General features: G+C 35.2%; 2 protein-coding genes and 1 long non-coding RNA gene across 3 annotated transcripts in view; 2 read left to right on the forward strand and 1 right to left on the reverse strand.

Moving 5' to 3' along the window:
* Nucleotides 1-19,610: 19,610 nt before the first annotated feature.
* LOC110108742 (pentatricopeptide repeat-containing protein At2g30100, chloroplastic) lies at nt 19,611-49,168 on the forward strand. Its single transcript, XM_020839507.2, has 2 exons — nt 19,611-20,507; nt 48,257-49,168. Exons 1-2 carry the CDS (start codon nt 19,785-19,787, stop codon nt 49,028-49,030), a joined length of 1,497 nt encoding a protein of 498 aa, XP_020695166.1. The 5' UTR covers nt 19,611-19,784; the 3' UTR covers nt 49,031-49,168.
* LOC114579198 lies at nt 32,501-32,786 on the reverse strand. The gene is made up of 2 exons (XR_003700118.1): nt 32,703-32,786; nt 32,501-32,560 (listed from the first exon to the last, which is right to left on the reverse strand). It is a non-coding gene; the product is annotated as an uncharacterized LOC114579198 (long non-coding RNA).
* A 21,581-nt stretch (nt 49,169-70,749) lies between the features above and the next one.
* LOC110108735 (ethylene-overproduction protein 1) overlaps nt 70,750-72,089 on the forward strand; it is an 8,583-nt gene continuing 7,243 nt past the window's right edge. The window contains exon 1 of the mRNA XM_020839498.2: nt 70,750-72,089. This exon is cut by the window's right edge and continues 1,149 nt beyond it. Within this exon, the coding sequence (XP_020695157.1) occupies nt 71,203-72,089 (887 nt within the window). The 5' untranslated portion in view covers nt 70,750-71,202.

The following is a 72,089-nucleotide window of genomic DNA, read 5'->3' on the forward strand; positions in this document are numbered from 1 at the left end:
ATTTATCGACGTGACCAAAACTGGCGTATGGATTTCCGCCGAAACGTGCGCTGGAAACTTATAGTTCCGTCGGAATATCTATGATTACCAGCGGATTTCGTCCGTCGGTAATATGGGGTTTTCCTGTAGTGAGATCTTTTAAGGATGTTGTGATTGGCGCCGGAAATAATTTATCGACGTGACCAAAACTGGCGTATGGATTTCCGCCGAAACGTGCGCTGGAAACTTATAGTTCCGTCGGAATATCTATGATTACCAGCGGATTTCGTCCGTCGGTAATATGGGGTTTTCCTGTAGTGAGATCTTTTAAGGATGTTGTTTTGGGAGGTATGTCTTCTGCTACTCCGATAGTCCACTTTGTGCATTCGTCGTTTAAAGGTTGCCCGGCTCTTTTGTTTGAATATGCTGCTGTTAATCAACTTGCTGCTTCGTTTACTTTCACGCTTGTTAGAAAATTTGTTTTAAGGAGGCCGAATTTGGATGTGATTCGTAAATTTTTCCATTCCCTTAAACTGTCTGGTTATTTTAATGTGGGATTGTTGGATCCTAGGCATATAGCGATACAATTATCTAATAATTTAGATTATAGCCGTATTTTTTTTCCGTCGATCTTACTATATTCAAGACTTTCAAATGAGGTTGCTTAAATGGTCACCGGATTTTGATGTGAGGGAGGAATCTCTCATTATCCTAGTGTGGATAGCTTTTCTGAACCTTCGCTTGCATTTTTTTAACACGCAAATTTTATTCGGTCTTGCTTCTGTGTTCAATAGACCTTTACAGACAGACCAAGCTACTGCCTCTCTATCTAGGCCGTCTATGGCTAGAGTTCTAGTTGAAATGGATGTTACGAAAAAACAACCGCATGAAATTTGGTTAGGCTCTGAAGTGAATTGTTACTTTCAAAAGGTTGAAATTGAAAATTAACCTATTTTTTGTTCTCATTGTAAGATGCATGATCATGCGATTAATGAATGTTTTCGTTTACACCCAAATCTCTGTAAGGAGAAAAATACATCAAAAGCCAATGTGAATGTTATTAGTGAGAATTTGCATTTGCCATTAAGTCAAAAGGAGGTTAATATTGTTCCTTCTACTTTGGATGTGGGGGCTCTAAATTGTGATAATGGGGAAAAGAGAATGTTATACTTCACTACAGGAAAAATGCCTATTACCGGCAGTGTCGCCGGCGGTTTGACCGCCGGTTTTTACCGGCGGCCTACCGATGGGTTTGGTACGTTAAGCCGTCGGTACTAGCGACGGTCCATAAACCGCCGGACATCAATATGAACCGGCGGTTTAACGGCGGCCGGGACCGCCGTTGATAAGTTATTTTGTACCGGCGGTCCGGACCGCCGGAAAACCGTCGGTAAATGCCCTAATACGAACGGACCCAAACCTCGCATTTCATTTTTACTCTTTCCTTCTCTCTCTCTCATTTCGGTCGCTCTGCCGTCGCCTACGCTCGCCTCCGCTCGGATCGACTTCCGTTTGTCGCCGCCGACGAAGCTTCTCCGACAGCCGACCCCAATCCGACCGCCAACGGTTAATCTCCGAGACCTCTGACCGCCGACCCAATCCGACCGCTCGCCTCCGATCGGATCAACCATAGATTTCTATTTTAAGGTAATTTTTATCGTTTTTCTTTGATTATTTGTTCTCATTAGACATTTGGAAGTGTTAGAGTTATTTTAAATGATTTTGGTAGTAATGCAAGAGGTAATGTTGTAATCATTTGGCTAGATCTAAATTTTTTTTTATTATGTGTTATTTTAGTTTAGGGTAGATCTAATTTGTTGATTGTGACTTTGGGTTAGAGCACGATAGGAAGAGAGAGATTGAGGGAGAGAAAAGAGAGGGAGAGGGAGAGAGATAATTGAAATCTCATGTTATGTAAACTAATCATACTGTACAATATATATAATATTATATGATTCATTTCATTATCATAGCCCAAGCTACAAGATTAATTTAAGTAAGATTTTGAAATTAATATTTTGAACTAATCATACTATACAAAAATGTGATATCTTATTAAAATTAATCCTATGATTAGTCAATTAAATCATGATTTATTCAATAATAGTCAATCATATTGTACGATGTTGATTGTACCAGATGACTGATAGAGATGAAATCTGATCATCTCGAAATTCATACCAAATGAAACCATAATTTTTGACCTAATCATATTGTATGATGATGATCGTACCAAACAACTGGCAGAGATGAATGTGGTCATCTAGAAAATCATACCATACGAAGATGTGATTTTTGAACTAATTTTAAATTACGATAGCCATATCGCATTAGATAATTTATCTAAAAATAACTAATTATACTATACGATGAGAACAGTACAAGATGAGTGACAGAGAGGACTTTCAGTCATCCTAAGAATTATCCCATATAAATAGAGGAAATTAAATATATTGTATTAGATGATCTATATATTGTATTATACGATGTGTTCATAAAAATAAAATAGTTTATTTAAACGACTGTTTACATTGTACTGGCAGGACTAGTTTTGAACTAATTGTACTATACAAACTTGGATCGTACTATACGAACAGTGATTACCAATTTGAATTTTTAGGGTTTCTTTATTCCTATTATAGAATCCATGCTTTAATCTTTTTTTTAAGGATGAAAAGAGAGGAACTTGATTGAAGGAGGAACTCTAAGAGGGAGCTTTTGGGGAAAATTAGGGTTTTTGAGAGGAAGGAGAAGGTGAGCTTGAGCGTAAGGGAGAAGAAGTATGAGGGGGTCACACGATTGCTCTAGGCTAGCTACATGCTTGCTCTTGTGGCCTGGTGAATCTTTAGCGAGCTCTCTAGAGAGTGAGGCTTCTTAATCCAGTCTTAAAGGTTCCCTACCTTCTCTAGGAGGGAGAAAAAGGAGTTGAGGTTCTCTACCTTCTTCAAGAGGGAAAAAAATGATTCGAGGTTCCTTACTTTCTCCAGGAGGGAGAAAAAGGAGTCGAGGTTCTCAGCCTTCTCCATGAGAGAGAAAAAGGAGTTAAGGTTCTCTGTCTGTGAAAGGAGCTTTGATCCTCTGTCGCATCAGGTTGGTGGGTGAGAGTTTGTAAAGGCTTCTCCACCTTACTTAGGGAGCAAAAGAAGAGTCACTTAGTGTTAGTACAATAATTATAGTTGAGGACTCCGGGGAGTGAACATAGGTCCCGGTTGACCGAATCACTATAAAAATTTATGGTGTGCGTTTTCCATTTCCTGTATTTTACTTTTTGCACTTCAATTTTGTTATAATTGTTTGGTGAATTTTTGAGATGAATGTTCTGTTGTGCAATTTAGGATTTCATCAACATCATTAAAATTGTTAGCTTCCACATTGTGAAATTAAATTACTTATTTCAAAAGTTTGAAAAATCTATAAAAAGTTAGTACTCATGTTTATGATCATCTTTAAAGTATCAATTCACGCCCTCCCTCTTGACACATCTCGAACTTTCAGTAAGTAGTACACTCATAAAAACATAATGATACTAGGAGTAGACTTCACCAAATGTGGTATGGTGGTTTAAGAAGATTTTCAACAAATTGAGTATGAATGTGGAGAGTAGAAAGTATAGTTAAAAGAGCACTATCATATTAAAGATAAACCCAACAAGAGTGGCATGGTTGAGTTAAATAATAAAACATTAACTAGACTATCAACTCAAATAATATAAAAATATTAATCAAGGTAATAAATGTGTGCTAGCACTAGAAAGGTATGTATTAATAGTTTAATATATGTGCTATGTCACCTTGTGACAGTAGGACCTATAAAGGGCTAGGATTAACTATTCTAAAATGATGGGCAAGTCATTCTATGTAAGTCTAGTCCCTTATTAATTGGCATTCCAGTAATGGTAAGCTAATTAGTGTATTTAAAAGTGAAGTTTAGAGCTCAGTCCATTTCAATCATGATCATGCTTGAGATTATCAAGTTAAAATAATATTAATCAAATTAGAGATAAGGGTAAAGGTGCAAGGACCAAATGACCTTATACCTGATACACATATAGGATATATAATATATATGACCAAGATAAATAAATACATATGTGTGTGCAATATTCTAATAAAAGTTTTTTATGTGAGCAAATTTAACCAAATCAAATGAATTTTTGACTTGAATATTCTATTCAAACTCACATTATTTAAAATTTCGGCAACATCAGCCAATGATGACTAGCCACCATCTTTTTTAATGGTTAACTTAGGTTAAACCTGGGTTAACCTATCCTATCTAGTTTAGAATCATCATGTGACTTTGATCATTCACATATTATATCATGAATTTGCATATAATTTCAATTTAAAGTCATATGTAGCACACTACATCTGGAATTCCCTATTTATTCATCATCTTGACTCAATAGATTTGGATTGGAATTAATTAATATAGGTTATATATTTAGTTTATAATAATGTGCAACCATAAGTCAATAAGTTTTCTTTTGGGGAAAATTAGTGGCTATCATGTCCAATTTCTATTAAAATAATGAAAAATTATGTATGAAAGAATATGGCATGAGTAAGAAAAATAAGAAACATTTATAATTCTTGTAATCAAAACTTAGCAAATATGCTTAAAAAGAAAAAAAAATTATCCAACTCCTGAGGACAATCCCAATAACTAGGGAAATAACAGTCAAATATAATAGCTAATTGCCATGACAACCATCCAAGATAGAATTAACAATTAATTTAACATAGCACCTTCCAGAAATTGAAGAATCAAATATCCTTCCACCAGCATTAGCCACTAGCAAAGGAAAGCCAACACAATAATTACCTTGAGAATGAGTCCATAAACCAAGGAAAAACACCAACTTATGATGATTACAACGTCCAAGGCAACCCAAATACCATGGTTACAGGAATTTGCATATGAAGAATAAAAAATCCTTCCACCAATATTAGCCACCAGAAAAGGAAAGCCAACACAATAATTCTTAAGAGAATGAGTCCATAAACTAGTAGAAAAAACTAGCATATGATAATTACAACTTCCAAGGCAACCCAAATACCACTATCACAAGGAATCCAAATGTTATGTGATTATTTTTTCATTAATAGATGCAAAAGAGTTTGAATAACAAATGGATTTCAAAAATATTCCAGTAGAAAACAACTAAACATAAAAGCTTGGAATAGATACAAGAAAACAACCAAAGGTTGAAAACAAAATGAACCCTAAAGGGAAGGACTAAGAAAGATTAAAACACTCCATTTGAAAACATAAAAAATATTGGTCAGATAAGAAAAAATTCCTTAAGTTGCTGGAAATAATCTTCCAATTCATGAACTGGCCAAGCCAACCCTCCAAGGACAACTAGAAAGCACACTATTATTAGAAATGACTTTCCAAAATTCAAAAATTGGTTGCCATAGCAACCCCATCAAAGAACAAACCATGAATGAAACAAAATTCCTCTAATTCATCCATCATAGTCCCTTATCCATTCAGCCAACCACTCAAAGAAAAAGAAAAGATTACCAAATTCTAACATAAACCAAAGCCAACACAAATATACACCCAATCCTTTTCGACAAAACCATCAAACTTGTAAATAAATTCATATAAACAACGCCAACACATACAAAACTAACATAAGACCAAAACAACCAAATGAATACTCCTAAAAAATAATATAAAAATACATATCAGCCTAAGAATACTCCCAAATACTGTTAGAAAACTACAACCATAAAAAATACACATAAAAATGGTCAAACAAACCATGTTAGCATAAAAATTTCCTCAAACCAAGCCCAGGACAAACACTAGCAAGAACCCTGAGTCTCCACAAAGTCTAATAAACACTAGTACATAAAACAAGTCTAGACCAAACCATCCTTCCCCAAGACTGCATAAACTCAAACATCATAAAAGAAAATGCTTAATTACATGAAAAGAATTCGAAGATGCAATTTTTGCAAGAATTGCATTCTTAATAAACCTACTGACTATTTCATAATTATTGATATTACAAACAAATCTTCTATTATTATTATTATTTTTTTTTTCATAAAAAATATAAAGTACAGGAAGAGGTAAGAAAAATAAGTTTTTTTTGCATCCTTCTTCATATTTGAGGCAGAAATAAGCCCAAGACTTACAGTAAAGTGGGCCTAAGAATAAAGTGATTTAATCTAGGCACCAAATTAGAAATAATGAAGAAGGAGAAATCATACTCGAAGAAGAGATGATTATGAGTTTCCTCTATATTAGTACATAAAACACAAGTGATATGAACATTTTAGTTTTGTTTTGCAGGAATATCAATAGTTTTCAACCCCTTCAACATAGCCATCCAAGCATAGCAAACCTCCTATGCCAAAAGAAAGAACTCCAATCCACTCTAGTAACCCATCATAAAAGTAGCATGAAAAATCTTAAAAGGTGGGAGAAGTACCCTACTCTAAGAAATACAAGATAGAACATGATTAGAAATAGTAATATTAGAAATAACAAAATAAATATAATATGGAAAAAATCTGGCTTATTCCAATCATTTGAATGAATCAAATCTCTCATAGAGGCTATTTGTAAAGAAGAGCTAATAGTAGTATCCAACATCTCATACAAGGCTTTAACTACACACCAAGGATCCCAAAAGATGGAAAGAGTATTATTCATATTAATAATAAAAGAAAGCTTACTCTTGATATTCCTAAAAATAGAGCATAAGTTTCCAAAAAGTGGAAGCATTTTAAGGAGGAGGGTTCCAAAGTGAAGTGTACTTATTCTTAACCCAGCTAGGTAGTAAACAATTACCATTCAAGATCCTCTAAATAGTATAACAACTAAATACAAAATATTAAGAATTGATATTAGGAATGCCAAGACTCCCAAAACATATAGGCTGACACCCCTTTCCAAGAAATAATAAGATTTATCCTAACATTAATATGACCATGAAACAAAAATTGGAGCAAACCTTCTTAAAAATTTTACAACAAGATTTAGATAAAATAAGACCCCTAATCCAATAAGAGATCATATTACTGATAGAAAACTTAAGAAATTGAAGCCTTCCAGAAAAAGAAAGAAGTTTAGATTTCCAAATAGCCAAAAGATCAATAATTTTATCAGGCAAAGGTTGAACATTAGAGAATATTAACCTTTTAGTAGAGATTGGCTACCCAAAAAATTATTGGTGGAATGAGTAATAGGTATATTCAGAATTAGACAAATATTATCATCCATAGAAGAGATTTTGGAAAAGAGAGCCAAACTCTAATTAAAATTGACAAAAAGACTTGAACAAAATGAGAAATACTTAAAAATATATTTTAATCTTTCAACATTACAAATAAAAGCTTTCCCAAAAACCAGAACTTTATCAGTATAGAGTAAGTGAGAAAAATAATTCTCACCAACCTCCATACCCTCAAAAATGGCTATCTATCAAAATAAATATCTTTTAACAAATTAGATAAGACATCCATCATAATGCAAAATAAGAAAGACAGGAGGGGATAACCTTGACAAAGACTAGAAGTAGAGCTAAAAAACCCATCTAAAGAACCATTGAGAACTATAGAGAAAAAAACATATCCTCAATATAACCTTTAATCCAAGAATTAAAGATGCAAGGAAAGCCTTTTATAGCCATCCCATCTAAAAGAAAAATTCTAGAGACAGTATCAAAAGCTTTGTGATTATCAATCTTAGAAGAAAAATACTTAAATTTGGCCTTATTATTAAAATCCCTTAATATTTTAGAAGCAAGTAAAGTATTATCATAAGATATTCCCCTTTTAATAAGCCCCAATTAGCTAGGATGAATAATAAAAAGGCATGATATACAACATACAATTGGCTAAATTTTTTGCTACAATTTTGTAAAAAAAACATTACATAAAGATATAGACCTAAAATCAATAATAAGAGAAGCATGAATTTTTTTGGAATAAGAGAAATTGCAAAATCTTTAGTAACTCTAGGCATGTGAATGGGAGAGAAATAATACATAACATCTTTACAAAAAAAGAACCAACAAACTCCCAATAATTCCTAAAGAATTTAAAAGTAAAACCAACTAGACCTGGAGTAGAAGAAGATGGTGAAGAAAAAACTACTTTTTTATCTCCTCAAAAGTAATGGGAGCCATTAAAGATGGTAGAAGTTTCTTAGGAATAATTCTACCAATAGAAATAGAGTTATAAGATAATAAAAAAAAAGGCTTAGGGGAGTTAAAAAGCTTTTTAAAGTTCTGATTAAAAGCAACAAAAATATCTTTAAGATTGAAAACTAGTCCATCGGAAGTAGAAATAACCTTAATACTACTCCTATTATGCCTTGCACAAATTTTGGAATAAAGAAAACATAAGTAATCTTCTCCACAAGAGAGCCATTTAGCCTTTGACCTCTGTATAATCTAAGAAGCACATAAAGACATACTATGAGAATAGAATTCACCCTTTTAAGAATTCATTTAGCTGCTGATCAAGAGGGTTAAATTGGATCTTTTTGTAAAAGAAGACTTACTTCTGATGAAGAGAATCAATAAAGGAAACGATAATCTTGGAAGAGACCCAAGGTCGAGCTTTAATTTTATATTAAAGCATATGCAACCTAAAGTAAAGATCATTAATTGGACAACAAATATGATTAACAACCTAAACATCAATAAGTCAATCCCAAAAATCAAGTTTTTCACACCAAAAAATTTTAAAAAGGAATCTATACCTAAGAGAAGGAATCTAATTATTATAATCCTGAAGAGGAGAGTGATTCGAGCATCTAGGCTTTTCCTCACAATAAAAAGAGGAAGGAAAAGAATCCATCCAAGAATTATTCACTAAAAAAATATTCAATTTAATATGAATAGGGTAATCACTCCTTTGATTAAACCAGGTGTAAAAATATCCAACAGAGGAAAGATCTTGTACTTCTATATTAAAAATAAGATTATTAAAGTCCCATAAGTTATTATTTGGAATTATATTCCCTCTAGATTTTTCATTAGAATATCTACAGTAATTGAAGTCTACCAACATCACCCAAGGAGATATAATGTCAGTAGATAATAAGAATATCATTCCACAAGCTAAGTTTCTCAACATGAGAATTAGAAGCATAAATAGCAATAATAAGGAAGGAAGAAGAAGGGCTAACCATTAAAGAACTACGAATAAGTTGGGTAGAAGTATAAAAGGGAGTAAAAGAAACACAAGAAGCATTCCATTTTAGCAAAATCTTCCTAGGATCAGAGAAATTAAACTTTTACAACTTGCTTCCTTTTGAAAGACACTATACTTAGCAGAAAATCAAGGGTCTTTAACCGTATCAAAATTCATTTTGGTTTAAAAAAATAAAGCAATTCCACATTAAAATAGTGAAAAAAAAAATCATTGCAAGAATTAACTTTTTCCGAACTATTAAACCCTCAAACATTCCATGCGGTAATATTAGGAAAAAACATTAAGTCTTAAGAGAAGAATTTAATGCATTCATGGCATTCTTGCCTCTTGTAGGCTCTCCAACCATAAAGGGAAACTTTAATACATAATAAAAAAACAAATTTATAATAGGAGAAGATGAGAATAAGGAGAATTAATAGTAGAATTCTAAGAGTTCTTAAATTCAACACATTGATTCTGAGAATTCTTAGAATTCTCAAGGGAAGTTATTTCCACCATTTCTAGCAACTAAAATTTATTTTGAATAATGGTTTTTAATGGAGACCTAAAAGTATCTTTAATAGAAGATATAATTTGAAGATCATTATGAGAAATATATTTAATAGAGGATAAATCCTTAGAAGGTGAATTCAAATTAGGAATAATAGTTTTCACTCCCAAAGAAGAATCATATGTAAGATTAGCCACATGGAGAACTTCAGTACCATTTAAAACATTTTTATCAGAAGATGAGGAAAGAAGATCTTGATTGAAAATATTAGTAGCAAAAGACCTAGGAGGATTATAAATGTTAAAAGCAAAAAACCTAGAAGGGCTGAAAAGTGCCAACCTAGCATTCCTACTTTTACTTCTACCCCTCAAAGGTTCTAACAAAGAAGTATTTGATTGAGGATTAGTAGGACAAAGAGAAAGAGGATTCACATTCAAACCAAAACCCAAATAAGGAACATGTTTCAAATCATAGACAACCTTTAAAGAAAAAATCTTGCCAGCAATAAAAACATTAATTTCCTTTGGAAGCGAAGACTCTTTATTAACCAAAACACAAATACAAGAAAACGTAAGATCCATTTGGTCTGTCGTAAGAGAATCAACAACAAATTGGACACCAACCAAACTATCTTTTTTTGAAATCCCTCTAACCTCCAATAGATCAAAGGGAGGTCCAAAATTTTAATCCAAAGAGATATTGAGTCCAATTCCTCACATTTGGGATGAAATAAGGGCGACCGTCATTGAAAAATCATGCCCCCCCCCAAACTTATTCAAAATCATTAGGAAAAGAAAACTTAATCAAGAAAAATCCCCCTCACTCAAGAAAAGCAGAGTGATCATACCTTTTAACTTCCAAGATTTTAGCATAGCCGAATGCAAAGCTTTGTCAAAAAGCCTCTTACCTAGAGAATAATTGACCAATGTTAGCCTCCAAGGTTTGGAAGCAGCCAAAACATCTTCATCAAATAATGAAGCAAAGTTGTCTTTCGGAGGAACAAAAGAAACAAAAAAAATCTTTGAGAGAAGAACGACGATACACCAAGAGCCCCTTCCAATCCTTTGGATCCAAAATCATCACGGTTGATATACCCATACAAGAAGAAGAACTAAGCATGGAAACCCATCATCAAGAGCCATCTCCTGATGGTGAAAGAAACCAGAAGCACTAACCCCCTATGGGAAGAAGAGGGAAAACCCCCAGTCACCTAAGAACTACCACTACAAGAAATTGGCTTGTTATAGACGAACGAAATCCACCGATAATAAGGAAAATCTGATAGAAATTTAGCTTTTTGGTGAATTTTTGATGAAAATCCATATGAAGGTAATTCATGTGTTGGAAAATCCTTATCAGTGAAATGTTTCCATCGAAAATTTTTTTGGCAGAGTTTTCGACACAATTCCAGAGAAAAAATGAAAATTGCATGTCATTTTCTTTAAGCAAATTCTAACATTTATTATGCTAGTATTTCTGGCAAAAATTGTGCGCCGAAATTTCTGACGAATTATCTGCCGTTTATTTCGTTGGACTATTATTGATGGATAAAAAGGTAGATTATCTGCCAAAAATACCAAATACATTTTGTCGTATCATACTTGTTGGAAGATTTTTGGCAGATAATCCGCTAGAAACATATAGCATAAATAAAAAAAATAGCCTTCTATCTTCGAAAACTATTTTCTACAATACAACGTGCATACAAAAGTTTCAATACTATATACTTTCAAGCATAACCCTCTAATAAAAAATATCACTAAAGATTGAATATAAATATATAAACATAAACATAAACAAAAATAAGAAGAATATCATCAACTAAATGTCCAAAACTGCACAAATGTCTATATATATATATATATATATATATATGTGTGTGTGTGTGTGTGTGTGTGTGTGCGCGTGTGTGTGTGTGTGTGTGCAGAAAATAAATAAGTACATATGTACGTCCAAAAATAAATAAGGATATCCAAAAAAAACTACACAACATCTTTATAGTATAACATACATCCATTGATACAACAATCTTTTTTTTGTATGTAGAACCAAGTTTGAAAATAAACTTCTTAGTTTGATATAAATCTATAAGAATTATGTTATTTGGCGAGTTAGTTTCCTTATACAGGTCAATGAATTGATTAAAACATTTATGGGATATTATATTCTGTTTTTATAAGAACGAATAACTCTGAGTGAGTGGTGAACTTCCTCTATATTGATTAGTAGGAAGCATGCAATAAATCATAAAAATTTTGTTCCTCATTATTAAGCAACTCTTTTATATATTATTCAAATTATACTCCAGTTGCATTATGAACTAAGTCCTCAAGATCTGGTCAGATATTTTCTTCCTCAGCTATATTAGAACTTATATATGGGTCAATCAAAATATGGCTCATTCTTATCATGAGAAGTCCAATACAAATATTTTGGCATTAACCTTTTACGGTATAGATCAAAAGTAACATCATCTGGGCTTAGGTGCACTTAATTTTTATGTATAGAATATAAAAAAATTTTATTTGAGATGAAGCTAGGCAGTTGAGAAGGTGTCAGAATAAAAAATCACCCTTTTAATGAACTCATTTGTTAATGTTTTTCGTCTTTATTTCAATCAGTTATACATCCAACTTCTTTGATTTTTGATATCCATAATATAGCCTACATATAATATGAATATATTATATATTTTTGTAATATCTAATGAAGAAAAATAAATAAATTTTAATTTTGTTTATAAATCAAATAGTGTTATTTCACATAGATCCCCTATCAAAAAAAATATGGCAACCTCCCAGTGTCTCCCCATTTAGGAAAAATACAAAGAGTCTTAGCCTGCTTGCCACGTCAAGAAAGACGTGTATGATTAGTGATGGGTGACACTGCGGCCGTGGTCTTCAATCCTACCATGCTAAGAGAGACGTGTATAGGTCTTCAAGGGGGTACCTATGTGAAAACATAGTTTTTGTTGAAGATATTCCCAGTAGATTTACCAATTTTCTTAACGTGTGAAAACATAGTTTGCGTGACAATACCATCTAAGGAAAATCTCTTGATTTCTAATCCTGTCTTCCATAAGAGCTTCTCCAACATTTTCACATATATGCTCATTTTGTATCTTGTCTCTAAGAGTAAATATAGCCACTCATGAGCATTATAATCTCTTCAAACCATCTAAATAAAATATCTTACTCTCTATAATCTTATCTTCCATAACAAATTCTCCAATATTTTCACGTATATGCTCAATTCCTATCTTATCTACAAGAGTAAATTTCATAAGAGTATTCTAATCTCCGACATTATAATCACAACTAATAATATACAAATCTCTTACTCTCACTCTCTGTAATCTCATTCCACAATAGCATTCTAATATCAACTAAAAATATACACATCAACTCCCTATCTAAACTCATCAACAAGAAGAATATCATCAACAGAATGCATACACCATGCTACAATCTCTTGTAAATGTCTATTGAGAACATCCATGACAAATGAAAAAACTTGCGGCTTATTTCCAACAAATCTGGCAGCGAACGTCAGCAAAGGAGGTGGCGAACGTCGACAAGGATGGCGACAAATATTGGCAAGTTGGCGGCGAACGTCGGCAACTGTCTGGTCTTGAAGGAGACGACGTTCGGCTCAAGCCTCTGACGTGAGTGGAGCGAACCGAAATGAAGAGGAAATAAAATGAGAAGAAAGACAACAAAGTGGGCAAAATAGGGCCTTCACTCTCGGATTTTCGGACATATTTTCCATCGGTAACATTTTTGACGAGTATAAATAAGTCGGAGTAATTTACTCCGGTGACTTCGTAGGTAATTTTCGACGAAAAATGCACTGGAATATTATATATACCTGTGAATTAGCCGATGGACTAACCACCAGAAATTTCACTGTAACGTTACCAACGAAATATTTGTCAGTTAGTTCGCCGCTTTTTCCCGTGCTTGTCAATCCGTCAAAAAGTTCGACAGTAATAGAAGATTTTCCTGTAGTGTGCAAGAAACCCTATTAGAGCCAAATAGAACGAGAAAGTTTAATCAATGGATAAGTCCATAAGTAGATATAAAAAAAGATTAAATTACTCAACTATAGATGATATTCATTTAATTGATCTTTTAATCTGTTCATTTAGTTCTATAAATGATGCTTTGTAATTACTTTTTTATTCATTTATGTATCTAATGTACATTAAATTCTATTGTGTTACATTTTATATATATATATATATCACTTAACACCATTACCTCCTCCTTTCATTTAACTCGTTAGGAAAGGAAGAAGAGAGGGAAAGGGGAGAGACAAGAGAGAGAATATATAGAAAGCGATTTGGGGCATTCTTATTCGTTGGATATGTTACAAGATTTCTTTTGATCTTTGTAAGTAAACCAAATCTTATATTTGTTTCATTGTTTTTTGTATTATATGATTTTAATCTTTCAAAAATTAATAAAAAAAGCTTTCTCTCCTGATTTATAAGACTTTTATCATGTAACTTTTCATATATGATAGATATAATTTTTATGAACATTTTGACTTCAATATTATTGAACTTCTCTTGGTAAAATGATAATTATGATTTTCTAAAGTTAATGAATAATATATAGATTGTTATGCATGTAACACCTACTTGTATCTATCCTAACCTCATTTGAAAGAGGTAATTATTGAATCCTTCATTTGAACTCTCTTGCGTGTGAATGTTATAATCTACTCTGGAGGGGGTCCTAAAGGGTCTATGTGCATGTTTGTGTAATCTAAAAATTTTTTCACTGGGGTGCCATGTGTCTAGGGTCTATAACTTTACAAATTAATTTATGTGGTGACTCTGGGGTTGTGATGTGGCACCATGGGCTCCCAGAGGGAGCACTACAACGTGCATTATTGGGTAGTGCTCCGCGGTGCTTGGCCAAAATTTTATATAAAAAAAATATCATTATCCACTAAATCATTCTCATTTCTTCTCTAAGAAGCAGTCAGCTAAAGAGAGAGAGGAGGAGAAGGAGGAAGAATCCTAGAGAGAGAAAGCCAATTTTGGCCGACTCTGATTCATTATTAGCTGGTGGCCTAGTTCCGGAAAATTATCTAGATCAAGATTGGTTACACTTTGCCTATCTTAGTTAAAAAAAAACAATGAAATACCAATAATTTTTTTTATTTCATTTATAATTTTGCTAGCGAAAGTGTGGATAATTTAACACCTAAACTTTTACTACATAACTTATTATATATTATAGATACAACTATTTGAATCAAGTGAAAGAGTTAGCTCAGGTAGTTTTGAAACCAAATCTTTAATTTTTGCCATCATCATCATCCAAACATTGATAAAAAAAATAAAAAATAAAAAATAAAAAATAAATATATTATAGATACAACAGTTCTAAACATTTAGTTATTTTTCTCAGAAATTTTCATTGCTTAACTTGGAAAATGTAAGGTTTTTGGAAAATTAAAAAATAATTTTGCTTCTCAAACATAATGTTCTAGTAAATTAAAGCTTTGAAATAATATTATGAACAATCTATGGTAATTTGGTTATATTTAAAAAAAAGCATATTTTCTTCTCAATAGTGTATTTCATTATCTACCATTAAAACATTATGTTAAATTATGAAATGATTTTTTTTATATTTCTTTTATTGCAATGCAATGAATTATATCTTTATTGATTGAAATATGTGATTCTAAGGAAATCCGGTGTGTGTGGAGGAAGTTCTTTTATGGTGCTAAATGTATTATGGTGCTATATGCACACTTTATTCTGGTGTTATATACACATTCCATTATGGTGTTGGGCATTAGGAGTTATAAATATGGATTCTTTTGTTTCAAGAATTTGATGTAGAAATTTTAGACAAGAAGGGAACTAAAAACTAGGTGGCTAATTATTTATCTTGGTTAGAGTTGGAAGACCCTGAATGTAATAAGTGCGACATTAATGAATTCATTCCAGAAGAGCATTTATTTGCTTTGCATTCATATGGTACACCTTCATATATTGATATTATAAACGATATTATTGGTGGTGTTATTTATAGTAATGTCTTTTACCCAAAGACATAAATTTGTTTATGATATCATATTCTATTTTTGGGATGAGCCTTACTTATTTAGGAATATAATGATCAAATTATTCGGCTAAGTGTCCCTAAAAATGAGATTTAACCAATTATTAGGAATGTCACGACTCCCTATTTGGAGGACATTTTGGAGGGTTTAGAACTACTTTTAAGATCCTTCAATATAAATTTTATTGTCTTATCATATTTAAGGATGTAAATGAATATGTTAAAAGATGTGATTATTTATCTCCTTTTTAGATGAGGTTAATTATCTAAATCAAAATTCAATCTCCATACATCAATCATTAAATTATATTTCAAACTCTAAATCAAACTCCATACTGTGCATTATCATAGTACCTTGATCATTGACATACATAAATCATCACTTGACAATCACACTTGACTGTCATTTGATCATTTGATCTATCACTTGACAATCACCAAACGATTTTCAGTGATATGATAATTATAAAACTAAAATGTACTCAATCGCTAATCTTCATTAATCAATTCAAAACCTAAATCAAAATCATGCCCTAAATCTATCAATTGATTGCCAATGATAATTAGCTGATCACTCATTTAATTATTAATAATCCTTCATGATTTCCAATAATTTAAATATTTAAAAACCCTAAATCTTCCCAAGCCATTGTTTGAATCAAATTGAAACCCAATCCAGTGACTAAAATCATTGTAAACTCAAAACTCCAAAATTTAGTGTCAAATCCAAACCCAAAACTCCTTGATCCATAACATATTTTTGGAGAAATTTTGGTTACTTTAAAACTAAATCAAATGATATTGGATTCCTAATCTATCACTTGCATATTGATTAGGCATATCCCTAGGGTCAACTGCATAAATTTGAAGGCATTTCAAGACCTTTAACTCCACAAAATGAAAGCATTTTCATAAACTATAAAACCTTCAAATATTTATAGCTTATGCCACTGAACATACCATATTGTGAAATTTGACCTTATAAGCTTCACCAATTCCATTGAGCATCATCATTTGACCTAAAGGTAATGCATTGAGAAAACATTGAACCTTGGTTGACCATGATTGACCATAAAACACTAAAACTTTGGAAATTGAATTTTCTTAAAACTTAAACATGGCTCAATCAAATTAGGTCATGAAACCTTTCACAAATATGTTCAAAATATCATTTGGCATGCATTAAACTAAAACCCAATTTATGATTAACCTTGGTTAACTAAGTCAACCTAGATTGACCATATGAAACCATTAAATCCTAAAAGTACATCTGATGCATTTGAGCTTTGCCATTGCATGGAACCTTCTCCAACGTGTTCAATACATCACTTGGAATGGTTTGAACCTAACTCTAGCCCATTGGTTAACCTAATTGACCAAGTCAACCTAGGTTGACCAAATGTACCCTCAAGGATTTTAACATGTATTTCATGCATATAGACCATGCCAAGCCTTGGAATCACCACTAATAAACTCAAAACTTTATTTGGAATGTAATGGATCTAATCCCAACCTTTGGGTCAACATGGCTGACCAAGTCAACCAAAGTTGATCAAGCTTGCACACTTTAAAATCTTTTGCATATTCATTGACCAAAGCTTGATTAAGTTCATACAAACCTATATGGTTGTTCATAGAATCCATAGGATCCAGCCTTAGGTGGCCCAAGCCTTAGGCTCACTTGGGTCAGCCACTTGGTTTGACCCAAGTGGTCAAAATAGCCAAGCATTGAGCCAAATCCAAGCATAAACTAAACCAATCCAAACAAACATTATGAAAGCCTTAAACTTTCAAGATTTTTTTATTAACCTAAAGTAGATAATAATTAGCAAAACACGTAACAGAGAACGGCTAAGGGATTTAGAGAAAAAAAGGAAGAGTGAGAAAGAGAAAACTCTAATTTTGGGCGACTTCGATCTATTTTTATCTGTCGGCCTAGTTGAAAAATTTGTTCTTCTTAAGATATAACACATTATGTCTATCTCAATTTTTAAAAATGTATACTTTTTAGTGAATATTTCGATTAAAATTTTGTATATGTTAGTTAAAAACGATGATAACTTTGCACAGGTAAAACTTTTATCGCGTAACTTTTAATATGTTATAGAGATTACAATTATGTACAATTTAAATATTTTTTAGAAATTTTACAATGGGAGTTTTGAAATTTGCAGGATTTTTATTTAATAGAAAATTATCTGAATGCTGAAAAATAGTTGTAGTACAATAAAGTCTTAAAACATCGTTTTACACGATGATTGATAATTTGGTTATTTTTTGAAATTGTGCATTTTTGTCTAGTTAGATTTTCTGTTGTCTATTATTATACAACAGTGTGAAATTTTGATACATGCACAATAATTCTTTAATTATTATGATGTGATGATATATGTGCATATGTGATTGATTAAGTTATATCTATTGAGAGCCATAATGGGCTAGAATTCTCTAAGATTATGTTTATGTCAGAGAATTATTGGGATCTATAAAGGGCCAGAAACCTTTGAGATTCTGTTTGAGATAGAAATATGTGATATATTCTAGTGCTATAAGCATAAATGAAAAGGGAGTCATAAGGGGTTATAATACTATGAGATTATGCCTAGGTCTGAAAAATATGATATAAACTGCTCTATGATATGAATTTCAATTTATTTATTTATTCCGTACTATTATTTAAATTTGAGAATAGCCATTATACATTTATTATATTTTCCAGTTTTGTGATTTATTTAAATTGCATTTAATTGCTTTTAAAGATTCAACAAAATATTTGATAAAAGAATATTTGGATATTTTAGTTGCTCAGTAATCTTTAGTTTATTCCATTGAATATTGGCAAAAAAATCTAGAAAAAAAAAAATTTTCAAAACTTGATCTTGGGATTTGTCTATCACAGCTAAACATTATAGAACCGGTCCAAGTCAGGTTGGGTTGTGACAAACATTGTCATTGTATTTCTCATGGTCTATTACATCTATCTTGGTCAGCCCAGCACTTAAGTTGGTCTGAGTCAACACTTTAAGCTAGCTCAATGTCACCCAAAGAACTTAAATACACATACGTTGCATAACCCGATCTTCCTTTATAAGCCCAGTTGGCACTTGGATTAAACTCAGGAACGTTCTAGGAGGCCTTCCACCTCAGCTACCTTCCTGGCTTGATTGAATCCATCCATCATCTTAGAATGTCTCCTAATAAAGATGTGGCATGATCATACGCTTATTATGAATGAATTTGAGCGTGGATAAAAAGTTTTTTCTATGCAATTCTAAAATGAAATTACTTTCAGGAAAATTGAAGTCCAAGTGATCACTACCATTCACTGTTGTAAAAATGATCATAAAACTTTTCAAATTTTTGTAGTCAACAGACAAAGATTGAAACCCTATTTATTACGTCCTCCGACAGGACGTAGAGGAACGTCCGATCAGAGGCCAAATCGCGCCAAAAAACGAGAAATACCGAGCAAATACCGAGCAATACCAGACAATAACGAGGAATACCATCACGTGAAGACCCAATACCGAATTATACCGCGCTATACCGAGCAATACCGAGTTATACGAAAGTTGTACCGAGTTTTTCCTAGAAAAAACTCGGTACAACTCGGTATTGCTCGGTATAACTCGGTATTGATTAGCTCGGTATAACTCGGTATTGGTCTTCAAAGAGCGGTATTCATCATTATTATCAAATAATACCTAGTTGTACCGAGCAAATACCGAATTTTTTAACGGTAATTTAGTGCCGACCGGACGTTCATCTACGTACGTTCACCGGACCAAATAAAAGTTCCTAAGCAGATGTCCACACCTAATATTTTTTCCGTCTCCCATTACTTTATACGTTTCCGTTTCTCTCGCTCAAGAACGAAGACAAGGAGCAGAGAACTCCACCGACTAAAAAATTGACTTGAAAGGAGCTAAATGGCTCTCCAGCGTCGCGGTGCTCTACCTCACTCACTTCTCTCAAAACACTGATCTTGTCCCTATCGAAATGGTAGATTAGAATTTAGAGCTTCGATATTCCCAGCAAGCGCGCTCGCTAATGGCTCTCCGTTCGCCCGCCGGCGGATACTCCGTCCGGCTCCCCTCCTCTCACTATAGGCCACTTCTTCATCCCAAATCCTTATCTGATCTCCTTAATCGTAATAACCTTAGAAACCCTAGATTCAACCGAAATCAGTGCTTCTCTGTTCGGCCCCTCCGGAGGAAACCGCTGGCATCCGACCGGTTTAGTCGACTGTTGACGAGCGACGAGGAAGGTTTGGTGGGGGAAAGCTTTCTTGAGGCGATCGAGGAACTTGAGCGGATGGTGCGCGACCCTTCGGACGTCCTCGCGGAAATGACGGACCGGCTCTCTGCCCGGGAGCTTCAGCTGGTGCTTGTCTACTTCGCACAGGAGGGGAGGGACTCGTACTGTGCACTCGAGGTTTTCGACTGGTTGCGGAGAGAGAACCGCGTTGATGGGGAGACGATGGAGTTGATGGTATCGATAGCCTGCGGGTGGATCCAACGTATTATTTTTGGAGAGCATGAGGTGGACGATGTGGTGGGTCTATTAAACGAAATGGATTGCGTTGGATTGGAGCCTGGGTTCAGCATGCTGGAAAAGGTTGTGTCTTTGTACTGGGACAGGGGGAAGAAGGAGGAGGCCGTGGTGTTTGTGAAGAATGTCATGGGAAGAGGGGTAGTTGGGGTTTTTGGGTCTAAGGATGGCGGAGAAAATGGAAGAGGCGGGGCGGTTGGCTACATTGCCTGGAAGATGATGGTGAGTATTTATTTTTTCACACTTTTCGCTCCATATTTGTCAGTATTGTATAAATAAGTTCATCTTTTTTTAAAAAAAAACTGGGGTACGTGCTTATTTACATTTATGATGCCGATGACTATGAAGAAATGAAGTTGGAAACTACTAGGGTATTGATAGAGTAACGATTTAGATGATTACCTTCAGGTTTGGAAAATAGTAAATAGCTTCATGTAGTTTATCCCTTATGTCAAAAAGAAAAAGATAAAATAATTAAAAAAGTTATCGGTAAAAACCTCAAAATTAGAACATATTTAAATATTTTGTTAAAAAATCATTGATTTATGGTATTGCTTTCTGTTTCTGTTTAGATGCGTTCTAAATTTCTGAATTATTTCCCAAATTTGAGCACTTTGTTTTCGCATCTGGAGACATCATGTAAGGATATCTTGGTATAATTTTATCCCTACTTTTAACTATTATTAAGTTTCTTCATGTGAAGTATACTTACAAATTTAATGATTAGATGGAATGCAAAAATGCTTCAATATTTATCCTAAAATCACTTACTGGTTAGCAAATGTCGATATTCTCAATATTTTTTGCATGGCACATGGAATCAACACACGATCCCACAGGGGCGGATCCAGCTTCTTTTTTTAGGGTGGGCAAAAAAAATTTTTTTTGTGGGGGATGGGCAAAAATGCTTAGGATTGATTAAATGAGGGCAAAAATTTTTTTTGAGAGGGGGCAAAATACCCAAAATATTTCAAAATATCTCACTAAAATTAAAAAAAAAAAATTTTTGAGGGGGATCCGCCCATGCGATCCCATGAGTTGGATCTTACCAGTTTTATGTTTTTTTAATTTATTCATTTAGAGGACCATGTAGGTTGATTTGCATAAATTGGGCACAACGCCTGATTGAATTATAAGGTTTCTTCCAACTTGGTTATAATTGTGAGGTCGCTTCAAAGCTAAGTAGAATACTAGGTTGCACCAAAACGCTAATTGTAATTGTCTTTTGCACTCAATTCCTGCTAAAATATCAAGGTTGCTTTGAATATTGAAAGAATAACAAGGTTTCATGATAACTTGCTACAATACAAGCGTCACAGCCAAATCTTGGTAGATAGTCGAGTTGCTTCCAAATCCTGCTGAAATAGCAAGCTTGCATTCAAACCTTGGTGGAATGCTATTCTTATTGTTGGATGACTAATAAACCCTTTAGCTGATCATGGTGATAGTTTTAGCTATTATATTTTCTTCATGTGTAAGACACTTACAAATTTAATGGTTTGTTGAATACAATAATGCTTTATTATTTGTCCTAAAAATCACTTTACTGGTTAGCAAATGTCATCATTCTTAACATTTTTTGCAGAGGCGCATGGAATTAACACACAATCCCAGGAATAGGTTCTTACCATTTTTTTAAATTTTGTAATTATTCAGTTTGAATCATTTAGGCTGATTCGCAGAAATTGTGATAAAATATTAGGGTCACACGATGCTTGGTTGAATAATAAGGTTTCTAACAACATGGGTAGAATTGCAAAGTCGAAGCCTAAGTAAAATACTAGTTCACATCAAAACCTGGATTGTTAACATGTTTTGCGCTCAATTCATACTCAAATATTAAGGTTGTTTTGAAAGAATAATGAGGTTGTATGTTAACTTATTTCAATACAAGTGTCACATCCAAACCTTGGTAGATACTTGAATTGCTTCTAAATCTTGATGGAATAACAATCATGCATCAAAATCTTGGTAGAATACTATTTCTATTGTTGGTTAACCAATATATTCTTTAGGTGATAATGACGGACCAATTACACCGCCGTCCCCTAAACAAAAAAAAGTTTCCCTAGTTTTAACTGCTATATTAAGTTTCATCATGCAAGGGTACGTAACAATTAAATGCTTAGTTGGGACACAATAATAATCTAATAATTGTCCTTAAGTCTTTTTATTGGTTAGTAAATGTTTTTTTTTCTCAACTTTTTTACGTAGGTGCATGCAATCAGTATTCAGTATACAATCCCATGAGTAGGATCTTACGAAATGAGCATATACATGAAAAGGTTACTCCAGTGGAAGATAAAATTAGAAAGAGTCTCCTTAGATGGTTTGGTCACATAAAATGGCGGCACTCCGATGACCCGGTTAGGAAATTAGATGTATTAGATTTGGCTTACATTAAGAAAGTAAGAGTTAGACATAAAAAGACTTGGTTAGAAAATATTAGAAATTACTTTTCTTTTTTTAGATTTAAATGATAATTTGATTCTTAATAGGACACAATGGAGAAAAGGATTCATGTAGCCGACTCCATGTAATGACCCCAAGTAGTGGCATAAAGACTTGTTGTTGTTCTTGTATTCAATGAGGATCATTTAGGTTGATCTACATAATTGTGATAAAATATTGGGGTAACACCAAATCTGGTTGAATAATATGATTTCTTCGAACTTGGGTAGAATAGTAAGGTCGTAGAATACTAGGTTGCACCAAAACCCTAATTTTTATTATTGTTTGCACTCAATTTCTACCAAAATATCAGGGTTGCTTTGAACATTAAAAGAATAACAAGGTTACGTGATAACTGGTTACAATACAAGTGTCACATCCAAACCTTGGTAGATAATTATTTTACTTCCAAATCCTATTATTATAGCAAGCTCTCATCAAAATCATGGTAGAATACTATTGTTATTGTTTTGTTGATCATCAACCCTTTAAGTGATCATGGCTGACCACATACAATCTTTTTATTGGTTAGCAACTATTGGTATTCTCAACCTTTTTGCATATGCGCATGGAATCTACATACAATCCCATGAGTAGGATCTTATTTAATTTTCTTTTTTTTTTTAATTATTCAGTGACGATCATTTAGGTTGATCTACATAATTGTGATAAAATATTAGGGTCACATCCTGGTTGAATAACATGGTTTCTTCCAACTTGGGTAGAATAGTAAGGTCACTTAAAGCCTAGGTAGAATACTAGGTTGCACCAAAACCCTGATTTTTATTATGGTTTGCACTCGATTTCTACTAAAATATAGGGTTGTCAATATTTGATCCGACCCAAAAATTTCGGATTTGGGTCAACCCGAATTGGGTCGGGTTCGGGTTAGGGATTCCGACCCGTTTGTAAAATCAAGTCATATTTGGGTTGACCCATAAACTCGAAATCAATCCAGTTTGACTCATTTTTAATTAATTTAGGAGGGTTTTAAAAGATTGTTATGAAATACGTAAATGATATTTCTAAAAAATAACAAACATTATTGCCCAAATTAAATTAAGCTTGATTTATTTCAATTTGATTGAAGTAAATCTTACCTTAATTCGATTTAGATTTAAATAAATCGAATTAAATAAAAAAATTTATTAAAACATATATGAAGCGTGTCGGGTCGAATAGTTTCTGATTGGGCCTGAACCCGTCCCTTGACCCGATTTTGACAACCCTACTAAAATATCATGGTTGCTTTGAACATTAAAATGATAACAAGGTTACATGATAACTTGTTACAATATAAATGCCAAATCCAAATCGTTTTACTCCCAAATCCTAGTATTATAGCAAGCTCTCATCAAAATCATGGTAGAATACTATTGATATTGTTTGTTGATCAATAAAAACCCCTCTCAACCCCCCCCCCCCCCCAAAACCCCCAACAAAAAAACAAACACACACACACACACATACACACCTGTACTTTAACCTCTAATTGACACGGATCTCAATGGATTTTGTTACATGTGATCTAGGCTTGTAGGGTTCAAAAGTATTTCCATAGGGCCTTTGTAAGTGGGATCAACATATTGTTTTTAGCAACTTCTGTCCAAATATGATTAGAACTTGGTGGAAAAGAGAGGTCAAAGGGAGCGAAGGTAATTATGTCATAGTTTATTATTTCCTTATTCTTGAAGATGTAGAAATTATTGGGGTTTACACTTTAAACATCCAAAGTGCTGTCTCCATTGTCCTTTTTCATAAAGTTGTAGTCTATGATGGCTTATTTTGTGATTTTTTCTTGAAGCTTGTTGAGTTAAGAACTGAGTTATTTTAATTCTCGTAAGCATGCTAACGTAGTCAAATTAGTCTTGTGATCTATTTTATTCAATGTGTTCATTTAGATAATATTTTTATCTAGGTGACTATGTTATTTAGCTACCAATGCCATCTTTTAAATGTTATTTGTTTGGTTTAATTTCATCTTTCTTAAAAAAAATGAAATTTTATTTAGAATATCATGGATAAGATTTTTCCCCTCATTTTAAACCATCAAGATTGAGTAATGGTGTTAGCAAGCAAATTAATATTATCTTATTCTAAACTATTTTAATCTTTACTACTCAGTTGATTTAAGGATGTTGACCTCTGTTATGAATAAAAAAGAAAAAAGAGAAAAAAAAAAACAAGAAAATCTCATCATTTGCTACAGTCGCATCCCCAATCTGCAAACGACGCCGCTGTTAGCAAGCCCATGCCTCGTACGCACCCGCTCTCTTCACGTCGTTAAAACGAGAATTTGGAGCTCTTGTTCGATTCTCTCCCTTGCTTATTCTACACATGCAAACCAACCCCAATCTCCTCTCCACTTATTTGTAGCCTTCCGAAGACCCACCTCCTTCTACGCCGAACCCCTTTGATCTTCCTTCTCCTCTCAGCCGACCCTCATCCATGCTTCTTCTTCCTATGCTAGGTTCGACAGCTCCGAACCCCTCCAAATCCCTACTATAGTCGACCTGCTTCCGACCAAATTATTGCAAGCCAACCGAGCCGCAGTCCTTCTCAATCCCTTCCCTGTTCGAACCTCATCAGAAAGTTCTCCCCTTTTTCGCAGCCAACACAAGACCCCCATCCGATTCCTTTGGTCCTTTGCTACAGTCAACATGAGACCCCCATCTGATTCCTTTGGTCTAGAGAGAGAGAGAGAGAGAGAGATCTTCCACCTTACCTCAACTGATCTCTTTTCTCCGACTGAACTCCATAGAACCTGCGACTAGCCGCTCCTCAAGTCTCCATCTCCCTCATCTTTTCGAATACCCCACATGACCGATCCCTCCTTGCCCGTCTCCTCTCTATCACAAATTCATGCTTCTCCCTACCAAATCCCAACGCTAGAAGCCTCGACCCAACTCCATATCTATCTATCGTCTCTTTACTAGTAAAGACCTGTAGCTAACACCTTCACCTTCTATTGGAATTAATTGAACCACAAGCCAGACCATCCAAATCTCCCATAGCCGAACCCTCCAGCCGCCTATAGCGCACTAAATCCAATCTCTTCTGCTCGACCGCGAACCACCTATGCACGCCTTTATTGAGCATGGTAGGAGGTAACCCGGTGCGACGCATACGGTGAGGCGGGTAAGCCTTATACATGCTCTTGTAACATGGTGGGGAGTCCCTAAATACATGTACACGCCCTTATGATGTGGCAAGGAAAATCACTTGTGTTTTTTCATATAGGTACTTTGGAGCCCCCATACTAGCTCTCGTAGCGTGGTGGGATTGAAGATGTACAGCCACGATGTCACCGGACATCAACCATATGCTCTTGTAGCATGGTCAGATGGCCCAGTTTCCCGTAGTTTTCCGTAAATAGGGGAGACGTCGGGAGGCTGTCAAAATTTTCAGTAAATATGGGGGACTCAACATCAACTAAACAAGGACTATACAAAAGATTGGACTTGAACTTGAACTTGAACATAGAACTTGAGCTTGCATACACCATAGGGAATAGGATTTAAAGTGACAAGCATGGATCAAATTTTAATAAAAAGTGCAATAAAATAAAAAGAAATGCAATTAGTTGGGAGATGATTTAAATATTGAATTTAACATTAATGAATGATCAATAAGTATTCAAATGTCATGATGATTATTATTGATTAATAAGAGTGTGCAATCTAAATTATGAATGGATGCACAAGGATACTCTAATAAACATTGCAATTTATATGTAAGACCGCCCATTCACAGGTAATAACGAAAAATTAAGCAATTGATTGATTTGAGACAATTTGTATCAGATACCAGGGCATATAATGAGTGCAATGATGGTCAATATCATCATACAAATAAGCAAGTGAAACTCACGAGTAATGAAAGTTGGGAGGTGTATGCGTTTGATTGCCAGTAAATGTCAACAATGCAAGTTCATTATGCAAACTACAATCTATTCATAAGAATGCTGAAAGAGTTGTAATGCTCAATATAACACATACATAAGCAATAGAATTGCAAGGTGAATGAACATGAAGAAATGCATTCTATCTGCAAGAAAATGCAAAGAAGACAGTGGACTGTAGGTAGTTGTATTCGCCTACAAACAAAGATCAGGCGATCTTTGATGAATAAAGAGGATTCATGCATGAATAGGAAAAGGTCTCTACAAAGAACCATGAACATCACTTACGTATAAGCCATAGTATGAAATTACTAATGAATGCTACAATCCGTCCATGGCGATTACACCAATCAAAATGCTAATGTCAATTGGCAATAATGATCATGTTATTACTCATGTCATAAGCCGCCAAACAATGTAATGAACATAGTTATTTGCTAGTTATTATGCATGATGAATGCAGTATGCTCGCAAGCAAAGCAAGAGAATTGTGAAGAATATAACCTCCTTACTACGAACATTGGTTAATTTCCAAACAAATACATAGTAGCCTATTTAGAAACAATCATACTAATGTGGCCTATTGGAAAGTAGCAACGACTAGGGTGCTATGAATGCGAGAGTTCACAAGCAAAACATATAATAAATTCTAACAAATGAAAGTGTCTACAAACTGTGTAATAAAGGGGCAGTGAGTATGGAAAGAGCCTACAATCAAACTGGTCAACATACAGATGAATACACCAGTCTTTTATGACATCGGACTGATGTGCAGTGAACGTGGCAGTAGCTTGTGGATGACAAGTGAATGCAGACAAGCTATGAAATTGAAGTCGATGATAGCCGACACAATAGTCTTGCAAGAAAATACAACAGTCTTTACTACATCCATCGGAGAACATTGAGAAAAAGTTATGTGTGATAGAAGATATTATAGTTTTCCCTTAAGTGACTGTAGAAGAATAATCACATATTATCCACAATCGAATACAGGGAGAACTATGGATGAGTATGAATGTCTACTAACAATAAGGGAAGATTTGTTGTATGTGCAACAATAATAATCAACAAGCATTCATTATCAAGCAAATGTGTCAATCCATTGCAAGTAGAAGGATTTAACATTTTACAAATTGGTACATACAAATGCTCATGCGACTTGCTACTTGTAGGTAATGACTGTATATCTGCTTTACATACAAGATACCTACACACATACAAACTGTTGTAGCAGAAGGAAATGAATTCTATGACACTTCTTACGATCAGTCACCGTTAAATGTTGAGCAAGTAAATTGACCATTACAAGAAAATGCCATATGCCATAAATGAAATTCCTTACGGGCCCTTATAGGAGACCATTTTACATGCTAAATGTCACTGATGAGCAAAGTGCCAAAGAATCATAGCAAATGTGGATGCCTACAAGCTATTATAAGAAACTTGTTGTGCATAAAACACGGTATATGTGAGCAATTACAGGAGAACTCTAGCGAATGCAGTTATGTACCAACAATAATAGGAGATTCGTTAGTGCATAACATACTACTTGTAGAAAGCAACAAGTAGTACACAAGATGAGCAAATGACCATAATGCAACGTTATGTCATTGAATCCGCAACATCCTAATAAGCAGTCAGAAGGAGTATACGAGCATCCAAATAAAATGCTACAATCAAATGATGGCTGCCCGCACAACCGAGAAGCATCAAATAATTATAAGATGCTCCCATACATGAATTACAATTTGTATGCACAAATACACATAATTGCATATGCAATCAAATAGCCGCATGGGCCCTAGTGAGAGTGTTATACGAATACATATGCCGTCTAGGGATGCTGCGCAGGTCAATAGATTTGAAATCGATCCTTCTAGGTAGGTAAATAAGAGTTGGTAAGGTTCAACAAATAATTATAAAATGCTCCCAAACACCCGCATGGGCCCCGACGAGCGTATCATGGGTACACGTGATTTCTAAGGATATTGCGCGGTTTAATAAATGAAATCATGTTCGAACCCGATACTTTAATGAGGGTAGATAGGAGTCGGCACGGCTCGAACCATTAAATAAATGTACGATCGTGGTATCAACGAAGATATTTGTTTTAATGTGTTCATATAAGGCCTTCAATGTCTATGACAAAAGCAATTCATTAACAAAAACATAAAGCTTATGGACACCTGACCCTCTATCGACCAGTTGATAGTGTCGATAAGGTTCAATAAATGAAATTCCCAAATGCCCATAAAAATCTGGGTGATGACCGTGTTGAATGTTTATCTCAACCGGTTGGGATCCTACCTTTTCAATGCTCTTAAATTTTCACAAATTACAGAAATATCAATGATCTCATATACCTCGATGATGGCCATGTTGAACGTAAATCTCAACCAGAGGGATTAATTCCAAATATTTTTGAATGTCACTAAAATACCTAGAAGATTAACAAAATCAAATGTCCAAAACTCCAAAAAGATACCAAAATCCAAATATTTAAATTTGAAATAAACCCATCAAACATTTAAAGCAAAATCCATCAATCCCCCGCAATAGTTTGTCGGGGAGGACAAATTGAAAATCACTTCAGCTCACAAAGAGCTAATGTCTGATCGATAATATCACTAGGATCATTAGGATTCATTCTCAAACAATTTCCTGCCAGTGAGGACATGACACATGTCCTCTAACTGATAGTTTTATCGCCAAATGGCACTGCAGGTAAACAGTTATGACCGGGGCCCTTTGAACCGAGTGGTTTGTCGTCAAATGGCACTACTAAATTACGGTTATGGCAAGAGCCTGTATGGTCTCCAATGGCATCAAATCCTTGAGATATGAATCAATAGGATATAATCGATAGGGCACAAAGCCCTCTGTTAGCTAATGTGGATTCAAATTTATCCTTTTAAGCAAATTTTCATCCCAGGTCTACCAGGTCCCCTTGGACGAAGCAACCCAGGCTACGAACAAATTTGTCAGGTTGGGTTGACTACCTCCTCTTACTAAGTAGACCAGGGACCACGATGGTCCAGGACAACAAAACCATGGGATTTTGATCGGGGCCATCATCCATTCCCCCACCATCTGCTTTGAGTGTAAGATAGTGAAATTTTCAATTTTAGATATCCAATTTCCAATTTCAAATGCCCATGCTGCTACTATATGCTAGATATTACATATCTCTACGTATCTGATTGACAACTAGCCTTAATCAAAAGTTCTCTCTCATTATCGAGAGGGATAATTAACTATAGGGGCTTGCGCCTATAGGAAACCAAAACTCATGTCATAAAGTCCTCGCAAAATGAGAGCGAAATATCTGGGTAGTGTCTTATCTACAAACCCAATATGCTTTCCCAAAATTTACCCCGGAATTTAATCCATTAGAACTCCCCCAAAAGGCAGCAGGGGAGGCTGGGGCCGAATTTTCGGAGCCCGCAAAGGAGTTGTTTGATTCAACTCAATGTTAAGTATGAGTCTTGGATTCTTTTTAGTGTATTAATAAGTTTACCTGATGATGTTTGGATTCCTTAGCCTAGCTTTAGGCAGATTAACTTTGATGGTTTTAAGGCTATTTATGTTAATGCATTGCTTATCAAAATCCTTCCATGCTAGAGGTTTGATTGTTGTGGAAAGCATAATAGAATTCTAAGTTATTCGTGCATGCCCCTTATAGCTTAAGGATTATCAAGTGTGCAATTACTTTGCAGTTTATCCATCTTTATGAAGGTAATTGCAATTTGTTTCCTATGGCACTACATGTCATTACCATTAGAAAACCTACACTATTATTCTAGGCTATGTTAATCAACATCTGAATTAAGTATGCCATAAGTTTTTTTAACCCAGATGCCCTGGTCTTTGTTAGTTTAAAGAATTTTTTGTATGGAAATAAAGTTAAATATGATTTAAACCTAAATTCTCATTATTGTACTGTAAAATGACCTAAGGTTGAGTTTACGTCATGTGTGTTTACTGTCATGGTTAATTTAGTCTATTTGGAGGGCCATATTAACTTTTAACAGTGTTTAAGGGGTTAAGCTGTTATGGCTAAATATGGTAATGCGCTCTTCAAAATCCTAGAATGCTATAAGTTGGATATGTGGGAAAAGCAGAATGGAATTCCTTTATGTGTGCATCTTTCTACAAACTTAATGACAACCATGGACATGCTTATAGTGAAGTTTATCCATCTCTTTATAAGTAATAGAATTAACATTCAATGCCTTAATCATAATGTAAGCTAACTTAGCCGACATCTAATTAAGCCTGAATAAGTTGTAGAGATTTTTTATTGAGATAACTTGTCCAACTTTAGTTAACAGTAGTATAGCCCCAAACCAATCAAAGCTTGATGAGTTTGCTGTTGACATGCCTTGTTTTGAATGCTTTTGCTTGATCATTAACTTGTGTACTAGTGAAATACTTTGTTGAATATTGGATATTATATTGTCAAATTTGTATGAATCGAAAAATAGAGGAAATAGAAGAGGAAGCATGCTGAGGAAGAATATCAAATCAACTCACTTCATTAACCCCACAATCACTATTACAATATAAATATATATTAAAGGCTAGCTGACAAGTATAATAGAAAGTAAAAGCGAGTGTTTTACATCATGTTGTTAATGATGAATGTTGTTGTTGTTGTTGATGATGAAGGTACATAAAGTGGCAACAACTACAACAAGGAATAGTAGCTTAAGTAAACCTCTTGTTTTAATAATACATTCCGTTAGCACCTCCCCTCAAGTTGAGGAGTCCTGAGGAATTATCAAGTTGGATAGAAGTAGTAGATATCAGTTGTTTAGAAGAGATTGAGTAAATATATTAGCAGATTGGTTGGTAAAGCAACATGGTGAACAGTGGTTGTCTTTGATTTAATACAATTCCTAATGAAATGATAATCAATATCAATATCATTTTTTTGAGTATGAAAGATAGGATTGTTAGCTAGTGCAATTGCCAATATTATCACAGTAAATAAGAGTAGCAAGAATCAATTGGAATAGAAAATTCCTGTTATAATCCGTGCATCCAAATAATATATATTGTAGCAAATGCTCTGTATTCTGCTTTGGTAGAGGGAGAGCAGTTGTGAAATGTTCTTAACATACTAGGTGATTAGAGTGTCTCCAAGAATGATAGAGAAATAAGTAGCCAACTTTCTATCATCGAAATCATCGTCCTAATCAGAATTCAAATAAGATTTTGAAATTAAATTCAAAATCTGATTTATTGCCTCACTTTCATAACTCTTAATTTAAATTCATTTGAATTCTAAATTCAATTGAATTTTAAATTCAAATCTAAGAGCATTAAAACACCACATTCAATGCCCCTCACAACCTCATTACTGCTGACGTCCATCACTCTTGGGCATGGATTAGGAAACTCTTCCTAATTCCTAATGTCTCTGTTTAGAAATAACTCCACCTCTTGTTAGCTGAAACGTTTAAAGCCAACCCCTTTAATTGGTTTCCAAAATCTGAGAATAAACATTAGGAAATATTTCCCTATTTCCCTCCCAGTTTACCGCCTCCCTTTACTGAAAATTCCCAAAATCTGTCCACGGGACAGTGCTCATTTTTTTGGAAGATTTGAAGCGCAAATATGCTGCTGCTGGCCAAATTTTCCCAAGCCTCTCACATTAATTCTCTTCCATTAAATCCTCCCTAAACTCCACCCACACAGCAGGCCGAATTTTCCCAAGGCTTCACCTTGGGTTGCCGTTCTTCCCAATCAGCCTTAGATCCTCCCTTAAGTTTTAAACCAAACTCTTCCTTCCCCTACCCCTATTTTCTCAAGAGAAAAAATCTGAGAATTTCCTCTCAGTTTTTTTTTTTTTTTTTAAAAATTTTTGTGGAAATCTGAGGCTGTTTTTAGAATTTAAGAGAAGAGGTGTGGAGCTTGAAACCTCTCCTCCCAAGAGAAAATCTGAGATTCTATTCAGGTTTTGGGCAAAGAAGTCCGAATTTCCTTCAGATTTTGGAGAGGTGGTCCTCTCCTTAGCGAAGCTGTTGTCCGTTCTACATCAGTTGAGGTGTGGAGCTTGAAACCTCTCTCCTCCCAAGAGAAAATCTGAGATTCTATTCAGGTTTTGGGCAAAGAAGTCTGAATTTCCTTCAGATTTTGGAGAGGTGATCCTCTCCTTAGCGAAGCTGTTGTTTGTTCTACATCAACCTTCTTTGTATCTATGCAGTCTTTTCAGCATTTGAAAATGAGGAGGTAAAGGTTGACCAATAAATTGACATAAACAATTTACCACATGAGAGATGTGTCTTACTGATAGTTATATATGGTAAAGAACCAACTAGATGCAATAGAAGTTATGATCGGATGCCTTTGAATTGATAGCAACACATTTCAAAGTCATTATAGCAGGAATAGGCGATTTTGTAGATCTTGGATTTTGAGTGGGCTAAGAGTTGTCCATTCTTGCTCGATGGACGATATTTAGAGCATATCTTGAATGATTTTAATGCAAATCATAGGAGGTTGGAGCAGCTTGAATGTCTAGAAAATTCAAAATGTTGCCAAGATTTCAAATATTGAATCTTCGTTGCAAACGATAAAGGAAGCAATGATGTTGGAATTTTTGTCGATGATTCAATATGTGAAATCAACACAAATCATAATATATATAATAATTTTTAGTTGGTCGTAGACAAGTAAGGAAGGATCGATATTGCTGAAAGCAAAATTAGTCTGCAATAGATAATATAAAAATATTGCAAATTATTGTCTAGGTGCCTACTTTAGGTCATAGATAGCCTTTTGCAAGAGACAAATATGTTGAGGATATTAGGAGTCAATAAAACTTTGTGGTTGTGACATTGAGGCGAACATGCAAAAAGGCATTGGAGACAACCAATTGAGTGATAATGCAGTTATAATGAAAAATATGGATAGTTGGTATCTTATCAATCCGACTAAAGGTTTCATAATAATTAAGACCTTGTTCATATTTGAGACGATGAGAAACAGTGGGAGCTTTATCTATAGCTATAGTGTCATTTGAGTTGCATTTAGTTTTGAAGTTTCACTTGCATCCTAATACATTATGACTTGGAGAATAAGGGGCAAGAGTCCAATTACCTTGATCCTATAAGGCCTCAAATTCTTCACTTATTGTACTTTGCCATTTGACATCCTTGATATCCACAAAGTAGAAGGTAAGTGCAATAACAGTGGAATGAAAAAGATGAACAATATGTTTGGGTTTAAGATTGCCATTCTTTAGATGTGTTTGTATTGGGTACATGGATATTAGCTAGCATAATGGGAACTTGAGGTGAAGAAGAGTTGAACTCGGGTATGGATGGCATTTTAAGAGTAGGAATGGTTAAAGCAAGAGAGCTGGTGGAGTAGATTGAGTAGTAGGCATAGGAGAGGTAACTTCCATGGATGGAGTAGAGATAAAGAATTTTGATTGGCATCGGTTGGTCAAGACAATATAGTAGAAGTTGGGATAAGAGTTTGAGGAAATTTAAAGAGTTGTTTAACACACTGAGATGGAGGAGTATGAGTATTACTAAAGTAAATTTATCCTCATGTAATAGCTCATGTTGAAAAATGTAAAATTTTCCAATTTTGAGATTATAACATTGAAGTCTTTTAATTGAGAGGCATTACAAAGAAAAATATGAGGAATTGATTTTTGGTCTAAGTTGTATCATTGTATGGATAATATGGTTTAAGCCACACAAAGATAATACATGCAACCAAAGTTTTAAGCTCAAAATATTTGGGTTGTTTTTTGTACAGCAAGTAACTAGGAGGATAATTGTTGGTATTTGGTGAAGGCATTGATTAATTAGATAAGGTGGCATGAGAAGTTTGTCAAACCCAAAATTGATGTGGAAGATGAGCATCGAGAACAAGGTGTGTGCAGTTTGAAGAAAGTGAAGGTGTTTGTGTTATGCCACACCATTTTATTCGAGTATATGAGGATATGCCTTTTGATGGATTATATCAGAGTGATGTAACGTTTTTCAAAAAGTATGATTACAACATTTTTCTCCATCATCCAAACAAAGAGTTTTTATTTTATGATTAAATTAACATTTAACCAATTGTTTGAAATGTAGAAAAAGCATTCGTTTTAAATTTGCAACGCAGCAGAAACACTCAATAATATGAAGGAAAATTGTCAATGAATGATATTTAGTAGTTGAAATATTTGGGGAAGGTCTTCCTACATTAGCATGCATTATTTCAACTGGTATAGCACTACAAGGAAAAAGAGACAAAAAAAGGTAGTCCATGGCTTTTTGCTTGATAGCAAACAATTGAAGAACATAGTGAGATGGGTGATTAATTCCGGAATAAGCTTTGTCAAAGCAGTGAGTGTTGTGGTAGATGGATGCCCTAGACGATGATGTCAGAGTCCAAGATTGGTGGAAGAAGACAGTAAGGCAAGTTCACTAGTTGCTAGGGGAGGCTTCAGAGAAGGTCAAAATGGTAAAGTCTAGTATGGCATGGTCCTTTGAGTAAAATTTGATTGCTTTTCAAATCCTTAATGATATATCCTGAAGGATCAAATCATATTGAGAAAGTGTATAAGGAAAGCAGATTGTATGAAAGTTGAGGAGCATGATTGAGATTAGATAAGCTAATGTTACAACTAGGTGTATGTAAAAAAAATTGTATCGTGGCTGCTATGGGAATCAATCGCCCATTTTCAAGAGTAACTTGTTGATTTCTATTGTAAGGTTGTGAATTTGATCACTGGCTGAAATCAGTAGTAAAATGTGATGTTGCTTTGGTATCAAGCACTCATTTCATCAGCAAGGATCCGAGGAAAAAAAAAAGCTTTGTTATTTGTGTTCACATTATTGTAATTTGATTCATATCGTGCCAGATTTTGATAGTTGAATGGCCCATTTTTTCATATATTTAACACTTAAAGCCATTCTTCCGCCACATGAAGAAGAGAAATTATGCGTACAATAGCACTGCTGGAATGCTCTCTGCCTAAGCCAAAAGAGAAACCCTAAAAGCACTGTGACTGCTATTAGCAGCTAGAGCAATACTCAGATCAGAATGGTGTGGAAGACTGGATTCACAAGAAGCTTCATGTTCATATTCATTTTCCTGCTGCAAAGTGTTCGGGGTGGAAGTAAAACACGCAACAAACACAAAAAAGAGAAAATAGATATGCAGAGAAATGTAAAGAAAATCAGGATTTAACGTGGAAAAACACAAAATCAAGAAAAAACCACGGAGCCATTCCACACTAAGAAATCCACTGTGAAAATATGGGAGAATTAGTACACATCTCTATTCTCTCTCACTCTCTTTTTGCTTTCCTTATCTCTTACACCATTCTTACATAAGAACAAACAAAGAGATACAATACATTCTACTATGGGACGCCGCCATTAAGAAAAAGGAGAGGAAAATTGTCCAACCGGCCTCATAAAGCGGCAATACTAGTTTGGAGCGCCTCGGCGCTCAATGTTCTGTCTCTAGTCAGCCCATGCTTCTCAACGACAAATGGCACAACACGGCACAAAGTTAATTTCCCATTGAGCCATGACGCATATCGCACCGTGTGGTCCGCTCCATTTTAAATATAGCGCATAATATAAATATATATATATATATATATATATATACTAATATAAACATAGTTATGAGGAAAATTAGCTGAATGTTCTGCAAATCAACAAAAATGATATTTTAAAGTCTTACGAAAACTTATTATCAAAGATTTGACCAGATTTAAGCATAATTTAGCTTTAATGTTGCTTTCATACCAGATGATAGCAATAAAAAATAGAAAAAAAAAGATTTGCAGATTATATTGGTCGATCTTTGGCACAAATTTGAGTATCATGCAATGTAAGTGCGCATTCCCTGTGATACGGGCTAAATGCGGGCTCACTCCCAGCGTTGCACGACGTGCTATTCGATCAAATGTGTTCGCGTATGTCTTTAAAAGCCCGCGACTGCTTCCACGACGGGTTTCGCTTTGCTCACAGAAGTCTTCCCCGTACCCATCTCAAATTTTTTTCCGATCTTTCCCTCTCCAACTTCATGCAACCCGAACCTAGCTTCCTTTCCTTCTCTTGCCTTAAAGCCATACAAAGCCTGCCTTAGATCCGTCGCTTTTCCATTGGCCCTAGACCGAGCCTCTGTTTTCCCTGGTGTCGGTTCCACACAAGCCGAGAAGAGGATGAGAGAGGAGAGAGAGAGGAGAGGAGGAGGGAGAGGAGAATAGAGTAGATCCGCTACTGTTTTCATGAAGCTCGCGTCGAATCTCATCCATCGATAAACCATTTTACCGTTCTTCAATCCAAGAGGCTAGGAGAGAGAGAGGAGGAGAGGAGAGAGAGAGAGCAGAGAGAGGCTCTCTATCTAAGAAAGCCAAGACCCCCGATTCACGAGCCGAACTTCATCTGTAATAGCCACACCCTCATCCCTCACAAATCCGAGCTGCATTTCCAAATCCGCTTGTTTCCGCCGACTATTTCAGGACTACTTCACGATCTCCCATCCTTGTCTTACCGAATCCCTCTTATTTAAGCGATCCTCACCCGAGCTTAGCCTAGGTAATCTATCTTTTAGATTAATATTAGTATTAATAGTATTTTTATCAATAATTGTTATTATTTTGTAATTATCGTCATTCTAATATTATTAGCATATATAAAATAAATATATGAATATTATATATATATATAGGGGAAAGAGATGTTTAAAAAAGAAAGTTTTTCAAACTCCTGAGAACCAGCTTTGATGCTTAGCACTTGCGACAAAATGACCACATATAACAGCTTTTTTGCAGTGGTGTGGGAAGAGTTGTTGCGGTTATCTCACGAATCGGGTGATCACCTAAAATTCTTTTTCGTCATTCTGGTGCTCGAAACTACTATAACAACGCTTTTCCTCTGCGTGGTGAGATGGGAACGGTGGGTGCTTACGGTTTAGGACGAGATATTCATAAGTACGGCGAACTACCATTAAAAAAGCGGGACGGGCGTCGCATTGAGTTGCGGCCTCAAGTCGGGTTGGCGGAACGTTATGGCGTATCAGGCGCTATACGTCGAACCATCAGGCGAAGCCTCGATTTTTTCGCATGAGGGCGTACGCATTGGCGTAACGCCTCGAGGTAGTAGAGGCACCGCCGGAATTTTTTCTTCGGTATATTGTAAATACGACGCAGCCGATTGTGTTCGTGTTTCGAGTATAGGATTAGGGCTTCCTGTAAGAATTGAAAGACGAACTAGAGGCGAAGACGGGTGAGGGAAAGAGACGAAGCCGTGAGGGAAGGAGACGAAGCCATGAGTGTAAGAGCGATCGGAAAGGAGATGACGTCAGGGAAAGAACGAAGCCGAAGTTGTGAGTGGCAGGAAACGTTCAGGCATCGGGTTAGGTTGGAAGAGCAGGTAGCGGGTGGGTTGTGGCCTTGACTTTGACGTGGCAGTAACGAAGTTAATAACTCCTGATTTCGACTTTCTTTCATTCGTCCGTCAGTAATGTCGGTACCGTAATACATGCTCGGGTACCCGATAGTTGCGTAGGGTTTACATGCTCGGTACGCAGGTACAAATCGGTACCTCTCAGTACAATGCTCGGTACGGGCTAGGTCATGCTCGGATACCGAGGTAATGCTGGTACATGTAGGTACATGCCTCGTCTGCTAGGTACCTGCTCGGTACCTTGGGAGGCCAATACCACTCGGAACCGAGCAAGTAAATGCTCGGGTACGGAGCAAGTACACGCTCGGTACCGAGCCAGTCACTCGGTAATTGAGCGGTATGCTGGATACTTAGCGGTGCATAGCTGCTGGGCACTGGAGGGCGGTACATGCTTGGTATCTAGCGGTTACATGCTCGGTACGCTCGATACTGAGTATTACACAAGCAGAATTTTCAAAATTACTCTTATAAATAAATTTTGTTCCGGGGGGGGCGGCCCCCATAGGGTCGACCCGCGCAGGGCAGCCCTAGGACCCCCGGGCAAGATCTGGGTACATTTTTGTATTCATGTTGTTTTATTATTGGTAGTACAAGTAATTGTTAAAATCTGTCCTATTATTAGAATGACTAGTGGTACAAGAAGGAAAGATCCTGCATGGAAATATGGAACTCAATTTGAAGTGTCTGGCGAAGGTGCAAAGAAGGAATATGTTTACATGAAATGTAATTTTTGTGAGAAACGCATAACTGGTGGTGTTAAGAGGTTGAAGGATCATCTAGCCTGTACTCATGTCAATGTGGGACAATGTGCAAAAGTACCTGATGAGGTGAAAAAAGAATGTACAGATTATTTAAAGAAGTTTGCCATCACAAAGGAGGTCACACAAAGAAATATGGAAGAGATGATAGGAAACTCTTCTTACTATGGATCACAGCATGAAGGTTCCAGTACTGGAAGCCATCTAGTTTCTGACCGAGGCAGTCAGGGGCCCATGGATAGATTTATGCTAAATATTGACATTAATTATGAAGATTCATCTGAAGACAATCAAAGTGATGATGAGCCAGCTTTGGGTCTTGATCCTAAGGGGATCTTTTATTTTTAAGTGAGTTTATTTTAAATCTTGTATTCCAGTAATATTATCTTAAAACAAATCTTCAAATTCATAGTTGACATAATATTTTGTTATTTTTTGTCATTATTTAAAATTTTAAATTAATTTATTTTAATCGTTTTGAGGCTTACGCCTCGATCCGCCTCGAGGCTTACGCCTCGCCTTGCTTAGAAAAAACGCCTCAATTCCCGATTTCGCCTTTTAAAACCTTGGGGGAAACAACTGCTTCTCTTTTGCAACAGGTACCGAAGACCTATACACGCCTTTCTATGGCGTGGTAGGTTTGAAGATTTCACGGCCGCGGTGTCCCGTACGAGGGCACCTACTGTACACGCTTTTCTCTAACGTGGCGGGAGACCTAGTTTTCTGTGGTTTTCTCCTAAACAGGGGAGACGCTGGGAGGCTGCCGAAATTTCGGGTGAATATACGATTGCGCTTGGACTTGATTTGGACTCAAGCAAAAACTTGAACTTGATTGAATAAATAGGACTTAAGTGAACTCAAACCTTAAGTGAACTTGAAAGACAACATAAGGCTTTACTTATACTTGATTGAACTCAAAATAAATAAACAGGGGACTATGATTGAACTTGAACTCGGACTGGACAAGGAATCAAAGTTGATTTGGACCACAAAAGACCTGAACTTAAAAAGGACCACAAGGGACTTCAAAGACTCGAACTTGAATGAAATATAAAAGATTTGGACTTGAAAAGATCACAATGAATCAAATCTTAAAATTGATAAATGTGCAATAAAAAATGAAAGTGTTAAAATCAAACAAGAATCTTTGATTGATCAAATGAATTTTATAAAACAAATATGGGACTCATGGAGGATGAGTCTTCAATACACATGACGCAACATATGACGAACGCTATATTGTCCCTTCAATTGATGGTGACCAATCAGCAGGTGTAGGCTACAACCTACAATTCTCTACAAATGCTGAAAGTCAACGTGCAAGAAAATGCATCAACTCGCCTGCAATCAACAAAACTTCCTCTATGCATACACAAAATAGCGTGTAATGAATGAAATTACGCCTTGTAATCAATGCCAATACGCGAATTGTTTACAAACAATGGTGCAAGATTCTCAAATGAATATCAATGAAATAATGATAGGCTTGTAATAGCCCATGCGATTCGCCAACTGGGGAGAGACATTGCATAGTGAATATGATAGTCTCTTATAATAACTTTTATGCAATAAAATGTACCAGTCCATTAGTGAATAATATACTAGTTGTGAACATGTGCAGCCACCATACAACAATCAACAATGATTAATGAGGTGTGACCAAATTAGAAATAGATGCACAAGAATGGTAGGATGAGTATTACAAGCCATATATGAATGAGGGTGGCGCTCGTATCAGCCTCGCAAGCAAATAGAACAAGTAGCAAAGGAGCTTTAATACGCGTGCTGAACTATTCATGAATATTAATGAGAGATATGTGATAGATGTTGCAACATTCCCACAATAAAAAACCATTCACTAGTGAATACATACAAAAGATTTGTAGTTAACGCAAACACTTGAAGATAATGCTCGAAGATCTGTGCTCAAGACAATTTATTTGCAGAAGACTAAAAATGCATACAGTGGCTCTACCTACTAGCAATGGTGGGAAAGTCGAGCTAGACGTAATGCAACAGTTATTTGCTCTTAGATATACGGTATTGAACGACATACAAGAAAATATGGTGATTGACTAGTCAACGTGTATAAGGAAGATGATGACAAATACAACTCCTTATAGTTGAGGTCAACATACAAGCAGTCAATATATAGGGAGATCTAGATGACATATGCAAGCTTCTATAAGTCAATATAAGAAATCTCTCCCATATACAAAGTACCTATGAACTGTTGTAACAAGGATACCGTAGCACCCTCATAATCAACAATCATCCGATGGTAGCCAAATACATTCTCTTCTTACAAGTGAAAATCTACGACATACAATGAATATAAGCATCAACAAATAAGAAGCAGGAGATTCGTTAGTGCACTATGATTCACTTGTAGAAAGCAGTAAATAGTGCACGATCGTTTACCTGTCTAAAGCAGTGAACAATTCAATTCAGAAGCTGTTATGCAACGTCACCAGATCCGCAACATCCATGCAAGCGGACAGAAGACGTTTATGAATGTTTAAAAATATACCCGTACATGTACCGTAGTTTGTATATACATATGTACACAAAAAGGGGAGGGGGTATATGATTATCAAACCGCATGGATCCCGACGAGCGTGTTATTGGTACATGCATGACGTCTAGGGATGATGCGTGGATTATTAAATTTAAACATGATCTTCCTAAGCAAGTAGGAGTTGACAAGGTTCAATAAATAACTATAAAATTCCCCTAAACACCCGCATGGGCCCCAGCGAGCGTATTACAGATACATACGTGACATCTAGGGATGCTGCGCGGGTCAACAAGTGAATTTAGATTCGAACCCGATCCTTCTATGCGGATCAATAGGAGTCGACAGGGCTCGAACCATTAAATAAATATATGATTTTGACGACTGGTATATTTATTTTAATACATTCATATTAGGCTTTCAAGGCCTATAATTAAGAGAATTCACTAACAAAGGTATACAGCCTATGAAACTCGATCATCCTAAATAGGTAAATAGGAGTAGACAGGGTTCGAACCATCGGATAAATATACAGTCACGAAGTCGACCGGAATATTTATTATATACATTCATATTAGACCTTCAAAGCCTTTAACAAAGAAAATTCAGAAACAAAGGCATGAAGCCTGAGAAACCCGATCCTCTGTTGACAGCTCAACAGAATTGACAAGGCTCATACACAAAATAGAAATATTTTCAAATGGAAATGACCCCATATTCACACCCCGATGATGAGCGTGTTGAATGTAAATCTCAACCGGAGGGGTTAACTCCAAACATTTCAAAATATTCTCAAACTTCCACCAAAATTCAAGTGAAATACAAGTGACCTCAAAGTCACCCCGATGATTGCCGTGTTGGATGCAAATCTCAACTGAAGGGGTTCACAAATATTTTCAAATGCTATCCCAAATGTCTCAAAAATTCAAAAATCCAAAAATTCTAAAATTCAAAATATTTAAAATTGAAATAAATCTTTCAAACACTTAAAGCAAAATCCATCCACCATCTGCAATAGTTTGCTGGGGTGGACAAATTCGAATATAACTAAAGCTCACATGAAGTTAAATGCCTAGTCGAAAATATCAGTAGGATCCATTCCCAAATAATCTCTTGCCAATAAGGACGTCGTACGTGTCCTCTAACCGGAGATTTTGCCGCCAAATGGCACCACATCATAAACAGTTATGACCCGGGGTCCTCTGAATCAAGTGGTTTTGTTGCCAAATGACACCATGAAATACCGGCTATGGCCAGAGCCATTATGTTCCTTAGTGACATCAAATCCTTGAGATATGAATCAATAGGATATAATCGATAAGACACAGAGCCCTCTGTTAGCTAAGGTGGATTCAAATTTGTCTCTTTAGACAAACATTCACCCCATGTCTACAAGGTACCTTTGGACGAAGCTATCCATGGCTTCCGACAAGTATCCTTTTGTCAGGTTGGGTCGACTAGCTCCTCTGACTAAGTAGATTAGGGACCATGATGACCCGAGACGACGGAACCATGGGATCTTGATCGGGTCCATCATCCATTCCCCCACCATCCGCTTTAAGTGCAAGATGGTACAATTTCCTATTTTAAATATCCATCATTCAAATCCCTATGCCCATGCTGCTACTATATGCCTGATACTACATATTTATGGATACTACGTATCTGATTGATGACTAGCCTTAATCGAAAGTTCTCTCTAGTTATCGGGAGGGGTAATTAATTATAAGGGCTTACGCCTATAGGAAATTAGAACTCAGATCATAAAGTCCTCACAAAATGAGGGCGAAATCTCTGGGTAGTGTCTTATCTACAAACCCATATGCCTTCCAAAATTTACCCTGTAATTTAATTTGTTAAAACTCCCCCGAAAGATAAAAGCAACTTCGGGCGGATGCCGGGGCCAAATTTTTGGAGCCCATATTAAATCCAGCCAATTTACAAAAATGACAGCTTTAAATCCTACAACAAAGGTAAATCCTTTAAATTTTTTTGATATGTTATTAATTTGATGTTTAATTAATTAATAATTAATTATAATATTAATATACAAACCTTAAAAAATAATTATAATTTATAATTTGAAATTTATGCCATGTTAACAAAATAGTGAACACCATTTGCGCCATTCACCTTGCTCATGCATATCGCAAATAGCACACGCTATTTTGATGCACCACGCTGTTCCAAGCAAATAGCTTCGTATGTGCGATGGGCCATGCACCATGGAACGCGCCATTTCACGCCATTGGCATGTATGAGTGATGTAGAACTATATGCGTAGGTTGATGTTTAATTATTAATTACATGCTTGATGAAGAGTAAGAACAATTATTCAACTTCTAACGATTTAAAAGAAAGACTGAAAACAATAAAGAGATTATTAGCTTAGGCAATTAATTACAAGATAATTGTTAGGATCACAAAATAATCAATTTAAATCAAGCTTTGCAGAACGTGGTGGTTTTCAAAGGAAATCCCTAGATTAAAAGTTAGACTATTCACTATTAAGATTCCTCACTCACACTCTTAATAATTGGTTAGGCGGAGAAAGCTTGCATAATCTGTATGATGCCACAATTGAGGAAAACCTAGAAGAAATAAAATTCGGAAGAGAGCTCACCTTCATCAGGATTCGGAAGAGAATTGCAACTGAACGGGAGGTTGTCGTTGATCAATAGCGTTTGCAAGAGAGAAGAGAATTTGTTCCACGTATTCTTCGACAGAGTGGTCATTCTCAAGACCTATGTCGAAGAATGGAGATTGGTGAATGTCGATTAATCCTTGATCATCAAATACGAAGCTGTGATCAAGCTCCGGATCGGCCATTCATGAGTGGACAACAACCTATGGGGTGCTGGAGCTTCTGGACAGCAAAGGGAGATCTTTCAGATGGCAGGACAGTAGGGCGGCCTTTCGGAAATTTTTGGACAGCAATCTTGTAGGTCTTGGCAACCTTGGATAGCAAGTACATGAAGTTTCAATCTTGGAATAAATGAGGTTAGGGTTAGGAAAGGTGGTGGTTGACTATGGTGAGTTAAGGACAGCAAATAACAACATCAAAGGTGGGGGAATTTGAGGTGAAAGATGACCCAAGGATGGAGGAAGTTGTCTCCAAACTTGGGGGTGAATAATTAATTATGGGAGAATGATTGGAAAATAAGAAAAGAAATAAGAGAAGGGAGGGGGCGGCTAGCATTGAATGAGGGGAATTTGATTGAGGGATTTAAGAACTTGCCAAATGCAAATTATTCTTTAAGGAAGGAGGTGTTATGACAAGTTTCAAAAGAGGGAAGAGGGAGGGAGTAGGGTTGGCGGCTAGCATGGGCATGGGGGTTTGATTTGAGGAGTTAAGGATTCCTATATTTGAAATCTTAAAATAGGAAAGGGTATTTAAATAAGCTCCTATTAAAAATTCAAATAAAGTATGATTTGAGGGACTTTCCTAAATTAAATCATCCTATTTTAAGAAAGGAAATTTAAATTCAAATAGATTGGAGAAATTAAAATCTGAATTTAAAACCCTTCCTAATTTAAAATGAGTTATAAATGGAAAGTATCAATTTGGAATTTGTAATTTGGAGGCAAAGGAGGGGTTGATGTGGTCAGTGGCTAGGTGGATGGGTAGGGTTTTAGGGCCGGCGGCTAGGAGGAGGGAAGGGGAACTTGGGGCTGGTGGTTAGGAGGGGGAGAGAGGGATTTAGGCCGGTAGCTAGGAGGAGGAGAGGGAGGCCAGAGGCTAGGAGAACGGAGACAGGGGGGCGGCAGCTAGGGAAGAGGGCAAGGAGAAGTTTGAAGAAGAGAAGGACCATGGGCCCGGACACTTCCTGTGGCTGATGGGTAATGTTATGCCCTCACCTAGGAACTTCACCGAAGTTCTCACAAGAACTCTCAAACAAAGTGCTGAAATTTCATAATAATGATCATCATTCCTCCATAGAAGAGGAGGGAGCTATAAATAACCAAAATACAATAGTAAATCCAAAAGACAAAAGTGTCCCCTGGGGTCACATGAACCTATTCCCTCATGTGAGGGTAAAATCGAAAAAGATACAATAATATATCAAATACAAATAATAGTTCAGAAATAAAGTGGTGTAATCATGGCCATGGATCTCCGGCCTCTTCTCTAGTAAATTCTCCATTGTCGGATGTCCTCATTAATGAGTCTGTCTGAGCGATGCAACGCTTTGCTCTTTGTTTCTCCAAGCGAACTATGTAGTGTCAAATGCTTTGATACACAGCGCCAAGGCGTTGTACAAAAAAAAATTGTGAGAAGCACCCAAACCTAAGTCGGGGGAGCCCCCCCACCCCCCAAGCGAGCATGATAAACTGAGTTGAGGTCCGTGGCAACAGTACAACCCGATTGTTCGACACAATCAGATTTCACACATACTTTATATAAATCAATGAATATAAATCATCTAAACTAATTTTTTTTGTAGCTTTTGAGTGTATTGCGGACCTGAAAGCTTGATGGCTGAATTGAAGACTTTTTGAGTAGGTAGTGTATGATAACATCGAGGATGAATCGAGGGTAAGAACATAAGGTAGGATTGGAGAGGAGATGGTTGGATACAATTATGCATCTAGATTTTGATCAATAATAATCCACAATCTGTATTGTGGATTTTGTTGAGATACACCATTGTTTCCACACATGGTTGCAGTTGGGCAAAGAGTTGAACCATCTAGAAAATCATCAAAGTCATTTTCATAAAATAGCTTAAGGACTGGGGACTTCCATGTGGGGTGATTTGCAGTGGTGAAGTGAGTGTGAATAATGTTTTTGATGTTAAGCATCAAAATTTAAATTGAGGTGGAATGGGAATATCTCTCGTTTTGATTGGTGGGCTCTCTTCAATGCTGAGATTGTTCATCAAAGATGAAGTTAAGGTTCCGGGTATCACTGCAACAGTGAAATCGATCTGGGAAGAAGAATGCCACTAGGAAACAGCTCTAATACAAAGAAACTGGATGGACCTTCCTAATGTAAGAAAAAGAAACTGGATGAACCTACCTAATGTAAGAAAAGGAAAATAGAGGAAATAGAAGAGGAAAGACAAGCTGAGGAAGAATATCAAATCATTTCATTACATTAACCCAGGGCCAGCAATCAGTATTGCAATATAAATATTTCTGAAAGGCTAGCTGACAAGTATAATGGAAAGTAAAAAATCAAAGGATGTGATTCTGTTAATGATGAGCGGTTATGATGATGAAGCTACAGAAAGTGTTAACAGCTCTAGCAGCAGATAGCAGCTTTAATAAAGACCAGTTGCTGTAATAATACATTCTGTTAAAAATTGTATTGTCAAATCTGTTAGTTAATGCAATTTTTTCTAATTCAACATAAATTACATTTTTGATTAAGCCAAAATATTTTCAGCTGCGCTGCTCACATTTGTATAAGATATTTAATTTTAAATAGTTAGAATTTTTTGGATGGAAAGTCTTTTGTGTTGATTGAACCCTTTCATTATCTATTTGTTTGCCTCTTAGACTGAAGGTTTAAATCTCTATGGAACGTACAAGGTAATGGGCATGGTTCCATGGTGAAGGCTTTCACTTTATAAATCAAGGTTTGCTCAGCGTATTCAGGAGATGCAGGGTTGAATCACGTAGACAGCCTATTTAGAAATCCTCTAGAGGCTGTAAGTTATTATACTTTGCCTAAAAAAGAGCAGGCCAAGAGTTAAAATTAAAGTCCTCCTCTTCCACAAGTACCAGACTTAAAACAAAAAGACAGAAGAAAAAAGACTTTTGCATGTACCAAGTACTTTAAAGCTAAGAGGAAAAGAATTATTTTGTGTTGGTTAATTCCTCAAAATTGTTCAAGTATCGCCCTCACAAGAGTTGCTAGGTAATACATGGTCTTTTTCAATTTTGCTAACCTTTCAGCCAAATATTGAGGAAGAAAATACATTTTCAAAATCGAACATTCCTTGAATACAAGTCTTGATATCTTTTCTTAATGTTCTTATGACATAGTGATCTTCTTGCCAACTCAAGCTAACTGCACCCTCCCCCTCCCCCAAACTCCCCACCGGACTCCTCCAACAACCCAAACATAGGCATGCACGTTTTAGAGAATGTGCACATGTAAAGTATGAGTTGCTCTATAATTTTTTTTATATGCTCAGAAAGTTTTTGAAAATTTGCACATGCAAAATGATCATTGTGATCATATTTTCTATACAAATCAAATCTATTTTTCAAGAAGTTAATTAGAGGAATCAAATGAAGCCCTAGTGTGCTGCTTGTAAAATGTTAACCTTAACTTCTAGGCTGTGATATCTGATTACCTTATAGAATTTTTGAAATTGAAGTTCTCAAGCCTTCAAGACAGCTCCTGCTGAGAAAAAACTCTTCTTTATTTATTAAGCTTATTGGATGTGTTGTTTACCATTTGTGTCATGCCTCTGTTGTTGCTTGTTAAGTTTCTATTTTTATTTTCCTTTGCCTTGTGGAAGTATGCCATTTCCTATAATAAAGCATATTGCATTTGCTCTTTGAGTTTGAACTGTATAGGATAGTTTATAATCTTGCCTTTTGTTGTGCGAGCTTATGCCTTGCTTTCAGGTTGAATATATGCATGCTTATTTGAAAATTTAGTCTGTTTTTTTTTTCCTTTTCTTTATTTGGGCACTTGCTTAGAACTAGAATATGCATCCTGCATAATTAAGTTAACTGGAAATTCAGATCATCATCATCAAGAGACTTTTTCCAACTATTTGGGGTTCCGCAAGAAGTAACTCTGATAATAATAAAAAACGGTAGTTATACGGATTCCTTTCTCGTTGAAGTTAATTCTAATTGAAATTTTATTCATTTATTTGTTGGAAGATGCCACAAGTACTAAGCATGGTTTGGTTATTTTTTAAACAAACTCTGTTCTTGCAAATTTCTCTCAGGTGGATGGAAACTACATTGGTGCAGTGAAAATGGTCATTGAGTTCAAAGAGAGTGGGTTGAAACCTGATGTTTACAGTTACCTGATTGCGCTTACATCATTGGTAAAAGAACAGAAAGAGCTATCAAAAGCTTTACGCAGGTTGAAAGGTTCATTAACGGCTGGTAAAATCGCTAAGCTTGATGGTGAAAGTATTGGTCATATAAATAATTATCAGTCAGAGCTCATAAGATACGCTGCATGCTTGTCAGAGTGGGCAATCGAAGAGGGAAATTCCAGAATTTCATCACTAGTTTATGAGAGGCTTCTTGCTATGTATGCTTGTGCTGGTTTTGGACTTGAAGCTGAACGGCAAATATGGCAAATGAAGCTCTTAGGTAAGGAACCAGATAAAGAACTTTACGATGCTGTTTTGGCCACTTGTGCTTCACAAAATGAAGTCAGTGCTGTCCGCCGTTTGCTTGCTGGCATTGAGGATAGAAATGCAGAACATAGGAAGAAGTCTTTATCATGGCTATTAAGAGGTTATCTCAAAGGTGGATATTACTTGGATGCTTCAGAAACTCTTGTGAAAATGCTTGATTTGGGTTTATGTCCTGAATATATTGACAGGGCAGCCGTTTTAGAAGGTTTGAGGAAAATAATTCGGGTCTCTGGAAACATTGAACCTTATATCAAGCTTTGTAAGTACCTTTATGATGGTGATCTGATTGGTCCATGCCTTGTTTATATGTATATAAAAAGATATAATCTCTGGATTGTAAATATGCTTTGAAGCTTTGTAGATATGCTTTTTTGGACCTGCATTGAATAACTCGTCAATAGGTCAACGATGGTTTCATATCACCCGATATATGTTATGTAATGATTTCATTTTAATTATACAAGATTCTGAGAACTAGTGCCTTTTATATTCTAGAATTTGCACTTGTCTATTTTTGTCTGCCTGATTTTCAAGCGCTATTCAGCGTCGACATTGTCTCAGGGGCATGTGGTAGAGATCATTTTAGTGGTCGCTGAATTCTAAGCGCTTTATTCTTTTAGCTTCGACAGTTTAAATTGATTATATTTGCTACTAGAATGCCATCCGAAGCAGATGTCCAAGTGGTCTGAAATCTTGTTTAATTCAGTGGAAGATTGCAGAGTTTAAAACAGGTATGATCTTATTACTTATTTATTTTTATGGCTCTGGCCTTTAAGATTGAACTGCATTATTTCTTACTTTGTACAACTTGTTAATATTACACTGTCCAGTACCTTGTGTCTTGCATCATATTGCTATCTGCCTATCAGGATATTTTCACCAATATTGAGGCATTTTAAAAAATTTTGGAAGAGAGAAACAGAGATGAATGTCTAAGTTGTTTCCTTTAAAAATTCTATATTTCGAAATATGTTTTCAACCTTTTAAAACAACCGAATGATTACCTCATAGGTTGAGATATGCTATTGTGTTGTGTGACTATTTCATTTTGCATTAGAGGCCTTGCTTCTCCGCAGGGCTTAAATTGGTAAGAACGTATGTATGCTAAAATTGTTCAAATTAGTTTGGAAGCAGTAGGAAGGATAATAGACTGAAAGCCGTAAAAGTTGAATAGAAAACGAGGCCATGATGATGATGTCATCATCATCATCTTTATTTATTTATTTATTATTTTATTATTATTATTATTTTTTTTTTATGTTCATCATCATCACATATGTGTACGAGAGTTTAGAGTTCTAAGCCCTAAACCCACATGCATTATTTGCCTTAATGTTTTACTCCAAAATGATTCTATTTATGAAAACTAGTAAAAGAAGGTTACTCTCAGGAATCATTTGCAAAGTTTTATTTTGTTTTTTGGATTAGCAGAATCATCCTTACTACGGAAGTTTCCGGTGTTGTCTAAACGTATTTACTGTTGGTCAAGTGAAAGCATTAAAAATGGCGAATATACATTGCCTTGAATTATATAGTTTGGGACTTTGGGTTTAGAAGATTAATCTTGCTTCACTTTTCTACTAATTTGTGTTGGTCTTGACATGTGTTTAAATGCGACTTGAAGCCGTAGAGCCCAAGCGTAACTAGGCTTTGATTTGATTTAAAGTGTTCTATTTTGCTTGTTTTTTAATTCAATCAACTAGAAACATTATTCCATCAAATGGGTTTCTTTTCAACAAAATGCAAAGAAGCACTAGGCAGGATGATGTAGCCCACTTAGTCTTCTATCACTCTATTTCTTTCTTTGTAGTTCGTTATTTCTTTCAGTTTATTATGCTCTTTTTTTTTTCTGCAAAAGAACTTTTTAAGTTGTTCATAGATAGCTTAGTGTGTTACAACATTTGATAAAGTAGAGAGCAGAGGATAATAAATTGTTTTTGCATCTTCTTCCTGCTCCCTTGAATGAGAGAGTTACCCATCTTTAACCTTGCAGTGCATTAAACTTCTCACTACACCAAAGTTGCTATAAAAGCTAGAGCGCCTGTCTGTGCGATGGCTGGCGTAGACTGAGAAAATTATCATGACGTGGACACCGGTGAAGGCCCTTTGGGCATGCCTCTGAACATTAGATGATATGTTTGGAACTTTTATTTGGACATGCACAGATTATCCTTATCATGTGAGGCTGAACAAGCACCATTCTGTAGCCTCTTGAGGTTGAAATGGTCAATCAATAGCATCAACTACAATAACATGATGTTTGGTAAGCATCCCAAGGAAAGCATATGTTCAACGGGAAAGACTATTATGTGGGGACACCGGATGGGAGAATTGTCCGGTACTGCTTGGTACTGAGCACGGTACCGATGCTCGGTACACTTTTGGAGTGATGTGGTGCATTTTTATTGGCCTCTGGACGATGTACGGACTCCACAGAATAATTTGTCGTTCAACGGAGAGCAGCAAGATAAGCTGCCTGATAATTCCTCTAGTGTCTGTTATGATGGTTCTCGTTAGCAACCTTAGAGGCAAGTAGTTCCCAAACTGGATACATGCGACGAAGTGGCGGCATGGTATTTTTGGTGAGCCATGGTTTGTACACAGCTCACATCCACAGATCCAATGTCATCAGGAATGCAAGCTCAAACTTGATGTACTCTGTTTGGATTGTCGCATGCACATTGAAGAATGTTTTGATTGGATTAATTGTGTGTTCATGAATATACCAGAGGAAAAGAAGGTGAAACTTATGACATACGAGCTCAAGCATACAGCAACCACCTGGGAGATCAAGCTGCAATCCTAGCTGATGTTTTGAGGGAAAATAATCTAAGTATTTGAGCAACTAATAAACACAAGGTAAATCTTTAAACCATGGTAGCTCTATTCACTTGATCACCTAACACCTAAGACACACAAATATACTAGTGACAACACACATAATGATGGTGTTAACAAGTAATTCAACAATTAAGCATAGTTAACCCAGTCAAATCAACAAACAGAAGCATACGAAAGTGCTTAATGCATGAATCACCATGTGAATACGCTACAAAGCAACTGAAAATATATACTAAAGAGCAAATACAATAATTTTTTTTATGGAGTTTGTCTTTCATACGCTTAAGCCCCCAGCAGATTAGTCCCCCACTTCATCTTGAAACTGTTGATAAACTAGTATAATATCTTTTTTACAAGTGAAAGAGCATCTATGCTAAGATTAGAGCACCATAAAAAGAGTTTTACACTCAAATCTTTCTGAAGTGTTTATAGACTTTGTTGGTGAACTAACGTTATCATCTAACAAATATAAGAATGCTCCATATATATTGCAGATGTATAATTTGCCAGAGAGATTGATGAAGATCAAACAAAATGAAGAAACAATTGAGTTTTGCTTGATGTACAGCCTAGTTTTCTTGTAGTTTCACCAAGGAAGATCCTCACTTTTAGGCCCCTTTTCTCTTTTTATTTGTCTGTAATATTTTTATTTTAATCTTATTATGTGCTGCAACTTTAAAAAACAATAGTGAGAGAATTTATTATCTTAGTATTATACAATAGATAACGCAAATAAATTAAATTGGGAGCAACTCATATGAGAAATAATTTTTTATGGGTTACAAATGATGCCCTTCTCTACAAATAGGAATGATATTGATATAATGTAGGGGACATAAATTTTGGAAGATGGCTTTTATGATTGTAGTTAGAGGCATCTTAAGATGTTGGAGTTGTCTTAAGAGATTATTGATAATATATGTGGTTGTCCTTAGAGGTGGGAGATCTTAGACTAAGAATTTTAATATAAGGCTTGCAGGCCTTGACACTTGCGTTGAGGGTTGGCATCCATCTATAGGTAATGGAAAATGTTGACGTTGGTTTCAAAAATATACATAAGTATTATTGGTGATTACATGCATTAGTGTTGGCGTCGACAATGTGCATAAACCTTTTTGGCGATAGTGTGGGTCGGCGTTGTCATCGATGATGTTCAACAGCTTTATTGACAATGGTGACAATAAAGCCGATGTGCATTAGTGACGGTGTCACATGCAACGACCTTATTGGCGATAGCGTATGTTGATGTTGATATCAATGACGTGCATCAATCTTATTGATGATAATGTGTGTCGAAATTGTTAGACACAAGCAATGAAGTCATGCAATGATAATCAAGTGAAAATGGATGGGCGATAGTAGTAGTTCGATGAGTCAGGGAATGGTGATTGAGAGTTGATAGTCTAGCAATGGTAATTAAGTAATATTAGTCAGGCAATAATAGTCATACAATTATGATCGGATGACTATAATTGGTAATAACAAACATCAACTTTGATCATTAGGTAGGGCCCTCTCCAACATCGGTTTAAGTTTCCTTCTTATGAAAAATATATATTTATTTATAATTAATTTGATTGCCATTTTAGTTATTTTAGGAAAATCTCCAAATACTCTATTGGATGGCCTATGTTGATTCCATTAATAGTTGACCATTCATTAAAATAGTATTTTACATATATTTGGTAATTTTGTTGTATTATGAAATAGTAGATTTTTATACAATAGTATATTTAGCTGCCTATAGTTATAGCATTGCGTGAAATTTTGAAATGAATTTTGTTTATGTTTTAGTCACTGTAATGCAGTGAATTATATGTTTAATTGATTTAAATATGTGATTTTGAGGAAATTTAGTGATGATGGAAGAAGTTTTTTTTGGTGCATACGGGCATGTTTTGGTGCATACGAGCATATTCTAGTGCTTATGGGCATGGTCTAGTTCTTACGGGTATGTTCTAGTGCCTACGAGTATGTTATGGTGCTATATGGATATTCTATGATGGTGCTAATATTATGAGGCATAAGGGCTTGAGGAGAAATTGTTACTTTTTATTTTAATATATGAATTGTTTGTTTATTTAATTTCCTACAATGCTATATAAGTTTCCTAATAATTACAAGTACGATCTTGATCAACATAGTGATTTAATATAAATTATTTTGAACTCAGCTGCACATTTGATAAATGAATTATTTTGAAATTTAGATCAAGAATTGTGACTTGTTGAGCTATCTTAGCTCATAATTATTCACCTTATGTTTTCAAGGTCTGAGAGAAGAAAATGGCCAGTTGAGTAACAATATTAGGATCTAATCTGAGTATATTTAGGTATTTCTTTCTTTTGACTTTTGTACAATCATGACTAGTTGTTATTCTATTATGTTATGCATTCTTATCAATAGTCATGTGTTGTAGTGTTTGTGTGTGTGTGTATTGATGATAAATGAAATGAGAATTTTATGGATGAATTTATTTTTAGTATCCTTAATGTTATTAATAACTCTATTATTTGTCATTAGTTTTAATGTTTAAATTAGAAAAAAATTAAAATTTTTCAAAACTTAGATTCCAGAATTTGCCTATTGCAAACCAACACAATAGGACCTATATAGTCTCTGGGTCTTATCAAGTTGGGTTGTGATAAGTATTTTTAGTATCAGAGCAATAATTTTGGAAATTGATTTTAACACAGGGCTATATGAAATTAATTTGTAAGTAAAGTGATGTTGTTTTTGATCTATTTGGGTTTTCATTTAGTTTATTTTCATATGCATGTATATTCAATTGAGTATACTATATGATTATGGATTTTTCATATTTAAGTTGATATAATAGATGGACAGAGTGTCAATCAGGAAGCACCCATACATAATATTGATCCTACAATCAATTCTAATATTATTTCACAGTTTGCCAGTCTAGCAACCCATCATATAGGTGAGGCATAGAGTAGAGTTTCTATGGTCTGATCTAATGATGTAGAAAATTATCTAAGAATGTTTCTAAGATTAAAGCTTTCAAGATTTGAGGGCGCTATTGAGCCCAAAGTGTGAGGCTCTAGAATTTAAATTTGAAGAATTATTTTTTTAATCTTTTAATAAACAACAACAAGAACTATTTAATATTATCTATCAGTAAAAAATAACAAAATAGATTCTATAATTCAAAATATTAATATATTAATCTATATTCATTCCCAAAAATCATATATACTACTTAGGATCTACACAATTATATCACAACTATTATGTCCTGAGTATAAAAAAAAAATAACTAGAATAAAAATAAATAAAACATGAAGAATCTTGACCAGCCTCACCTCCTGCTCTCCTACCTTGACCTGAAATTATTTAACATATAATGAGCTAAAAAGACTAACAGGTCAGAAAAACCTATACTTGATATTAATAGTCAAATCATAATAGCTACATTTATTTGATTATTAAATCAATGCATAAATAGTAAAATTCATATGCAGTTGTAATAATATTTATAAACATTTAAACACTACGATACAAAAGTTAATAAAATAATAAATCAATATAAGTGTCAAATCTATAAAGCAATCATTGTATCTGTAATACTAATTAGAATAGAAATTGTATAAAGCATTAAACAAAAATATCGATAAAGATTGTTGAAATTGAGTTAATGCATTAAAATCATATCGGAATGTATACATGCTATCCAATTATTCTATATCACATGCTTAATATATCGCATGCCTAGTATTATTATCTAAATCAGTAACAATAACAATAACAATCTAGTGACATGATCAGTAGAGTAATACAATAATAGTAAATCCGTGCAGTAACAATAAATCTATATAATAATAAGAATAATACATTAAGAATATGTATTTTAATAGTCAAACTAAACAAGTAAGAAGTTATGGCTATAACGACATTTTTCAATATTGTATCAGTATCATTAAACCGTTGGCTTAGTAAACAGTGTCGTCACTTTTGTCCGTCGGCACAGTAATTATCTCCTTATAACTCATAATTATTATATCACGTGAATCAGTAGAGGATAACACCAAATCACAGTACTTAAAGGAAAGCCCGTCGATCCATCATCCTGTACAGGTCAATTAGTCTCCAACCAACATATCAATTAGTTTTTACTTATCTTTTACACACTTGATTACAATTTAGAGAATGCAAATTGTCCTGACAGTAGACAACAAAAAATATACTGAATGAAAATTCACATTTTTAAAATTTAATCAAATTACAAGATATAACATAAAACAACATTTCGAAGCTTTAGTTGAATTAAATCACTATTTTTAAACGTCAAAATAAATTTTTGAGTAGGCAAAATCATTATATTTTCAAAATTTACATCTTACAAAAATGATCTCCCAAGTTTGCTATTAATCAATTTATTTTAGTATAAAATTTAAATAAATTATTTTAGGACTTCAAAAATTATAAAAAAATATTCATAAAATAAATCATTTTTTTTTAATATTGATGAAATCAGTTTGTAAAACAGACATCTAACAGTCCCGAAATCCCATTTGTACTGGCAGATGACAATTTCTTAAGGATTTTCACTAGTGCCCAAAAATTACAAAAAAAAAATTTGCAAGTAAAATAGTATAATAGCAATGCTATGATCGGTCCCAATTCTCAAAAACTTCAATAACAACATCTTTACCACTCTCTCATATAGACTAGACTCATGAATTTTAAATCTACTAGGTGGTTAGCTTGCCCCCTCAATCCAGGACGGGGTAAGTCCAAATTTACACTGCATTAGCTAGGTTCAAACTATTGTGTTCTAGTGTTAAAATTTAGATTTAGGATCCAGAGCAAACTCTAAATCATAAGATCCCAAACCTCCGGGAATATAATCCCAAATTTTTAATGAATTATTCAACTCAAATTTAAGATTTATTCAATCCAAAATTTAAAGCCCAACACTTAGTTTAGGTTGGGGCACATCTGAATTGTTTCAGAATTTCTAAGTGCCTCCTACCTCTCCTCCGTTGACTTCTAAAATAAGTGTTCAAAATTTGATCCAATCACAATTGGAACTCCAAATTCACCTCGATATCATTCCCGGAAAATATCTAAATAAAATTTCTGTTGTTATTTTAATAGAGAGTATTCATAGGAGACTCCGGTAACTATGATGGCTTGTGCTTATAGGAGATTTAGAACCCACACCTACTTCTTTTCAAAAATTAGTTTTCAAAACTTAATTAATCTTCTTTAGGAAAATCGAAACTAACAACGATCGTTATTATCATGTTCAAATAATTAATAATGAATAATACTTTCTTCCTTTGGGTAGATATATCATTTGTTGACAAAACTTTGAATATGATATTAAGGATAACTCATCTAGATTATCATAGTTAGATATTTGATTGAACCATACTTTGGCCATTTGGGGCCATATACGATTCTTTCTTAAATCTGGTTACGATATTCAAGATGAGATTTACAATTCTAAATATGAACCCTATTTTTGAAATCTTATTTCTATCTCTCAAAGTAGTATATCTTTTATGATGGGATGTTTGATTTTAGAATTAAAATTCCATGTCGATTTTAGTCCCCAAAGAAATTTAACTTTTTCAAAACCCCCTTTCAACCACTAACAACAGTGTGCACATACTATAAACATCCATCCTGTCCATGTCATTGGGGTCTGCTATCATCTAGTATCAACGTTTAGGTGAAATTAAAGTCAAATGTTTTTTTTAGGTTTCTTATTTCTTTATTTAAAGAAGGATCTTTATGATTGATAATCTCAAAAGATCTATTGATTATGTAAATAAGTTTGCTTAAAACTAACTTATTTTTTTCATGTGATATTATTCATAAGAGAAAATATGAGGTAATTTTAAGTGAAATCCTTTCTGAATAAACACTCATTTTAAGTGTAGATTATTTGGTGCTTGCAAATTTTTTATAGTTGGCCATCCTCATTCATGCATACAACTTATTATATATTCCAATCATTTTAATTGCACTTCTAAGTTTATTTATTGTAATGACATCGTAGTGATTATTTAATAATTAGATGTAAAACTAAAGAAAAATCATTGCTCCAATGGAGTCCAAATTTAACATTTGAATTACATGCATTAAATATTTCTCAGATATGTGTAAGAAGGCGATTAATGCAAGTTTTGTGAGTTAGGAGGAGCCATACAACTTATTATTTCACTTAATAGTGGCTATTTCATCTACATGTATGGACTTTTTTTTTTTGGGGAATGTGTATGGACATCTGCATAGTCCAAATTCTATTTATTTGTTAGGACCTATTTGAGTGAAAACTTTCAAACTATGTGATATGATAGTTTTGTGGGCTCCAATCTATAATGATTGAACTTATGGAGTGAAATTTCAGTAGGATTAATGGAAAGGGAAGGGTGGACTTTAACTGGTCACAACACCATCATTGCTACATTGAGGAGTGGAACAACCACTAGGTGTTCATAGTCTAAATGGCTCTATCATAAAGAGATGAAAAGGATGATTTGATCATTTACATTTAATGCTATAAATATTATGCACAACTATACTTACTAAAATTACCAACACAACCACTAGACACTTATTATCTAATGTCACTAGGAAAAAGAATAGTGATATACTATGAAACTTCATATTTTAACTGAACACAACATTTCGATTTTACATTATTCTAAGCAAATATTTTGTATGCATATATAGATTATTTCATATCTACAAAGAGTATCATAGATCCATTTCCAAGTGGTCATAATGAAAATAATTGTTCAATGTAGCTTGTTTAAATGAGATCACAACATTTTCTAGTTGAGTGAAGCCATCCATTCATATTGATTACATTACTTTCAATCATGTAAATGAGATTGAGTGTGATACGAAGCATATTATAATGTCAAGTAACATCATAGTCCATAGGGATCAACTCTTGATGCTCTTTGATCATCATTCTTAAATTAGGAGAAGGTAATTTTAGACCAATTTATTAAAGGGGTAATATTTGCAAGCAAGGATCACCTCCAATATGGCTTTATAGAGTTCAACCATTGACACTTAATGATAGTTGGCATATGCAAGACCTTCTAGATATATATATTCATGAACATATGTTGAATCCAAATTGTCAGCTATGGTAGGAATAGAGCATTCATGTAAATAATCATTAACATAATATTGGGCATTCTTCAATCTATAATCCACTCTTTCTAATGGTGGTTATTTGGGCATATAATTTCAAGGCATGCCAACATATAATTTGTAACATCACGATTACTATTTTTCACTCTATGAAGGCACGTTTATGTGGCAGTCTCATTCCTCTATCATCACACCATTAGAATATGAGGATGGAATTCCAAAGGAACATCAATTATGAGGAGAAAACATTGCAAGCCGCTAATAGACATACACATAAAAAGATGTAATCCGGCAACGCTGTAAGAGAGCTTAATAGTGACAGTTTCTAACAAATTTATTGTGAGTGATAGTTAATTTTTATTTTTGATACTCAACATCTGTGTTTTATACAAGACAGGATCAATTAATAAATGATATGATAGTATGGTTAGTTATAATTAATATAATATACTAAAGTGTTAAGGGATTAGTATGGTTACTCAAGTATCACAGAGGAAAATTAGTGTGGAGCAAACTAATTAAAATTTGTAGAATTGCATTCTTATATAAACTCAAAAATCGAACAATAAACTTCAAAACATAAAGGCACAAACAATAGAAAACACTAATTATACTACTCATGGATAGCTCTATAGGCCTTTTAGGAGCATCTCTTGAAAATGGCTTATCTGCCCTTTTTTTTCCTTTCTAAAGGAGGTGTGATTATACAACATGTGTTGAATTCTCTTTGTATTTCATGCAAATTCTCCATTAGAAACTCTTCTTTCTGTTTGGAAATCATTTTATAATTAAATGAGAATACAAGTTCCATATAAATTTATTCTTGCTTTTTTTTATTCTCAATATGGAATTCCATTACAATAAAAGTCTGGTGCACATCTAGGTTTTGGATATTACTCCACCAATTTATCTCTAATCTTATGAACATCGTTCATATATTATGTAATCTAATTAAATAATGAGTTGCTTTAATAATCCTCTCAAGTCTATCATAAAACCTAATTCAATAATAAGCACATCATGAATATCCTTGCTCATTAATAAATCATCCACATGCAATCATAGTAGCAACCGTCATGCTCGTGTGTCCAATGATAAGTATAACATTAAGTTTACTCATTAGCTAACTCATATAGGTCTTGTGTAAGCTCTAGTGGACTCAAAAAGTAGAAGAAAAGTTTCCAACTAATAGGCATCATCATAATGTAACTTCAACTTCATGTTATCAATCGGTCAACCAGTTTTTTTCGCTTATGTGTACTTAATCTTTTTATGAAGAAAACCCTCATTAATTGAGAGTTTTCAAGGCGTTGTGATTGTGCCTTTTTAACCAAAAGCAAATGAAATCACCAATGCAATGGCCTTTTAATGCTAAATGATGGGTTACACAAGCTTCTTAAAATTTTGCCTTACAAAGCTCTTTTTGGCAATAACCACGTAAGGACGAGCATCTCAATGAATTTAATATAATAGATGGATGTTGGGCCAAATTTGGAAAAAGACTATCTTGGAAAACATGTTGAGTGGAATTTGTGCCTCCATCTCCCAATTATCGCATGGACCTAAATCCAAATGACTTTCCCCCCATGGGCTCATCACTCCTTGGGGCTCCTCCCACTTCACCTGGTCACTCTTATGCCAACAACCTCTCTTCCCCTCCCCCTAATCCTGAGGATCTACGTCCTCGTTCTCCTACCACGAAGCTATACTTTGTTGCTGATGATCTCACTAAAGGATCATCCCTCTGGTCTCTATCTCTGGTGGGTTAGTCTCTTGTCCCTCACCCCTACTACAAGAGATTTCTTTCCGCCATGAATAAGGCTTGGCTGCTAAAAGGTTTAATTTCTCTCCTCCCACTTGCGGACGGTTTTTTCCTCATCAAATTGACTTATTGTGAAGATTTTAACATGGTTTGGACAAGTGGACCTTGATTTCTTCTTGGGAAACCATATATCTTACAAAAAATGGTTTCCCAAGTTTAAACCAAAAAGAGATGAGGCTGCTTCTGATCCTATTTGAATAAAAATTATTGATTTATCGCTTGCTTTATGGACTCCTATAATCTTAAAAATTATTAGATATATTGGGATACTACTCTCTGTGGATTTTCTCACTGTTAAAAGGATCCAATTAACTTTTGCAAGAGTCTGTGTCCAAATCTCTAAGGAGTCTCCTCTTTCATATGATATCCTACTACAAATTTATGCGGAGGATCTTATTCTCCAAGTTCTATATGATTGGCAGCTGACTCACTGTGCAGGTTACAGATCTCTTATCCACCTCTTCCTCTATGCCCCTCTAATCCTAATCCCAAATCTTAGTTTCCACCTCCTCCTAAAAAAATAGGTGATGAAGCTCCAATAGATATCCTCATCGTCCTATTGCCCCCTCTTCTAATACTCGTCTCCCTTTGAACCCTCTAACCAATCCCCCTACCAATCCCATTCCCATGGACCAACCTCAACCAACCAATCCCATTCCTTTGGCCCAACTTGCACCTACTTCCCCTCCAAATACACCAAATACCTCGCATTCTTCCCCTCCTAAAAAGCACCAATAATTCCTAACCTAAATTATTCCATTGAGGAATCTTCTTCCTCATACCAACCTTCTCAACCCATCATACATATCATTCCCATTCCCATTCCAACTTCAGCCGCTCTCATAACTACTAATCAGTTTACCTCCCTTGCTGCTGATGAGATTTCTTCTCATCTTCCAGACACTATCGCTTCCCTTGCAGACACTTCCTATTCTGACTCAACTAAGCATGCCCACATTCAAAAAAACTCAATCATTACCAACTGCCCCACCAACCTCAAAATCCACTTGAGGTAAATCTACCAAAAAAGGTAAAAACCTCTAAATCCTAACTCATGTCCTTCTCTCCAATTGCTTGTTAGAATGTGAAGGGGGTTCCACAACCCCGATAAAGTACGCACGTGCAAGGATTTGGTGAATTCTCCCAAACTATAATTTTTATGTATTTTACCCTAAAGCTAAAAATCTAGTCGTTTGCTTTTGAAGATCCTTGGTTTATAAATTTGCATCTCATTTTTAACAATGAAAACGTGTGCAATAACTTTAATCTTTCCACACCTGATAAAATTTGGGTCAAATGAGACTCTTCCCATTTCTCTTTCTCATCCACCTTTATCTCTACTCAAATGATCCATGGTACACGCTCCTTAGGATATTTTCCCCCTATTTTTTTGTCAGTTATCTGTGTGGCCAACTTGGCCGCTGAAATGGAATCACTTTGGGGTTAGTTAAGGCGTTTGGTTCCTAACCCCTCTCATCCCTGGATTATTTTGGGTGACTTCAACTACTGTAGGTTTGATTCTGAGAAAGCTGGTGGATCTTCCCTATTAGCTGGCAGGCTAGGGGAGCTCAGTAGCTTTATTTTTTATTGTGGTGACCAAGATCTTGCCTTTGTGGGTCTCTTCTATACTTAGTATAATCAACGGATCGACCAACCCATACATATAAAGCTTGACAGGGTTCTTGTTAATGCGGGTTTACTTGATGTCCTACCCTAAGCCTTTTACAAAGTCGTTCCTACTATCAGTTCTGACCACTCTCCTTTTGTTTTTCACCCTTCCTCTTCCAGCAACATCCCTCGCCACTTCCTTTTCAAGAACTATTGGGTTCATATGAATGGGTTTTTGGAGGACGTCCTGACTTCATTTTTGCAGCCTGCTTCATCCAGCCCTACTGCCTCCTTTTACAATTGCCTCCAAAGTCTTGAAAGGAGTTGAAAGGTAATGCATGGGCTTCTTCAAATTTTATTTTTAATTCAATCTTGAAATTAAAAAAAATAGGTATCATCTATGTCTCTCTAAAATTCAAAATTCTCTTTTGGATCCTCTTTTAAATCACAACCTGAAGCTTATCAAGGATCAATTAGATCCTAGGCCTCTTGGACATCTCAAAGAGAAAAAGCCTATTGGTTCACCAAGGGGGAAGATGACTTGGGTTTCCACTATGCCATTATATGTTTTAGGATTAACAACAACTACATAAGGGAAATATCTACCCCCTTGGGTCATTTCACCCCTCACCATGACATTGTTGCCAGTATTATTCACCGTTTTGAGGGCCTTTACAACTCTTTTAAGCCTCCTAATGCCACTAACTTCTATATTCCCATGGACAACATTGTGCCCCCAAATTTAATTGCTTCCCTTTTGGCTCCTTTCTCTAACAAGAAAATCAAGGTTGTGGTATTTGATGGCCAAAGCAACTCCGCCCCTAGCCTAGATGGTTTCACCTTTGCTTTTATAGGGTAACTTGACACATTATTGGTTTATAGGTTTGCAATATAGTCAAGAGTTTTTACTATACTGGCTACTTACCTAAGGGTGTAAAAGCTTCTACCATCACATTATTCCCTAAGGGCTCTCAAGCTACCAATATTTTGGATTTTAGACCCATCTCCCTCTGCAATGTGTTCTATAAAATTGTGGTAAAGCTTCTTGCTAATAGACTTAAATCATTTTATCCTTATTTATTCTTGACAGCCAAGCTGACTTCATCAAGGGTAGATGTTCTACGGATAACATCCTTTTGACTTTTGAGGTGCTGAGAGATTTCTCTTCCTTATATAAACTTTTTTATGCTAAACTTCATATTATGAAAGCATTCGATTCGATGCCCCATGACTTTCTGTTATGCAAGATGTGACAAAAATGATTTCCTGAGAAGTTTATTAATTGGGTTAAGGGCTGCATTTCTAATGTTCACTTTTTTAATTTGCTTAAATGGCTAGCTCCTCTTCTGGACTTCGCCAAGGGTGTCCCTTATCCCCTTTTCTTTTTTGCATTGTGATGGATGGTCTCTCCTTCTTCCTCTTCTTAACCCATCCCCTACTTCTCTGAGCATTAACAATGTTGGGTTCACTCTCAATCACCTGTTATATGCTGATGATCTACTCATATTTGGTGTTGCCACTCCCTCTATTATTATTGCCTTAAAAGAGGCTTTATCCATGTTTTCCAGAGCTTCTAGCCTTATCATTAACCCCAACAAGAGCTCAAATCTATTTTCTAGAAATTCCACCTCCAATGAAGCTATTTGTAACATTCTCGGGATCTTTAATGTGGACTCCTACCTCAAATACCTGGGGCTTCCTATCACCCCTTCTAGACTGAAATATACTCACTTCCAACCACTACTAAGTAAAATATTTACTCTACTTGATGGTTGGAAAGTCAAATTTCTTTCTTTTGCAAGTAGGATCCAATTCATCAATTTCACAATTGCCAACATAATTGCCTATTGGATTAGGGGCTCCATCATACGCATGGCATGCCGAAAAACCATCTCCAAACTTTGCTCTAGGTTTCTTTATCATGGCTGCATTAGTGAGAGGAAACCTCATGTCATTGCTTGGAATGATATGTCCCTCCCTAAGCAGTTCGGTGGCTTAGGTATTCCCTCTATTGAAGCTCTTTATCATGCCACTACCTGCTCCTTCATATGGCGTATCTACAATAACAATTCCACTATAGGCAACTGGTTTAGATTCAAATACACCTCTGTTTGGAAACATCAATCTGCTTCTTCTTCTAACTTTTGGAAAGTTTCTTGCATCATAGCCCAGAAAATTAAAAACTCCATTTCCTTTGCCATCCCCACTCATAGAAATTTGTATGTCCTGTGATCCATGGTGTAATGGGATCGTTTTAGCTAATCTCAATCCCTCGATCAGTTTTGAATTCGCTCATGTTAATGGTTACATTGTCAATTCTCAATGGGTGATTCATGCTTCTTGGATAGAGACTTTTTGTTCTGCTATTTACAGTATCCCTATTCTTGAGCAACCGGCTATGTCCTGGGATGGCTCACACAATCCCACCTTCAAGAAATTCATTGCTCAGTTCTTTTGCAATTCAGAGGAGGTTAGCCGGCATAAATTTATTTAGCATAAGCTTCATGCCCTTAGATATTCTTGCTATGCTTGGATGGCTATAATTAAGAAGTTAAAATGTTCGGATGTGCTTATTAAGAGATCTATTCTTGTTAACCCATCTTTCCCCTTTTGTCAAAATGCTCAGGAAACTCATAAGTATTTATTTTTCTATTGTAATTACTCTTTTTTGGTAATCACATTTGTTCTTCCTATTTTGGAGGGTTTTCTTTTAAGGCCAAACCTTCAACAAGTCTATGATTTTGTTGACTGCTTGCAACAATTCAACTGTGGGGATAAGAATTTTTGCTATATTGTGGTTGCTTGCACTATCTATCATTTATGGTAGGAACAAAATCTTCGTCGCTTCTCTGATCACTGGAACAGCCCCACTTAGCTCCTCTTGGTCATTAAAAATGCTATTTTTCACAATGTTAGGAGATTGAAGTGTTTTCACAAGCTCAAAGTTTGGTTTTCTGCGCTCATTTGATTCTTGTTGGACTCTATTTTTTGATTTGGTCTGCAAATTTCTTACTTATTCAAGAACAGTTTTTGCTCTCAGATGATCTTTGTTGGGCTATGTTTTAGTGCCGTTTTTTGTTGTGGTCGATGATGATTGGGGCCAACATGTTCACTAACTTCAGGTTGCTTGTGGACATTCGCTGCTATTTAGTTTTAGATGCCTTGTTTCTTTCCAATTGGTCTATTTGGTTGCTTTCAGTTATGGCATTTAGGCAATCGACTTGTTCATGGATGGCCTTGGTGGCAAACTTGGTTGGTGTGCTATAACCGAGATCTCCCATCTAATTGTGGCAATTTTTCTTCTTACAATCTGATGTGTTGTGATGCTTGAGGTTTGATCCCATCCTGAGACCCCTTTTGGCATTTTTCTTTGTTTTGTTTTGAGTTTGGTTCACTTTGTTTTCTTATAGGTATTCTTTTTACTTGTAATTTTCTATCTTTAATATAGGGCTTTGCCCCAAATTTTTTTTTTTAAAAAAATTATAGAATAGGAATCAAACCCAAATGTATTAAGTATAACATAATTATTTAACAAACCTTAATTAAAACATAATTAGCATTATTAAATAAAATAATAAAGTTTAATAAAATGTATTAAAGTTTGTTATCAAATAAATCTCTTAAGATAGATAAGAAATAATTAAGAAATTTCATTCATATTATCATTGAGCTAATATTTTTAATTAAATAAATCATAAAATAATTAACATAAGCATCTTTTAAAAGTATTGTTAACAAATTTAATAAACTAAATAGGAAACTTAAAACCACATATATTTGCAAAACATACAAGTTTTCAAAGAGCATATTCATCACTTTATCTACATGACCACTTATTATATAATTCATATGCAATACCTATATAGTTAATAAATTTGGAATAAAGCAAATAAATAACAATCAAGCTAAAATTCACAAAATATATTTAATAATTGTCTTATTAACTAAAATGTAATTTAAATAAAACTCAATTAATTTTATTTATTTTTCAACACTCATGGACAGTTACATTGTATAAGACCTTAAAACTAACACAACAAACTAATTAACTTAGAAAATTATTTTTGTTCTATCAAGTCTCCAGTAGAAGATAAAATTAGAGAGAGTCGCCTTAGATGGTTTGGTCACATAAAACGACGGCCTTTCGATGACCCGGTTAGGAGAGTAGAGGTATTAGATTTGACTTATGTTAAGAAAGGTAGGGGTAGACCTAAAAAGACTTGGTTAGAAAATATTAGGAATGACCTTTCTTTATTAGGTTTAAATGAGAATTTGACTTTTAATAGAACACAATGGAGAAAAAGGATTCATGTAGCCGACCCCACGTAGTGGGATAAAGGCTTGATGTTGTTGTTGTTGTTGTTGCAAGTCTTCATGTATTAGCTAGCTACAATGTTGGTGTTGATTTGGGGTTGTTTTAAATTAAAATCATTTATAAAAACCATATGATATGATGTATTAAAATATTATCTGAAAAAAAAAAAAAAAAGGTGGGGTGCATAAATGGTCAGAATTATTAATAATTTGCATTTGATTCTATTAGACTTGTTCAAATAAAAATAATTTTATTCATTTGCTGTAATATACAAAATTATCCAATGTAATTTAAGATTTATTGACAATATATTTATGTCTAATGATTCATTGAGGATGTAACATTTTAAAATTATAAAATTTTCATTCAAAGTTTATCTAGATATTTGTTGACTTGGGTTGTTGAATAGAATTAGCTTTATAATAATAATAACAATTTTCAATTTGTTAAGAAATTCAATTTAATTTCTATTAAATTAACTTCATAATTAGAAATTAAGCACTCATTCACCTTTATCAAGGTTTTGAAAATGGGATAAGACCTTAAATTGAAGGTATAAGAGAATCATGGTTCTAAGGTTAAACAAAAAACTTGAACTGGTTGATGTACTAAATATTACATTTACTTAAAAATAATAATGATGTAATATGTGATAAAATATAAAAAAAAATCATATTATAAAATATATATCATTTATAAGAAATATTTTTTTATAATTTTAAATTTAAACACTTTGATATTTAAATGATTGATCTCTTAATTTATAGGTGTGAGGATTCATTGAAATATTCAATTCCTTTCATTAGGAAATTGATGCTCTAAAATGAAATAAGTATGAGAGAAAATTCGCACTAACTAAAAAGATACGAAGAAATATAAGTTGAGATAAAATATTATTTAATAACCTTTTGCACCAATATATTACAAGTTTTAATAGGTATCATTTAAAGTCAAATAAGTGCAAGATACGCTACTAGTTCATGAATTCTATACCCAAAGGTTGCCTCAATGAAAACATAAAATAAATATTAAACATGAAATAAATAAAATTAATGTAGTCTAAACTACAACATATTTAAAGGTTATCACCCAAAGTTGCCTGCTTGAATACTGCCTCTCAAAAATTTGCCTCCCCAAAAGGAGAAATTATTTTGTGCAGAGATCGGAAGCAAAATGCTGTTCGGAGACCAACCTGAATGTGCCCGGTACCGAGTCACGGTACCGAGCATAGGGGTGACGTGGCTTATTCTGGTTGGTCTCCAGACAGTATTCGGCGTCCACACAGAATTATTAATCCCTCAAAATCTTCCAAATCATCAAATTAAAATATTTCTATATACTTAATATAATCAAATGATGGCTTCTAATTTGACTAACCTACTTATAATAACTATATAATAATTTTAACATAATCAAATAACCATTGTAAAAATTATTATCCAAAATAATAGATGTTGCAACATTCCCTTTAGTGGTGTTTACCAACTTTAAGTCAATGTAGTACTTGTTGGTTATAAATACTTGTAAATCATGTTAACGATCATATACATTTTGTAAAGTTATAAAAGTTATAACAAAACATGATGCTTTATAATGTATTATTTTTGCCCAACCTGACATTTTCCTTAACCACATAATATAAAGACATGATTGTAAACAAATATCATCACCTGCAATGCACCTTTGCAAAGATTCATAACACAAGTCGTACTATCAATATCTTTTAAAGTAAAATTCAAATAATGTGTTGCACAGTGTGACCAATAAATCTTCATATCTTTCATGTATAAGTTTTCTTCTTTTTTTTTGTAGTTTGTAGTATTATCAGTTATAAATTGAATAATATTTTATAGACCAACTCATTCAACTATTTTTATAAATTAAGAAGATATAGTAATAACATCTTCTTGATATCATAGGTAGCAATAAATTCTAAAATAACAAACCATGGGACAATATATCAGAAATAAATCAAAGTTTTATTTTTGTATCTGACCACCCATCAGCAATCAAAGTGCATTATGCCTCTTTTTAGCAACATCTATAAATCTCAATAAGGAACTTACATTCTTTTTTGTAATCTATTAACAATTTAGCTCTCATTTTGAAATAAGAAGGAAAATCACTAATGAAAAATATGAACCCTTCACCTCCTGTTATCTCTCTATATATAAGTACATAGCACCACTTGCTATAAACTAAAAGCATATTTTTGCTCATCATTACATGTAAATTAAATCTTAAGAATTATTTTTGCTAGAGTCAACAAAATTTCTATAAAATAGTTCATTTTTTTAGCCATTGAATTTGTAGAAGCTTTGATGAAACCAATTAACAAATGTCTTAATGAAGCTCTATCTTTTTAATTTTCATAAATATCAAATAATCAAAATTAAATTCATGGTAAATACTTAACAAATAATAACATATTTTGAAGAAAATTTAATCAGTTAACTTTTGCAAAGATAAGCAATGAATGAATTATTAAAAACAAACATCAGCAACTTTGGTTAGAAAATAGGCTAAAGGACAATGATTCAAATGACAATGGTGAGTGTAATAGAGTTGGCCTTCATAGGGTGAAGAGCAAACAATCAAAGGATAGTGGTGCACCCGACAGAGTTACCCTTCACAGGGGAAATGACATCATATGTGTTATTTTAGAGGATGATGGGAGTAGAGGTGTCAAAATTGGTTTCAGGTCAGGTTTGGGTCCAACTTGAAATCGAGCCGCTTTTAGTTGATCCAAACCGAACACGACCCGATTAGACAAACATATCAGAAATGCAAACCCGGACCAAACCTAACCCGAGTTGACCAAACCCGGCCCGTTGACTCAAGTTGAGGGCAAATGTACTGGTGAGAGCGGTCGCGTGCATGCGAGCGAACACACAATTGCATAGGCAAGTGCGGGCACATACAGGAGAGCGGGACAAGGGGGCTTGCAAGGGCGTGTAGGTGAGCTAGGAAGGGGGGCATTTGGTGCAGGCGCATACAAGCATGTCGCATCACAAGCGATGCAGTGCGGTGCGTGCGAACGAGCAAGATAGCGTGCAGGCAACATGGCAAGCGCAACAATGCGAGGATGACTACTTGCAATGGACCGCGAACGGACAAACGAACACAAGTTAGATTGCGCGGGATGGTTTCGAGATGATTTCGGGTTGTCGGGCTGACCCGAACCCGCCCGAATTTGTAATGTGTCAGGATTTGAAACCCAAACCCGACCCATTTTTCAAACGGGTTGACTCGAAATCGGAATTTTCAGGTCAAAATTTTGAGTTGTGTCAAATATTGACACCCTTAACTAGGAGTATTTTTGTCCATTTAAACTGTTCTAATTGGATCGATTAGTTAAGCAAAATCCTATCTAATTCACATGCTTTATGATTAAACCACTAATTTTGGCCATATCTAGTCGATTGAATGCTACAACTTTTTGGGGGTGTATCAAATCGATTGAAGAATTAGCTAATGGTTATGCCAATTTAACCAACTAGTCCAATTTGATTCTTAAGGCCTTATCTGCTAATTTATTTTATTTTGGAGTTTATGTGTTAGATGATTTTAAAAAAATTATTTTAAAATTACAACTTAACTATTATACATGAACTTTAAAGACAATGATTATTTGGTTAGATAAAAATTAAATATATTAACATGTTTAATTTATTCTTATAATAATACATTCTAAGTACATTAAAATATAAGTATGTGCCAAAATTATAAGCATATATAATATAACATTTAAGGAAAATAATTTTAAAATAGAACATTATTTTAATTTCTTTAACATTTATTAAACATTTTTTTTAGTTCAAACATTAAAAAAGTAAAAAAATTATAAATTTAGATATAAGCAATTATTTATTACATTATCCGGTTCGACCCCGGTTAGACCGGTCGAACCGGTCGAACCGTGAACCTCTCCTTGTTCCGGTTCGTTGTCCGGTCCGATTTTCAAAACCTTGGATATAAATATATAACACATCATAAATACTACCATTAGAAACTAGCAATCAATGATACTGTTAGCTCGTACGATAGCACTTTGATGAGGATATATTTGCCCTTCACAGTCTTGAATGATCCATCTTGAATGACTTGTGTACCACGCACCTGGACCACCCGTGAACACCGTGTAGCGCAACCCGTTTGTCGCATGCGACAGCACCCGTATCGACCGTTGCCTTCGATCAGCAATGCAGGATCGTCGTTGATCTTATGCGCCGATAGCTTTCCTTATTTAAGCTTTGCAGGGCCCGTCATATGCGGGCCTCCAGCAACTCCCGTCGTCACAGCAGCGATCGTTTTTAAGGCATTTTAGAGAGAAAGCTAAAGGCCAGCGGGACTTCAGAAGAGCTCGCACGCCTATCGCCTCGTCAACGACCTGCTCTTTTCAACCAGGCCACTCGTTGGCTTTCTTGCCATTTGTGATTTTACCTTCTGTTGTTTTTCTTTTTCCAGATATTTATATTTTTTTCTGAGGGCTTTACATTTTCCAGATCTTTACAAAATAGGAAAAAAAAGGGTAATTAAAAAAAATAAAATAAAAACGAAGGGAAGGGAAGGGCTGTTTTCTCCTCAAATCTGAATCACGCCCTTCCCTCTGTTCTCTCGTGGCGTTCGCAGGCCTTTCCAGATCTCCATTCTTCAGTTTTCCTATAGAGAAGAGAGGTAGAAGGAGGGAGAGAGAGGGGGAGAGGGAGACGGAAAGAGAGAAAAGAGGTGAGATCAAAGTTCTGATATAACGAAAGGAAGAGAGAAGGAAGGAATAAAGAGAAGAGGAAGATAGGAAAGATGCAGAACAATTTCCTGACGAGTATAAGGAGCATGAAGCTGATCGAAGGGTGCAAAGGAACGCAGGTATACGCGGTGAACCCTTCGTCTACCGTCGCTACGGCAGCCGAGAAGCTGGCGAGCCTCCGTCCAACATTCTCCCTTCGTTCTAAATCCATCAGCCAGCATCAACATCCCACTAACAACCAGCATCAAAACTATCACCATCGCACTCTTTCTCTCGATTCCCTCATTTCCACCATCGGACTTCCCTCTCCCGACCTCATTGATCCCTCTATCGACCCTTTTCTCCGTCCCATTGAACATGTCGATGCCCTCGCGTCTTCATTCCGCTCCCTGTCCTCTGCCATGTCCTCATTGGCTTCGTCTTCGCTTCCGTCCTCTTCGCTCTGCGACGTCCATCTGGAGCATTGCGCCCTCCTTCGCAGCATTGGCGACCCGAAGTTGCTCCGCCGCGCACTCCGCTCCGCGCGTATCCACTCCCGGGATATTCACCACAAAATCGTCCTCTCTGCTTGGCTACGCTTTGAGCGCCGGGAGGACGAACTCGAGCCCTTCCCTTCCCCTCTTAACTGCTACCCAACCTCTCCCGCCCTTGAATGCCCCCGCGCCGCCCTTACCTCGGGCTATGCTCCTGACGTCCCCTTCGATCCTTGTCCCTGCCGCTGTATCGCCGATCCATCCGCCTCTTCGTCGGCCGCGGCTCGGCCACCCGATCTAGACGAACGCGACATCGACCTCTGGTTCAGCATCGGCAACGAGGAGATCCCATGCGTCCGCTCCCATATCGCCGCCCTATCCAGACCCCTTTCCACACTGCTCTACGGAGGCTTCGCCGAGGCCTGTCGCGAGCGTATCAATTTCACCCATAACAGCATCTCCGCCCG

Source organism: Dendrobium catenatum, unplaced genomic scaffold (genome assembly GCF_001605985.2).
Source record: "Dendrobium catenatum unplaced genomic scaffold, ASM160598v2 fragScaff_scaffold_231, whole genome shotgun sequence".
In the NCBI taxonomy this organism is placed as follows: domain Eukaryota; kingdom Viridiplantae; phylum Streptophyta; class Magnoliopsida; order Asparagales; family Orchidaceae; genus Dendrobium; species Dendrobium catenatum.

Excerpts from the sequence above, each read along its gene's own strand:
- LOC110108742 (XM_020839507.2), top strand. The coding sequence starts at position 19,785 with ATGGCTCTCCGTTCGCCCGCCGGCGGATACTCCGTCCGGCTCCCCTCC. Across the intron at positions 20,508-48,256 it reads ACATTGCCTGGAAGATGATG|GTGGATGGAAACTACATTGG; the intron begins GTGAGTATTTAT and ends AATTTCTCTCAG.